This window comes from Coffea arabica, chromosome 2c (genome assembly GCF_036785885.1).
Source record: "Coffea arabica cultivar ET-39 chromosome 2c, Coffea Arabica ET-39 HiFi, whole genome shotgun sequence".
Taxonomy (NCBI): domain Eukaryota; kingdom Viridiplantae; phylum Streptophyta; class Magnoliopsida; order Gentianales; family Rubiaceae; genus Coffea; species Coffea arabica.
Genome location: NC_092312.1, coordinates 15,009,547 through 15,077,624, shown reverse-complemented (window position 1 = coordinate 15,077,624; position 68,078 = coordinate 15,009,547). Strand labels below are relative to the sequence as shown.

The 68,078-nt window shown below is 35.5% G+C and overlaps 10 protein-coding genes and 1 pseudogene across 18 annotated transcripts; 3 read left to right on the top strand and 8 right to left on the bottom strand.

Annotated features, from left to right (window-relative positions):
• Positions 1-7,804: 7,804 nt before the first annotated feature.
• Positions 7,805-16,764, bottom strand: LOC113726240 (serine/threonine-protein kinase 12). Of its 6 annotated transcripts, XM_072074513.1 has the most exons (14): positions 16,582-16,763; positions 16,019-16,044; positions 15,595-15,939; positions 14,559-14,633; positions 14,352-14,447; positions 12,745-12,833; positions 12,517-12,637; positions 11,309-11,388; positions 10,357-10,419; positions 10,113-10,231; positions 9,754-9,839; positions 9,131-9,252; positions 8,360-8,471; positions 7,805-8,087 (listed from the first exon to the last, which is right to left on the bottom strand). In XM_072074513.1, the coding sequence occupies exons 3-14, from the start codon at positions 15,784-15,786 to the stop codon at positions 8,001-8,003; spliced, it is 1,242 nt and encodes a 413-aa protein (XP_071930614.1). In that variant the 5' UTR covers positions 15,787-15,939; positions 16,019-16,044; positions 16,582-16,763; the 3' UTR covers positions 7,805-8,000. The 6 variants fall into 6 exon arrangements, with proteins under 6 accessions (XP_071930614.1, XP_027105646.1, XP_027105648.1 ...); XM_027249845.2 differs by having other exon boundaries at positions 15,595-16,044; positions 16,578-16,764; XM_027249847.2 differs by lacking the exon at positions 16,019-16,044 and having other exon boundaries at positions 15,595-15,976; positions 16,578-16,764.
• A 7,989-nt stretch (positions 16,765-24,753) lies between these two features.
• Positions 24,754-25,062, top strand: LOC113722318 (monothiol glutaredoxin-S2-like). Its single transcript, XM_027245715.2, has one exon. It carries the CDS (start codon positions 24,754-24,756, stop codon positions 25,060-25,062), a length of 309 nt encoding a protein of 102 aa, XP_027101516.1.
• Positions 25,063-26,284: 1,222 nt separating this feature from the next.
• LOC113726239 (probable ribonuclease P/MRP protein subunit POP5) lies at positions 26,285-28,700 on the bottom strand. 2 transcript variants are annotated; one of them, XM_027249842.2, is made up of 4 exons: positions 28,516-28,700; positions 27,644-27,823; positions 27,374-27,511; positions 26,285-26,788 (listed from the first exon to the last, which is right to left on the bottom strand). In XM_027249842.2, the coding sequence occupies exons 2-4, from the start codon at positions 27,819-27,821 to the stop codon at positions 26,640-26,642; spliced, it is 465 nt and encodes a 154-aa protein (XP_027105643.1). In that variant the 5' UTR covers positions 27,822-27,823; positions 28,516-28,700; the 3' UTR covers positions 26,285-26,639. The 2 variants fall into 2 exon arrangements, with proteins under 2 accessions (XP_027105643.1, XP_027105644.1); XM_027249843.2 differs by lacking the exon at positions 28,516-28,700 and adding an exon at positions 28,291-28,504.
• Positions 28,701-29,261: 561 nt separating this feature from the next.
• Positions 29,262-33,526, top strand: LOC113726238 (uncharacterized). 3 transcript variants are annotated; one of them, XM_027249841.2, is made up of 8 exons: positions 29,262-29,494; positions 31,255-31,322; positions 31,756-31,823; positions 32,039-32,106; positions 32,639-32,745; positions 32,877-32,926; positions 33,059-33,141; positions 33,224-33,526. In XM_027249841.2, the coding sequence occupies exons 2-8, from the start codon at positions 31,265-31,267 to the stop codon at positions 33,336-33,338; spliced, it is 549 nt and encodes a 182-aa protein (XP_027105642.1). In that variant the 5' UTR covers positions 29,262-29,494; positions 31,255-31,264; the 3' UTR covers positions 33,339-33,526. The 3 variants fall into 3 exon arrangements, with proteins under 3 accessions (XP_027105642.1, XP_071930611.1, XP_027105640.1); XM_072074510.1 differs by having other exon boundaries at positions 30,589-31,322; XM_027249839.2 differs by having other exon boundaries at positions 29,263-29,494; positions 31,248-31,322.
• Positions 33,527-33,990: 464 nt separating this feature from the next.
• LOC113726237 (cyclic phosphodiesterase-like) lies at positions 33,991-37,381 on the bottom strand. Its single transcript, XM_027249838.2, has 3 exons — positions 36,825-37,381; positions 35,932-35,986; positions 33,991-34,383 (listed from the first exon to the last, which is right to left on the bottom strand). The coding sequence occupies exons 1-3, from the start codon at positions 37,125-37,127 to the stop codon at positions 34,178-34,180; spliced, it is 564 nt and encodes a 187-aa protein (XP_027105639.1). The 5' UTR covers positions 37,128-37,381; the 3' UTR covers positions 33,991-34,177.
• Positions 37,382-38,679: 1,298 nt separating this feature from the next.
• LOC113722304 (oil body-associated protein 2C-like) lies at positions 38,680-40,294 on the bottom strand. The gene is made up of 4 exons (XM_027245714.2): positions 39,899-40,294; positions 39,679-39,761; positions 39,290-39,404; positions 38,680-39,153 (listed from the first exon to the last, which is right to left on the bottom strand). Exons 1-4 carry the CDS (start codon positions 40,155-40,157, stop codon positions 38,894-38,896), a joined length of 717 nt encoding a protein of 238 aa, XP_027101515.1. The 5' UTR covers positions 40,158-40,294; the 3' UTR covers positions 38,680-38,893.
• Positions 40,295-41,548: 1,254 nt separating this feature from the next.
• LOC113722297 (oil body-associated protein 2A) lies at positions 41,549-43,820 on the bottom strand. The gene is made up of 4 exons (XM_027245707.2): positions 43,435-43,820; positions 42,693-42,775; positions 42,393-42,507; positions 41,549-42,103 (listed from the first exon to the last, which is right to left on the bottom strand). Exons 1-4 carry the CDS (start codon positions 43,718-43,720, stop codon positions 41,844-41,846), a joined length of 744 nt encoding a protein of 247 aa, XP_027101508.1. The 5' UTR covers positions 43,721-43,820; the 3' UTR covers positions 41,549-41,843.
• Positions 43,821-48,619: 4,799 nt separating this feature from the next.
• LOC113726236 (uncharacterized) lies at positions 48,620-54,559 on the bottom strand. Its single transcript, XM_027249837.2, has 4 exons — positions 53,603-54,559; positions 51,912-52,274; positions 49,263-51,260; positions 48,620-49,159 (listed from the first exon to the last, which is right to left on the bottom strand). The coding sequence occupies exons 1-4, from the start codon at positions 54,513-54,515 to the stop codon at positions 48,816-48,818; spliced, it is 3,618 nt and encodes a 1,205-aa protein (XP_027105638.2). The 5' UTR covers positions 54,516-54,559; the 3' UTR covers positions 48,620-48,815.
• Positions 54,560-58,486: 3,927 nt separating this feature from the next.
• LOC113723976 (uncharacterized) lies at positions 58,487-59,239 on the top strand. Its single transcript, XM_027246933.2, has 2 exons — positions 58,487-58,738; positions 58,865-59,239. The coding sequence occupies exons 1-2, from the start codon at positions 58,487-58,489 to the stop codon at positions 59,237-59,239; spliced, it is 627 nt and encodes a 208-aa protein (XP_027102734.2).
• A 1,134-nt stretch (positions 59,240-60,373) lies between these two features.
• LOC113723975 (protein NRT1/ PTR FAMILY 4.3-like) lies at positions 60,374-63,025 on the bottom strand (annotated as a pseudogene).
• A 1,309-nt stretch (positions 63,026-64,334) lies between these two features.
• LOC113723974 (protein NRT1/ PTR FAMILY 4.5-like) lies at positions 64,335-67,562 on the bottom strand. The gene is made up of 6 exons (XM_072074509.1): positions 67,403-67,562; positions 67,197-67,293; positions 66,543-66,760; positions 65,730-66,173; positions 65,500-65,627; positions 64,335-65,387 (listed from the first exon to the last, which is right to left on the bottom strand). The coding sequence occupies exons 1-6, from the start codon at positions 67,403-67,405 to the stop codon at positions 64,496-64,498; spliced, it is 1,782 nt and encodes a 593-aa protein (XP_071930610.1). The 5' UTR covers positions 67,406-67,562; the 3' UTR covers positions 64,335-64,495.
• Between the last annotated feature and the right edge of the window lie 516 nt (positions 67,563-68,078).

The following is a 68,078-nucleotide window of genomic DNA, read 5'->3' as shown; positions in this document are numbered from 1 at the left end:
TACTTATTATAATATAAAGTATGAAGTGTATTTCAAAGCCATTACACAAATTAACCTGCAAATGATACTACCAGGTGTCCAACTTTTACTAGCTAAGTTTAAGTTGGGATAGAACACTGAACGTTTTCGATATGACAAGTAAAACTCAAGTAGCTATGAACAATTTTTACTGCAACAAAAAGCGAGATGATACTGGAAAAGGGATTCTTAGAACATCATAAGTATGATTAAAATCAAGATATTGGTACACTCTTACCCGTTGATTAATATTGAAGAAACACTAAATGCAAGGGAGGGGGGGGGGGCAGCAATTCTTATTCCAAAAGAATAACGGAAATTCTAATTTCCGGACAGCTTCAAACTAAAAATAGCAAGAACAACAAATTATACATAAAGAAGAGGTACAAGACCGTTTTGCTAACTAATAAAAGAACAATATAGTAGTAGGGATGCTGTAATGGTGAAAGAATCAATAAATTGAAACCACGTTACTTTTGCCAAAAGTAGTGAGATGTCGATTTCGAAACTGTGTAATAGGCTCATGTTCAAAACTTTCTTTTCCAGAAAAAAATTGTAATAACAATGGAAAAGGGGGTTACATAGAAGAATCAAGAACGAATGTAATCGAGAACAGCCCTCAAATTTGGAGAAAACTAAAAAAATCCTTAACACCTGGATTCTATTGGAATCCAAGTTCCAAATTAGGGTCAAAACCTTGGATTTATCATCTAAAATAATTTTAGACTCTCCGTACACTATGCCAAACAAGTAATTCAAACTGACCTGTTTGGGGTTGGGATGACGCATAAAGAAGTACTTCTAATACAAGTGTTTTTAATAAAACTGTTTTTAAATTACCAAAAACAAGGTTCCTTAAATTACGAAAATTAGTTACCAAATATCCTAAAAATATTTTTAATGTTTAAAGTACTTTTAATGTTTAAAAGTATTTTTTGTTTTTTTTTTTGTAAACGCATCGCAACCCTAAATGGGCTAAATCTAATTTCACATACGATGCTTAGAAGTGTCTGTCAAAGATCTGAGCTGTTCCATTTCCACACCTCAAATCTTTTCCTATACATTTCATTACACAAATACGTGCCTTGTTGACATTCTACACTATTTTATCATAATCCATGAGAATTCGTTAGCCAAAGAACAATATCTGCTTGTGCAAGCGTTTGCTGGCATGATAAGCGTTCTTGAACTTCTCATGTCCTAGTTCTTATTGTTGAGTGTAAGACAGGTGATTTACTCAACTCCTTTCTGTTTTTGTTATAATATTAACCTACTTTCCGAAGGAAGTATACCTTTATTTCTAATTGTGGCATTATATGCAAGTGAGCTGAATCCGGATAAAAAAATGCTGTGGTTGTCAAAGAGTTCTCATGGCTGAAAGGTCCATATGGCCACAACAAAAAAATCTTCTCAACATCTGATTTGAGGACCACATGATGGCAACACGTACAACAATTTTCTTGCTTGACAGCTCGAGAGGTTATGAAGATTTCCACTTAAACTAGCATCTTATGCATCACTACTAGCTATAACATTTTTCAAGATAAAAAGGTTGAAGTTCCAAGAGAACAACATCTATCTATATATATATGTGTGTGTGTGTGTGTGTGTGTGTGCTGTCTATTAATAATTAATTCAGACTAATTTCATTTTACATCTTTAAACTTGTACCATTTTTCGTTTTGTACTTTAAACTTTCATTTTGGATGCTTTGCACTTTAAACTCTTAATTTTGGATATTTTACACCCTAAACTCTCAAATTTATCGCATTTGAATTCAACTAACGACAACATTAATAAAATTAACAATAAATAAAACCCTACAAATCAATGGTAATTTGCTAAAAGTGGTAAAAAAGAGCCAAGATATCACAATTATAATAAAACTACGTATTGTCATTAATGTGCACCATGTTTTATCAGTTAATTTTGCTAATAGTATTAGTGATTCAGACCATACAAATCAATGACTAGCTATATTCTGTAACTATTGTGTACTTTACGTTGTGTACACACATAATGTCTTATAGTAAAGGTAAATTCTTATCATATACATCAAAATTCATAAAAAAAAACGCCAACCAATATGGAAGTGTATACAAAATTCTGTAAAAAGTAAAACAGTAGGCTCCTTAATAAAAACGGCAATAATGGTTGATTGAAATGACGGACTAGTACCAAGATTACTCGAATTTTAAATTCTGAAAATCGCGCAGTTTATATAACATTTTGTACTTCATCTAAAGTGTTATGTGTAGGAGACAAACTTACATTGAAACTGTACATTAATTGTGTTCAAAATTATTTACTATTGTAAGGAAATGATTTTATAATTCGTTATAAAGTTGTACGCTATTTTGACACAGTTGCATGACGATCCTTCTTGCCTCTTTCTGGGATAGTACTGTTCTAGTTTTGTTACATTCGCAAGATCTGCAAGCTCTTTTTTTTTTTTTTTGAGGTGCACTTCTTTTCTTTTTACGTATAAAAACAAAGTCTAATCTATAAATCCGCTATAACAGTACAATTAGTAAAAAATGGCAGACCTTCTATTTCTAACCATCAAGAATCATCTTATTTTAGACCGCTAGAACGGACCTGGAAATCTACCCATGCGAAGTAAACTTAAAGACGTAGTAACTGTATGGTTACTTTTTTAGAACAAAATTCTGATTGGGGAAAAATGGGATTTAAAAAGCGACAAGGGAGATGATAGATTGGAATTTAAAATTTTTAAATCTTAAGATTTCAACCTTAATCACTGTATAAAAGCTTTATCAGCTAATTGTATGGTCACTTATAGTTAGTTGTATCCTTGCAGACAAGATACTGAATAGTTTGATTGAGGAGGTCGAACTATATATTCATCCGAACAACACAGTTGATATATAAGGTCAGAATCAAAAGGAGTTCTTGCAAGATTAGAGTTACAAAGAGTGTCTTTTGCCCATCTTAAGGCAAAACGCGTTGCCAGGATAATTGGATCTAACGTAATTACTAGATTGTTGATATTCCCATACACTATTCCATACCGCCTGTACTTTTACACAAGGTAACTAAATTGAATCGGATCGATGTTCATGGATGCACAATCTAAATTGTTTACTTTATAGTGTATTTATCAGTAAAGATACCAAATCCTTGATTTGAAAGTAACTCACCTAAAGCCGGTGGCGCTGTTGGATAATACGTGTCATAGATATTGATAGGTAGGCAATTAATCACTTTTTTTTTTCCAAGATAAGAGATTGTATGTAACATAGAGAGATCAAAGGCACCTATTTTGCTGCTTCTAATTTTAAGCTTTATGGAGGCAAAAGAAAAAGTGAAAAAGAAGGTTTTGAAATAGAAAACGAGGTCAGAGCAAAACAAAACAAAAACAAAACAACTTTTTTTTAAAATAAAATACTAATTACACGATTATAGTCTAGGTGTTCCGAGTCATTTGAAAACACGAGTAATTGGAATTAGAGTCTCATCCCAGTTAAATTCTGTAATACATGGTGTAGACTGCAGAATCATGCATATAAAGGATTTTGTTTTTTCTTTTTGGTATTGGCAAGAGTTTGAATTGCAACATTGAACTTACTTGGCAATGTTTTTGCTCAATTATCTACCACTAAGTTACCAATATAGGTGGTGGAGTTTATTATGTACAAAAGAAAGCACCATAACCAAAAAATGACAAATACCACCAACCTATTTCAAGCTTTTCTGACGAGGAAAATGGAAGCAAGCAAAAAAGTTTCCAAAGAATGGTTTCCTCAATAGAATGTTACTTTACTCACATTATGATCATCAGCTAGCAATGAGAGCAAAGTGCAAGGTCGAAAGAGGTCGAAGCCTAATCAGAAGTGCAGTAACTGATATTCTTTGTGGGAATGGGACCACGAAACAACTTGAGATGTAAACATTGGCCCACGGATGGTGACCATTGAAGGACGTCAATGCAAAACCTAATTCCGTAAATGCTATAGAAGCCTTAAACTCTATGCTCACAACTTCTTACCTAAATTTGAGCTTTCCTTTTGAAGTGCAATTCCTATTGCATGTTCTGTCTTAATCCTTCGTTTATGGACTTTAGCGCCCCCCCCCCCCCCCCCCCCCTCAAAAAAACCCAAAAAAAAAAAGCTTCATGCAAATTATGTTGTTTTCTTGTGTGCAATTGTTATATATTTTCGCAGACCTCAGGGTTTAGCACAAAGGTAATCCTAGCACATTTTGGTGGAAAATTGCTCTTAACAGGAACAATTTCCTAAGTTAAATCGATTAGAAATTGTTGTCAAATCCAAGTTGCAAACGACTCAAGCAAACATCCAAAATGCTAATTAGAGGACAGATTCGTAGTAGAAACATAAAAATTTGTAGATTGGTGGAAATCGTAGTTAGTGTGTACATGTTCACTGCACTGGATTTCACGAAAGCATTTCCAAAACCAGAATGTGGTCCTTTAGGTGAAAGTCCAACATCTTGCTAAATTTGGTGAACAAGATGTCGGGTGTTGATTATGGTTCTCCATCAATCAATTCAAGGCTATAACTTTTTCTGGTAGGCAAGGTCCCCCAGCTAGAGAGTTGTGTTGAAACTCTGTTCTTTAGGCCGTCTGTATGTGAACTGGGAGATAGAGAAAACACTGCTTGTTTCTTAATTATAAGGTTGAAAACTGAACTTATATATCCACCAATATTAGATCTATCATTTGATGTGGAGCCATTAATAGGGACATAAATAGAGTGAACCTACCTTGAACGATGTACAAATGAACAGACGCATAAAGTTCTTAATTATAGGCTATGAACAAATGAACGACTCTTGGCTTTTATAGGCTAAGAACAACATTCAAATATTTTTGAAGAAACTAACTGTTAAAAATTAGCCATTGAGGAGATCAAACTGCTGAATTCATGTGCTTGCATTTAAACACGATAATCTTTTATGTCTTCAGGGAGTTCGGATGGCCGAACCTTTTGCTTGCGTTCGAAGTATTTCTCCAAGAATATCATGACTTGTTGAATTCCTTTCATTCTTCATGTGCTTCTTTTTATTTGCAATAACACTTGAAATTAAATATGCAAAAACTTGTGCATCCAGTAAACCTTTATGCATTTAGAAACTTTCAAATCAACCATTAGTCATCTTTCATTATTCATTTCTTGTTATCAAAACTTAGAAGACAACACTAACAATAGCGTTTTCATTTCACAGATTATAATATATGATGACTACCAACACTTATTATTGATTAAGGTTACAAAAATGACAAGAGTACCAAGAATCCTTAGAGACATACTAATAAACATCTCCCAAAATATGCATCTACACAATTCTTGCATTCGCCCCAAGTAACGATTCCATCGCAAGTCAAAAGCCATTGCGAATAGGAAACTAATTCATCATATACAAGACGCATGATTTTGGAAAGCAAAGGAAGAAAATTCACGCGGGGCACCATAAGAGACGATAGCTGAAAAAGCCCTGAACCATGGAAAAGTTTTTAACAACATACCTTTGAAGAATGTACAACAGAGGCAGTTGTACCGCGAATAAATAAATGCATATTTAGTGAAAAGATTAGTTTAAGGCCTTCAGGACTAGAAGCATTAACATCAAGATGGGGCCAAAGCAATTTAACCCGGAAAAAGGTATTAATAACCCATTTGGAAAAAAAAAAACAAAAAAGAGAGTTGTAGTCCTCAGTTTATCTATTTCAGTCCAAGTATATGCTATTGTATCTTCTTATAAAGCTGATTTCGTTTAGTGGGCTTTTGCCTCCTTTCCAACTGGGGAAAACACAAAGGACTGTAGACCCCAAACTGATTATTTGTATTTGAAAGAAAGAAGCCAATTGAATAACTTTAGGTGAGAATCAGGCAACCCATTTTTCACTATAATTTGTCTCAATCATTTAGGTAAGTAAATCTTTTATGACCATTTGTTGCCTTGGATGGTTTAATTGACCTCACACCATGTTAGTCCTTGAGTTCAATATTTACCTCTCCCTTCTCTTAGTTGCCAATTTTGCATCCCCTCCCCTCTTTCCGGACCACTAATAAAGGCCTTTTAACAAATTTATGATCTCCAATCGACTATGCCATTTGGATTAATAGCACGGTATAGTTGGGTTAAAATTTATCAGACATTGTGCCAATTATGTAAAATGCACACATTTGCTTCATTTCTACAAGAGAAAAAGGCACTAGCTCACTTAAATATATCAAATATGCTTTTTGAACAAAAACCAAGATAATTTTGAGAAATTTCCCAGTAGAGTTTTTATGCATCTCACTCAGCACCAATGAGGTTTCTAATGATATATACATTTACCTTCCCTATTTTGATTTTGCATGTAACAATATCATAACACACCATGTTTGTGGCAAAAATCCATACGAAATCTGAGAACTAATTTCCATTTACATGGCCAATCATAATATTCTTATTTAACTTAAAAAAGGCATAGTCATGCAGGTACAAATGAACAAATTCCAGCTTCATGAGCCCTTTCTTCTGCATTTCGATACCCTTATTTTATTTTAAAATGTTACTTCATTTCATTGTAGTCCAAGTAAGGATAAGCGGGAAAGAATATTTTGTGCAGAGGTTTTTTTTTATGAATTTTGTATATCATTACTGCTAAATTGGCTCCATTACAAGAAAGTTATAGTTAATGGAAGTGTATAATCAAAAAATTCATGGGCTATGTGCAATTGTTAAAAATTTCAGGGGCGGCTTCTGAAATCACTCCTATCACATTTTTGTCTACACAACCCTTATCTCCACTTGGACTTTTATCTTCTGATTTGGGCTTTATCATTTTCCAGGGTTCACTTTAATATTTAGAGGCTGCTTTAAACCCCAATAAGTAAATAAATAAACAAAAGCTGACATAGTAAAACAAACTTCCATTTCCATAGCAAAAGTCTCGGAAGAACAAAAAACAAGCACTAGTTAAATTCCAAAGATTGTGTACCGTATAGAATTTGAGTAAATTTTATATACACGGTCAATGTATACACTACCACGGTCACGGTCAGATGGATGACACATGAGTAAATTTTGAATTTCACAGTCGGTATATCATATATGTAATATATATAATAGTGATAGTGTATATACTAACAGTATATATAAGATTAATCCATAGAATTTTTCCAAATGTTTTAGGCCATGTAGTGTGCTTCCTTACTGATCACTATCTCAACAGACCTGTCCCCATCTCAATAGATAAAGGAAACATAAATTTGGCTATTAGTTATCTCAATAATGAGCAGCTTTATGCTTCTCCCATGTTCCTGTTTCGACTTATAGTTACAATCTGAGCTACTGCAGCAGCAACTGCACCAGCTGACAGTTGTGGTCCAAAATGTACTTGAATTCAAGACAAGGTTTGGGACCAGACCTACATAGAGATGCAGACACATCTCAATAGACAGAAGGCAGAGGAAAAAGTGTGCCCTTAATCATCATAGGTAGTATCTTCCATGGCCATACCAATCGATAAGGACTGCATGACCAGGGCTTGAAAGAGCTTAGCTGGCTTTAATACTTTGGTTCCTAATAGTGGATCCTGCTTTAGTGTACATTTCATCGTGCTATGGCCATATATCAGGAAAAAAAAATCATATCCTTGTGATTTTAAGTTCTGATGCCAATAATAAATTCCTTGTGTTTCTTAAAAAAAAAAAAAAAAATCGAGCCATGATGCAAGTAATTCTGCGTTCATGAACAAGATTTTGCTGAAAATTCATACTAATGAAGAGAATACGGAAGTTATCGACACTGGGAGTGAACTCAATGTCACTAATAATCATCAGGAGATGTGAACAATGTGGCAAGAGGGCCAACTATTTTGCAAATATTCTAAAGGCCTTGTGCGGTACAGATAGCAATCAATCTCTTCTAACTTTGGCTGGAAATTCTCATAGCAGGAAAAAGAAGTAAAACTGCATACTTGAGCCAAGACAAAAGTATACCCAGATGACCTAAATGCTGCTGGTAGATCGAGAAGAGGGATCTAAATCTTTCTTCCACATGGCCTCCACTCTCTGGAAACATTTCAATGGTCTGACCTGTACATTTAGGCACACATTATCAATCATCAGCACAATGAATGAGTGAAAGACTACCTCATCTGCATCCTATATTATTAACAAGTAGATAGGTTTCCAGCCATTTTCGAGGTTAGAAACGGATTTTTGCAAATCAAATTGCAAAACCCCACTGCACACCACCTAACAGCCACTTGCTCAAAAAATACGGATGCAAAATTAAAAAAGTATAGACATGCAGTAACGCAGACACAAACAACAGACATCTAGACAGATTTGAAGAACAGCCTGACCTTCCAACGACTTCGGTGGCCAAATTTGTTGTAGATGATTTCCAGCTTATGAATTATTTGCTCAAATGTTGGTCTATCTGCTGGAATTTGGCTCCAACATTCCTCAATCAATCTGCACAAAGACAATTGGAAATATAAAACTTCCGCTACTAGATAATTCAATGCAATCTGCTGCAAAAAAATATAATTGCATCATGGAAGAAACAGAAGATGATTTATTTGTCCACATGTGAGGAGATACAAAATTTTCACCAAAAAAAGTTCCAAGAAAAAAAGGACAACACTTTTTGATAGAAAACGAGGAAGATTACATTACACTTTGTCCGGATATTTGGTTTTGGCATTTCTCTATAGTTGCAGGGATAATAATAATAACATCTCTTTCACATTTCAGATAATCTAACAATGAGCACAAAGAAAGGTTTAGAGTTTTTTGAAAACCTCGAAGGTGCATGACTGCACCCGCGATATCTCAAAATATTTCCCAGTGCAATTGCATCACATAACATCTCAGCAACTAGGTGCAACACACCAACTATATTCTAGGCACAGCTCAAGGTTGCACAGAGCGGAAATAAAGAATAAATGCCAGTGAAGAAGACCAAAGGCACTGACAAAGCATACCAGGAACACAAAGAAAAGCTTAGCGTACTGCAATTCAGAGAATCTGAAGACAGTCAAAAACATTTCAACCCAATAATGCTGCATGCATCATTTGAGGAGAGAACTATCTTATTAGCACAAGTTTTATGTTTGATAACAAAAACTTACTCTTTTATTCCATGGGCATAAAACTTCGTTGGAGCTTTAAAAGGAGGACGCTGTTTCGCAGCATATAAATCAGGAACTTCACCTGCTTTCTTTGTATAAAATGGTGGGCATCCTTCAATCATCTATGGTAGAGAACATCACAAAGATTAATTTATGAGACTGTTTGTGACAAAGAAAATTTGTCTAAATAGTCAGAGCTTACCGAGTCAATGAACCACAGATAACCCAATAAAATAGTGCAAATAATTGACCAACTTGTCCTCCATGGGAGTGATAAAGAAATTGTGCTTCAAATTAGTTAGCAAAAGGTAGTTTGTAAAGTTCTCAAACAGATTACTTATTTTGATGGGGGGAAAAAAAAAGTGACATCAGACAAAAAGGAAAGTAAGACATGCTAGAAGAGGAATCAACAGACTGTTTATATTTGGGTAATTGTAAGAGTGGTTATGCAGACTTTACACAGGTATGTAGCAAATTAGCCCTTCAAAAACAAATTGAGCTCAAGAACAAAGGATGAGACCTATATTTTGGGTGATAAGAGTGGCTATGCAGAGTTTACACCGGGATGTAGCAAACTAGCCTTTCAATAACAAATCAAGTTCAAGAACAAAGGATGAGACTACCTCTTGTAAAATTAGAGCAAATGAAAAAACGTCCACCTTGGTATCATATTCTTCATCCCTGAAAACCTCAGGTGCTTCATATCGGCCTGTAAAAAAACCAAAAAAAAAAAAAGTTAACTAAATAATGGGCTCATCATGTAGGTCATCAAAATCAGATAACTACGCTGTTTGGATGGAAAGCATGCTCCAGATGTATATTACATCCTACTGGGCAGATAAATAACAAGTTATATTCAGTCTAGTGGCTCATCAATTCAAAGTACACAGACTACCAAAAACTCTCATCTAGTGCTTTTCTCAACGTGTAGCAAGCGAGCATCTATGAGAAGGACATCAAAAGTCCAAAAAGCAGCACTCACAAGAAACTTCATGATATGATAGAGGCCTATCTTCTTTAACCCTTTTGGCAACTTTTAGTAGCTTGGTAACTCCGAAGTCTGCAACTTTGAGATGTCCAGAATCATCTCGCAATATGTTTCTGTCATATTACGTGTACACAACGAAAACAATAAATTCAAACCAATTAGCCAAATGTCTGGATGTCCAAAGTTCAGCATTTTTTTTTTGCATATGAAACTGAGAATTTGAGGAAGAGAATCTTACGAAGGCTCCAGATGTCGATGAATAATTGCTTCTGGTCTAGTTTCATGTAAATAATTCATTCCTCTGCAAGGCCAAAGGTAAAAGAAAGTATTCAGATCCTGCTGCAAAATCAGAATTATCACTTTTTTCACCAATAACAACTTTTGATATCCTGAACAAAATTAAAAAGCTTACTCAAACAAATCAAGCAACAGCTATCAACTTTGCGACTTTCATGTAGATATAAAGAAAGAACTTTTGTACAAGAACAATAAATCCAGCAAACATGAAGTACAAAATCCGAACAGTGAAAAAATAAAACCAAAGTATCTCTCCACACAACATGATTTATACCTATGGGCTTGTCCTATTATACAGATGCTTCTACGCTTCTATCCTTCCACACTTCAAAGGTTATAAATAAAAAGTCAACTCTATCGGTCCGAACAGTGAAAAAATAAAACCAAAGTATCTCTCCACACAACATGATTTATACCTATGGGCTTGTCCTATTATACAGATGCTTCTACGCTTCTATCCTTCCACACTTCAAAGGTTATAAATAAAAAGTCAACTCTATCGGCCAAAATTTTGGCTGAATTACATGCACAAAGTTGATTGGCATTTGAGCAAAGATTATTGGAAAATCTTTCCAGGATCTAACAATTAAGCATAACAAGCAGCTCTCTGAATAATGTTATAAAGTACATAGGAAAAAAAAAAGAAAGAAAATAACCATGATCACTATCTCCAATGGCAATTACTGCTTATTACTACTTAACACCAGATCCGTCAACAGACACCAATCTGAGATTCATATTTACTAACCCCAGATCCATCAACAGACACCAATCCGAGATTCATATTTACTATTATGTACCATATGTATGATGCCAATCCAAAATTTGATTGCAAATTTAATTATCATATGAATTATGTCATTGATGTACAGAAGATAGAGTACATTACATACCTTGCAATATCCAATGCATATCTGAGAGCTATAGCAGGTTTAAGGGCTCTTTTTTTCTCCAACAATGAACGCAGATCACCCTGGAGGTGCACAGAGATCAATATCGAGCTAACTATTCTAAACATTAGTCACATATTCATAATGCCATAAGATTATGAATATCTGCCACATTTGAAATCTCTTCAGCAAATATTCAAAAGACTAGTTAAAGAACAACATTACTGTAATCTATGATATCCATATTTGATATGTGACAATGCCGTTAATGTGGTTAACTATGCGAATGGAGTTAACTGCATTGAAAATTACATTAACCACATTAACTGCATTGATAGCGTAACCCAATGCATTGATATATGACAATGGATTGATTAAATACATCTATCAGTGCAGTTTATTTCAAAACCCATATCACCCAGCGATAACAATCATTGCGACATCTTGAACTTCAACAATGGATAGCTAATTATTCTTCATTGTAGTTAACTTTTGGACTGTGGTAACCTCCTGCCACTGAATTAGAGCACAACATAATACCAAAAATAGGATTGTTTTGGAAGTTGAAAATCATGTTATTCACAAAATCCATATCATCTATGAATGAGATAGGGACAGAAATCTAGAAGTGAAAAAGTTGCTGACATTGTGTCTCTCCATCATCCTCACCACCTACATGCTACCTTCTTCCATGCTAGACAAACAGTGAAAAACAATTTGTAAACATGACATTTGAGAAGAATAATGACAATTATTGGATAATTAATATAACCAAGCAAAATGCTCAAGTAACTTGTGCAAATCCATTTTCTACATATTTTTGTTATCCTGTGAACACTAAATTGCTGTACGCTCAAGATGCTGATCACTGAAACTCATATTACTGCAATAAAGTACCAAATAAATTGATAAGCAGGATAATGCTGCGAGATGTAGCTGACCACCTAATTTATGTTCATTAAAATGTAATGCATAAAAGAATTGAAGCTCCTTTCTAATAAAAATTGAGCTTCCCTACTAAAAAGAAGAAGCATCCTTGCAACAGTAATTCTGTATTGGCAACAAGAAAATTTGTAAAGTCAATCTTTAAACTGTGAAAGCTATTAGGCCATGAAAAAAACAGAAAAAAATTGGCAGAGAAGGAGCAAAAAAGTATCTAATCTGGTTTCAAATTGCATTCATTTTGAAAGTATTCCAGGGGTCAAAAGTACCTTTGGAAGATATTCTGTCACTATCATCATGGGGCTGCTTTGTGTAACAGCACCAAGAAACTGAACCAAATTTGGATGTCTTAACTTCTGAAGCAAAGCAAGCTCATCTCTAAATGCCCGCCTGCACAGGTATTAAACATTCACAAATTTCATACAATTTATAGAGAAATGCAACTGTATAAAACGAAAAATATCAAAAACAACAAAAATATAACATAAACAACTCACACTTTATCTTCATCAGAGATGACTTCCTCTCCAAACTTTTTCACTCCAACTTTTGTTCCTCGCCAGGAGGCTACTTTGAAAGTTGTTCCCTAACATTTGCAACAAACTTTCAAGCATTTAGCAGCTATTTAAAGTATCTGTCAAAATGGTTCAATATCATTCTACCAAGTATTGAAAAATGCTTAATACACATAAGTTTCAATGTATACTTATTGGAAACTATTGAAGGTCTCTATTTCTGACAAGTTTGCATAATTAAAGTTACATTTCTTCCTGATTCCTCTGCCACACAATCTGAGAGTCCTAAACATACACATACCATCTTATGATACTGATAAACTGCAATATTATATCTGAAACTAATAAGTAGTTGACAGTCTCCAAAAAGCATATAAACCTTATGAGTCCAAAACTCACAGACTCACCATCAACCTTCCCCTCAAGAGTTCAAAAATATTTAAGTCGAGAACAACGAATAAAAGATCTTGTAATTACAAAGATAACAAAAAAGAACACTTTCAAGTCATAGAGCCACTTTACATCACAACTTCAAGCAAAGTTTATTAATTGTTGCATACTCTGTAGTTTTTTTCTGAAGACTATAAAGCGAAATAATGTTCTCACAATGGTTAGGAAGAAACATAGTTACAGATTGCTCCAACACAGATGAAAGCTGTACTTATCCCACTGAAACATGAATTTTTTTCCCATGTACCTATAAGTTGTAATCTTATGTCAAGATAAAAGTAACCTAACAAAATGGATTATCCCACCTGAATCCTTAATATTTCTTTCATTCTCACTTTACAGCTCAAACTTTTAATTGAACACACGACGCCCTAAAGTTTTTCTCTGGCAAATGATAACACTTTCCTATTAATTTGCAAAGAAAGCTTTAGAATAGAGGATATCCTCCCATTACATCAAAACAAACTCTAGTGTTCTATCAACACTAGAACTATACATAAAAAATCAGAAATAGAACAAACACAAGTATAATGATGCCCCAAAGTTACTAACTACTGCCACACCACACCTCAGACATTTATCTTGGGCACACAATCCCAAATTACCCTCATTTCATACACTATCCATGAAACTAGAACAACAAATGCATGCATAAATTGCCACTCTTCCTTCTCAGGGATCAAATTGGCATCAGTTCTTCAAAATTGCTAAAAATAGCATATAAACGTATAGGTTTTTGTACTTTCATCAATAGTGTGGGCGACTAAGGTGATTGGGACCTTTTGCTAACTTCAAGTTATAAAGTTCTCCAAAATAAAACTAACGTTACAAAGTGAGAATCAATCAAAACATTAGATGTGTAAAGTCAAATTGGTCCTGGTCTTGTGCCCAAATTGGTCCTGGTCTTGTGCCAAAGCCCTCAATCAAGTTCCTTGATATCCTCAACTTGACAAGGCCAAAACCACTCAGTCTAAGGATGGAAGAATAGCATTTTATAAGTAGATAAAGTAGTTATAGGTCAGATTAATAACATAGCATAACTGTGAATTCAATTTTGCATCACATAATACAGAATATTTAAGGGAAAGTAAAACAAGAATGAAGGATTCACTAAATGAAACCAAAGAGTAATCTATTACCTTCTTTATCTCAGCACCAAAAGTGAAATCAAGTTCTTCAGGATCAATCTCATATTCAGGAATTTCACGATAATTTTTGACATGCATGGGAGCCATCTAAATAAATGTATCCAATAAGGAGAATCCAAACGTACAGATATCAGTTAAGTTTATCCTCTTATAAAGACCCAAAGTAGAGGGCAGGGACTGGAAAATCAAATGACATACCAAAGGCTTTGCACCATGCTTCTCCAATAGTTTGACCACATCATGATTTTTGTAATGAATAGCATCTGAAAGAGGCTGTTAAACCAAGACGTCATTGTTGTGAAAAGATAAACATACAAGGTGAATGAGAAAGATTCAAGCTTTCAGTTAGCCATTGAAACTAAGGTCGACGTGAAACACAGAATTTAAAGGAAGAAAGACGATGGACAGTTAAATGATATTCTTCCAAAAACTGTACTACACATAGTGCGATGATTTATATCCCTCTTCCCTTCTCTTCTATTGCATCAATCCTTTTCTGCCTCATAAATACAAACTAGAAAGAGTTTGTACAGCATAATACACTGGTATAAACTTATGTATGAAACATATGAACACGATGCTCAGAAGCACAGTTAGGAAGCATTTGCAAATTAAATTTTGAATACTATCAGACACTTGAAGATGTCATCATCACAACCATCAGACAGATTATGGATTATTACTTTTTGTCTCCATTATTTCTTATGGCAAACAAACAGAATCAACTCTGTCCAAGGAATACTAGCAATCTACATTTGGCTTCAACTGATACAACTACTTGACTTGAACAGATATTTACTACATTTTTTCCATTCTGAATTCCAAGGGACTCCATGCACCAACTGGTAGTAATGGTAAGTCATTGTTCAAGATCAACACAAAATGCACAATATTTATTCAACTCTTTCCAGTCATTATAAAAAATTTAGCAAGCCTAACTAAAGGAATCAATGTTCTAAACAATTCAAAATGACTCCAGAAAAAAAATAGAATAATTGAAAATAACTAGAGGGCTACTATCCAAACAAGGAGACATTTCTGCAATTATTCCACACTGATAATGCTAGCTTGTATACCCAAGTCTTTTATGTCAGTTACCAAGTTAAGATATCCAAAAAAATAGTAATATATGCAAACAATATACCCATCCAACATGAAAGCATCACATGACAATTACAACCATAAAAATATGAAACAAATATGGCTTAGTTCTGTTCAGGATTTGATGGCATACCGTGCTGCCCCACCGATCTTTGGGGTCAACTTGAGCCTCATTTTCAATCAACAACTTGACAACATTACTAAACCCCTGGCAAGCAGCAACGTGTAATGCTGTCCGGTCATCAATATCCCGGAAATTTACATCGACACCGGAGTCCAAAAGCTCCTTAATGCCATCCAAATCACCCTCATTGGCAGCATACATAAGCCTCACCCCCGGATCAATATCCTCCCCGTTCCATTCCTCTTCTTCATAATCCTCCTCATCATCATCACCTTCCCTCTCCAACTCATCACTCCACCTTTCTGAAGCAAGTGATGATTGCCTTCCTAATGTAAATCTCACCGACGTTTTTGCCTCCATTTTCAAGAAAGTGGATCACTAACTCGATAAACTAAAATTCAAATATTCCAATTTCAATAAAAATGATCAACACCTGAATAAGCTGAAACCCCAAAATCCCTATATCAAGAAAAATTATCAATAGGTGAACAAACTAAAATCCCCATAGCAAGAAAAATGATGCATAAAAAATCTATAAACAAAATTCCTAAAATTAGTATATCATAAAAAAAATATCAAGAACTCAACAAACTAAAATGCCAAAATCTCACAATCCCAATATCAAGAAAAATTATCAAGAGCTCAATAGAGTAAAATTTCAGCTTCAAGAAATTATCAAGAAAAGAACTTTAGGTAATTAAGGCCCCAGTGCAAAGCCCTGAAAGTTCAAGACTTTTAGTACTTCAATTTGAATATGGGATTTTCGACAACTATGGGGGAAGCAGGGAAAAACCCAGAAATGGTTTGACTTTGAAAGACCTTTTTTTATCTGACAAGCAACAGCTACTGTATGGGAAGGATTTTGAGGTGGTTTTTTCTGTTTTTTCCTTTATTTTTATAAATTCTGGATCATCATTACTGATACAACTGCATATTGTGGATAGTAAAACAACTAGAGAAAGTAATATATAACAAGGGATCAGTGAAACGACCTACTTTGAAGTGGAATGGTTTCTGGTGTTTGTTAAACTTCGCCGACAAAAAATGGGAAAGGACTGAAGGAGTGAGGAGGAAAACACGCGAGGTCCTCCTCCGAAGGTAGGAGCGTGAAGGGAAGATTCAGCTCACTGGGAAGACTTTTTCTGTTACGCGCCTAGTCCTAGTCGGTGATGGATTGAGCCAACTTGGACGCTGACGGTGGTAAATTGGATGTGATTGGCGAAAGGTATTTTTTTTAAGGAGCAATTATATTTTCCTCCCCTAAGCAAAATGACTAAACGAATTTGTAGTTTGACTAAATTACATATAAACCAAATTTATGCTAGTAGAGAAATAAGAAAATTGTCCCCTACAAAAGAAATATACATTTCCTTCTTTAAAAGTTTGTTTAAATTATAAAAAGGAACATATAATTTGACAAGAATGCAACCTAACATTACAATATCCAACTATTTTAAAAAAAATTAATCACTTACTACTATGAGAGGCTAAAATTGATGTTTGCTAACTCATAGAGATGTAAGTTGAACATTCACCAAATCACAAGGAAAGTTTTTTGCATTTAACCCAAAGATTTACCCATAAGTAAAGAATTTTATAAGTTAGCCAACTCAACCCTATTTGGCAAATGAGCTTTTTGAATATTTATCTAAAATTTTACTGTAACTTACTTTAGAAGTTGTAGGAAAATTTTTGAAGTATGTAAATTTTAAAATATTTTGAAATATATAGTTTAAAATTTTTAAAAAATTTTTGAAATTATTATAGATAAAGTTATTAAAAAACTTATAGCAGATAAACTTGATCGAAAACTTATTAGCCAAACAGCCCTCAAATGTAATTAGTTGGTTTTTTTGTATGGTCTTTATAACTCATCAACTGACGGCGTAGGTTCTGTAGGAAAGCTTTTTCCTTTTTCTTTTTTCCCCTGTAAAGTGAAAAGTGGGAAGAATTTTTGCTGTGGTTGTGTCTTAATTAGGGATGACAATGGGGGCAGGTGCCGGCCTCGCGGGGGGCTCACGGGGCGGGGGTTGGGGCGGGGGCGGGGGGAATTTTTTCCCCCCGCTTAGAAACGGGGTAGGGGGCGGGGGACGCCACCCGCAAAAAAAAAAAAAATATATATAAATGATTATATATTATATGTAAGTTAATTAGTTATAAACTTATGATAATGATATTATTAGTTAAATGTATTATAAAATGTATATTAGTTTATGTAATATAATTGATATATACATGTCTACTAATAGAATTTATTAATTAGTTATACTAAATTTACTAATACATTTATAATAAATTTCTAATTACACTTAATAGAATAACACTTTTTTCTCAAAAAAAAGCACAAACACAATGATGAATTAGTGATTGCATTTGTACTAAAAGTGAAAATTTGACTATTTTAGTTATATTTATTTCATCATATTGGATTGTATTCAAATAACTTCTGTTTGATTGTTTTTATGAGTTTCAATTGTAAAATTACAATGAATAATAATTTGGTGATGTGTTGATATTTTAGTACTTGATTATTTATTAAAAATTAATTATAATAAAATTTTATTAACCCCACGAGGGAAGCGGGGCGGGGGACGGGGGAGGGGTCCCCCGCCCCAACTCCGGCAACCCTCCCCCGTCCCAACTCCGGCCCGTTGCCATCCCTAGTCTTAATAACAAATAGCTGTTGATGCGGAAAAACTATGCCTTGAGACGCGCTGCAACACGCGCTGAGATGACAAAGAAGCCGACAAATATTCCGATGTGGAAAACCAACGCAATGTCTACTACTCGTTTGGAGATTTCTTTTCCTTTTCATTTCTTATTTTAATTTTTTTTTTGGGTAACTCAAAAGTGAACCACCATAATGTCTGAAAACTTCAATTTCATGAAACGTCCTTTGTCTTGTAATTTCTTCCCTTGTCCATGGAACATTCAAGGATAAAAATCCTGGTGAGTATTTGAGGTGCTGGGTTTGAGCTTGAAGCATGGGAGAACATAAGAACTGGTGGAGGAGGTCTTGAGAAAAAATCAGCAACCACATATTATCTTTTCCTTTGATGTGCTTAACGTCAAAAGTGCACTGTGAAAACCAATTTGACCACCTGAGAAGCTGCAGATGGGGCACTGTTTTCTGCGTAAATTGAAGCATTTTTGGGAAGATGCTCATACCCATTTCTACAAGGAAATTATGTGATCTGAGATAAAAAGAAAACTTTTAATCCCATATTTTAACGCAAGGATCTTCTTGAATGTAGAATGGTAATGTTGTTATGCTTCTTCGAATTTCCTGATAGTTTCCCGACTCCGTCATCTTCTTCTAACAGTACTGCTCCCCAGTATTTGTCATTGGCATCAGTTTGAAGCATCAAGATCAGTCATAACATCCTGATCCCTCTAAATCATATACCTGAGGATGTGGTAAAGCAAGCTCAAATAGATGACAAGATGGAAATTTCTCTAGAAAAGATGACAAGATGAAATAGCGACAATGTGAGGAGGTAGAGACAGGAATTTATGAAAAGGAAGTCTGTACAATCCAAAACCATGTAATGCTGTATTCTTGGAAGGATGAAATCACGGTAGTATTAGGTAGCTTGGGCACCCAAACTTTGTGACTCTTGGGTTTCATATCACACTATTTATGAACATGGCCAAATTTGCTACACAGTTTACACACAGAACAGCAGGAACCGATTCACTCTCTACTCTTTGCACAATCAGTTGACCAAATTCATTGATCAAGGGAAATGACTTAGGCAGAGTCGAAGAAGCGTCAGTTTCCACACATACTCTTGCATGCAATAATCTGCCTTGAGAAGCAGTAAGCTAATCTATGCAGAGAGGAATTCCTACAAAGGTAGCCAATTTGCTCAAGGTATCCTCATTGAATAATGAAATTTGATGTCCCAACTAGGTACTTTCTTGATCTCTGCCGTCGAGAAATCAAGTTCAGGAGACCACTCCTTTAGGTAAAGCATTTTGTTGAAATATTGCCAAGGAGAACCTTCATCTTAGACCCCTCCGATTCAAAGTTAAACACAAAAAAACATACTTGTTATTTTTCCCAAATTCCTTCCAAGTGGTTGAGACAACTTTTTGCATCTCAGAAAATGGAGGGTTATGCCCAAGAACAAATCCCACCAGAGCTGTTTTCCACTTCTTCACCCCATCCACCACCTCTTAGGCAGAACTATCACCACAGCTTGTTTCTGGAAGGTCACCATCGCCGAAGCCAAAACTTTCAACAAAAGTCAACCATTCTTTAGCTTAGTAGTTTTCACTTTTCACTACATCAGCCCAAGATGATGGACCAGTATGAGAACTTTGTTCCTCCTATGGATGCTTTGTGTCGTAGATAGGAGCGAAAGATGAACCAAACTACTCTATATTCAAATCTAGTGTGACTCCGTAAAAGCTTTTTCACCAACTAATCAAATTAAACTTAAACAACAATTGGCTTTTGATAAATTTTCAAGTTTGGCTCCATTAATATATAAGTAAAATTTACACATAAAAAATTCAAGTTAATCGAGCTTGCCTCTAGCTCGGCTCGATAAAAGTTCAATTTGTTTAGACTCATTTACATTCCTAGGCGTAGATAGGGTTAGGAAATGCTTCGAAGAAATTTTCCCTCCGCCTAGATCTATCACTAGCCAACCACTCCACCACAAATCCATAATACTAGAACGAGGCAGATGCCTTGCATCCGACCCCTCAAAGTTATTTTATCAAGAGACTTACAATCAAAAGAAACCCATTAAAATCGATGCAATGGAGAGTAAAAGTGTTCGTGTAGCGTGTGAAATCAACAAACAACACAATGAGAAGACCAAAAGGAATCAAAAAGTAGACAGCAGACAGGATAGAGATTCGAAATCAGTAGCAATCTGTCCCCAGAGCTTGGAAAGCTCCATTGATTGCGAACATGGAAGAAGCGTATTTTAGCAATAAGTTTTCTTCTCATAGCATGCGTTAGCACTTGTTGTCTCTCCATTAGGCATGTCAATGGGCCAATTAATATCTAGATCCAATTGATTTGCAACTTCTGCTTTCATTTTTACTCACGGGTGTTCAAATTTGTTTCATTTACTGGCAAAAAGAGCAATCTACATATTTTGACTTCTCATTACAATTAGGAGGGCCCTAAACTTTATTGAAAAAAATATGATTCATAGGAAAAAAGATTCCTAGGCCTCATTCATCTATACTTTATATGTAATCCCGAATCCAATGTAAACCCTAGAATAGTGCTTGCTAAGCAGTAAATCATTTGACTAAACTAATGGATATAATCTAGGCCCCAAAGCTTGTCTAACAGCTGTACTACAAAGAAAAAAACTTGACATTAACAACGTTATCTTATAAAAGTGTGGAACTATGTCTGTTAGAAGATGTGTAAGATAGCAATTACTCCAAAGTAAACTTGCATCAATTGAAATAAAGTTTCCTCGAGAGAGATCAATTACAAATTCATGAATGCCTTTTTCAATAATTGGAAGGTAATGATTTTGGCACTCCATCAAAATCTCTATGCATTTTTTTATTATTTTTTAATGAAAATAATATAAACAAATACAATATTCTAGAGCAGGAATTACCCCTATACGTATGTTCCAAATTCACAACCCTCTGTCACTTGTTTCTTTAATTCGATCTTACTTTTTACTATCTTGCACCAATTCTAAAATTTTCTACTACTGTGAGTGGTGGAGAACCATAATGACGATGAATACACTCCATTGACCTTGTTTGGCTATTGTTCGGAAGGTATTCATTATTCATTTGCGATCATGTTTGCAGTTTAGAAGTTGTCTATTATTTAGGTCTTGTTCATTATTCTGTATGTCACTTCAATTCGCTCTTGCTTTTCCATACTCTTTCACCAATTTCTAAAATTTTTTACTATTGTATGTGAGACCTCATGATTTGTCCCACATCGGTGGGTAGGAAAGGACATGTTACATGGATAAGATTGGCTGATAGGCTATTTAATAACTTGAATTAACTACTTTGAGGTTGTAGTTTTGCTAAAAAATTATTATGCCCAGACTGTGGATTTAAAAGGAAAACTCTAATAATAATCTTTAGGTGGAGTTTCACGGGTTAAAACATGTTTAGGGTTTCTTGTTTTTGGAAGTTTTAAGATTTTGTAGTAGAGAGCTCTCCATGAAGGTAATGAAATATGATCATTACGTATGAATCGGAGTCTTTTTGGCATTTAAATTGAGTAGAGAAATTAGGTTGTGGATGTTATATGTTATTTTGAAAGGGTGGAGTGCTTAAAGCTCTTCATGGTATGCCAAAATCATTGGCACAATTAGAAACTTTAAAGACAAAATGGGACTTAAAGGTTATAACCAAATGCATCAATGCTTTTTACAACTGTAACTTAGAACTTTGAGAACAACTTGAAATTTTAGCATTCTTTGTTTGTCAAATGAACAAGAGTCTTCGATAACCTATTGCCAAAGGGTTCTTTCTTATATTGGGATCATGGTTCTGTGTACCCATAAAAGTTCACTAAAACTACACTTTTTTTGGTCAAAGCAAGCTATTTATTTTGAGGGAAAAAAAAAAGAAGAGGCTAAAACGTTTCACGAACAAACTCATTTTAGGAGTAAGCAAATATCTGGAAAAGACTAAAAATTTCCAATTAGGCAGAACAAACATACGTGCTCCTGTATAAAAGAAACGACCCCATATATAATGCATCAATTATTAGTAGAGCAATGTGAACGACAGAATGAAGAAAACAGCAGCAAATATACTGAAAAGATAGACGGAAAGGGCAGCAAATTATGGATGCCAATTTAAGAATAAATTTATGTAGGGTACTGAAACAATGCAAATTGAGTGGATATGTAGGAGTTTTTCTCTTTTTTTTTTTTTTTCCCTGGAAACATACAAAAGAGGAATGAAATAGCATTGAGTATTAGCATTTTCAACAAGGTGACATGATATATATAGATGTTGCTTTTGTGTAAACTAGTTCAATGATATGTGCGCATTGCTCCACTAGTAAATTGGTGCCTTGTACATGTGGTCGTCTAAACAAACCATTTTATCGCTGCAGATTCTTTCATGTAATCAAGGAAATTTGGTTTTTGTTCTCGATCTTTTGTGCAAATAATAAATACTTAAGCCCTGTTTGATAACCTATTCAGTACTTAAATTTAATGAATTTAAATCTTAACATATTCAGACAAGTTTGATAACCAAAAATTGAACATTTGAATTAATTAACACTGAATTTTCTAGACAAAACTAGCTCCCAAAATTAAGTGATAAGTTGTTCACTTATCACTGAATGTGAATGCACTTAAATATATTAGATTTGATATTTAACAATTTAATAATTTAATGAATTAATTTCAGATTTCAGTTTTATCAAACGCACCCTTATAGAACAATGAAAATAGACAAATGAGTTGTGTGATGCTAGGATGTGTACTTACCATAACGCTTTTCAGTTATTATCCAGCTCATGCAGCACAATACTACCATATTCTTAAAAAATCCAAAGAGTACAATAGTGCACTTATCTAGTCGGAGGTTCATCCCCCAACTCCCATACAAGCCCCATTGGACTCCTCTTCCCCCATAGTATAGATTAGTATAGGAGTAGCGTAGATTATTGCCGTTGCTGAGAAAAAAAAAAAGTTATTATCCAGCTCATGCAACAAATAAATCCTACATTAATCAGGCAAGCTGTTGATCTAATTGGGGCAGTACAAACACGTGTACACAGATTGAGTAGGATTTTCAAGAAAAACATATGGAATAAAATTATTTATCATTGCAATTCTTTTGAGCTGTTGATCTAATTGGGGCAGTACAAACACGTGTACACAGATTGAGTAGGATTTTCAAGAAAAACATATGGAATAAAATTATTTATCATTGCAATTCTTTTGAAAAAGATTGCAAGCAGAATGAAATTTGGCCATGAGAAAGAAACTAGAGTCAGAAACCCTTTTTTGAGTTAATTAGTGTGACTAGAAGAAAATTTGCTAATTGTTGTTATTCTCTGCTTCTTCCTTGTGGCCTCAGATGGCTCTCCAATCTACTATCAGTAGATCTTTTTTATGCCTCCAGGTCTAACCCTCCACAAGAACCTGTCGTGAATATTAATCAGAAGATATGGAGGATATGTGCCACAGAAACAAAGATATGGCAAAGTCTTCACGTGATATTCATGATTAGAGATACGATGACAGGTCTTTTTTATCGATGGTGAAAAAGTTGATAGGATAATGTGCTTTCTTTAATGTCGAGTGCCCTCATATTTTTGGTACCTTCAACTCATGTTTATCAGGTCTGGATTTTCATCTGCAGTTATATGAGGATATAGTTTCCACATCAATTAACTTAGTGGGGTGAATTGGATGCGATTCTCTTTAGGGAACTGAAAAAGGTGATACGTACATTTTGGATAAGCAACTTTTTCTCATTCTCAATAGTTGATGAAAACAGGTTACGTTTTCAAAGAATGCACACATCAAATAAGGGAAAATTGTCTAGAAAAGAAATCTTCACATTACTTAAAATCCTGTAAAAAGCAAGCCATAAGCAGCTTTAGGCCTCAAAGATTTGAGTGTTTAATTGTTTGTAAATTCAAAAATCCCTTTTATATCAATTCTAGACGCCAGGAAAAAAAAAAGGTACAATTATCAATGCATTTCGAAGTAGAAATTCTAAATGATTGGCTCAATTATACAACAGCTTGGCGAGAATGTAAATACGTCCTCACCGTTGACATAGGATAATAAACAAGCTATGGTTTAATCTGAGGGCTGAATGCAGGAAATTCTGGTTTAGTTACATGAAAAAAGCTAAAATGTCCATGTTGCAACATGTAAGTTGATGCAGATAAGGCACATCAGGACAATGTGGGGCAATGATTTGGGGTGATTTAGATTTTAGATTACAAATGCTTTGGCCTGACTTTACCAGGAACATTCTTCAATCGTTTTCAATCTGCAACAGCATGCAGCTCACCATCTCTAAGCTTCTATAAATAATTTCATGCAAGATCAACTCCATTATAAAACAGCTTGCTACTTTGCCAGTAATTTAGCACAATACCTCACTATAACTAACATATACTTGGCCTCTTCTAAATCCGAAAACCTTGTACAACTAGTCTCCGTTCACCTTGCTCTTGGAGAGATGGGCATGGTTACAAAGTTGGGGTCTGAAAATCCTGTGGTTATCTTCAGCAAAAGCAATTGTGGCATGTGCCACACCATTAAGACACTAATAAACAATTTTGGGGCAAATCCTAAAGTTTATGAGATTGATCAACATCAAGATGGTCAGAAAATGGAAAGGGAACTGCTACATCTAGGACAAGAGCCAAGTGTGCCTACTGTTTTCATAGGCAAAGAGATGATCGGTGGCTCTGATGAGGTGATAGGCCTTAATGTCAAAGGTGAGCTGAAGCCACTGCTTATAAGGGCCAAAGCTATATGGATATAGAGCTAAATCAGAGAACTCGAGATCAGGCTAGCAGAGAACAGTAAGCCGAGCATTCTTGTTCCCCAATACATAAGGTTAATGAGCTTGTTACCTAATGAGTGTAATATCATAGAACTGGTGTACTATAGAGTCTAGACCTATTTTTATCAGAGTTTCAGCAGCTGTCCTGCATTTCTGCAATCCTGCATTAAACTCATGAAACAGATCGAATTAGAAGTCTGCGAAGAGCAACTTTTACTTGGTGTAGCGAGAAGTGTATCTAAGTGGTACGAGAACTATCGATATTTCTTGTCTACTTAACTATCTATATGTGAGAAATTACTTTCCTGGTTATGTAATTTGCTACTCTAACACAGGAACTGAGACTTCCTGATCCATCAACTCTCTGCATATTTTGACTTGTACTTCTCTACATTCATCTTGATCAAAATTTTTGGTAAACATTACATAGTCACATGATCTTAGCATTCAAATATGGAAGAAACGCATAGTAAAGGTGATAAGCCCACTGATTACCAGGAACTAGCAGAAATTAGGTTAGATGAGTAAAGCTGACCATGATCAGATAAGCAACCTCATAATTCAAACACGGTCAAGGCATAAGGCCAATCTAATAACTGATGTCTCAGAAATATCAAAGATTTTAGAAAGTAAAAGGTAACGAGACCAGAAAAGCAACCAAATGTGGAAATTGTACAAGGAACTTGGAAGAAGTCATAGATCATAATAGGTGTTCTGTAAAGCCAGATTATGATCTCCTCTTACTAAGGAGGGCTTGTAAGTAGAAAGCTTAAACCACTGACTAGTCCGAAATCTGGCTTGATTGAGGAAAAAATGAGATGCTTTCCTACAAATTCACAGATATCAAAGCCCATTTGACCAAAATCATACTCTTCCTTGCTTGCACTTAACATAAATGACTTAATCATGCAAGCCTTTGAAAAGAAAAGACGATCCACCCTCCACAGTTTTATTGCCACCCTACTCTATCGATGCAACCCCCAGCTGGAGCAAGGGCAACAGGACTACAGGACTGTGCAGTTGCCACTTGGCAAGAAGTAACTAAATCCCATTTTAAACACTGTATTAATCCAGGAGTATGCAGCTTCAGAGAGCAAGGCAGCAGAAAGACAGTCTCATTATTGGAATGTTAAAGATGCACCTTGCTCTCCATAAGCAACAGAACATCAAACAATAACACAAAATGATTTAAGAAAAAAAGGAACAGGGAATAATTCTTTCCCTTTTAAAAGAGAATACTAGATTAAGTATAGAAAAATGAATTCTCTGTGGACAGTATGAACCAACAGTTAAAAAGTGCATTCGACCTACTTGATAACAATTGATTCACAATCATCACTCAATCATTATGAAAAATTAAAACAGATGCCTAATATCTACAACATCGATGCTCAAACCGTATTAATTTGGTATCAATGGAGGGAAGGTATAAATGATGGACAAAGCCACATGTAGAAACTAGCTGGCAATCCAAGAGAGGTATGAGTAGAATAGCAAAATGTCTTCCCAAGTTGGAAAGACAGAAATGAGAAAATCTGAAGGCAACACCTTTGGCCTTAGTGCTCCAACACTTTGATCTTTGCAAGACAGTTCTGCATCTGCTGAAGGATGTCATCTGTTGTTTGGACTTGGGCCATTAACTTGTATTGCTCAAACTTCAATTCGTCACTCTTCAAAGCAGCTTTTTTGCAAGCGTTGATACTTCCTATTTGGAGGACAATAGTAGTGCTGATTAGTACTAAATCAACTATGATAGGATGCACATGTCAGAGCTGTGCTTGCAAGATATCTTCCCAGCTTCCACATGATTTTAAAGTCATAGAAGGAAAAAGAGAAATTAAGAAGGCAAATACCAAATAATGAATTTTGGTTCCCACTACACTTCTAGCCAGTAAAGCTAGAGCTTTCACGAGATTTCAGGTCAAGCATCTATAAGATTCAAGTGTATTAACCAAATTGAGTTAGTGAAATAAATTCCCAGCAAGGTTTCCAAAAATGATCTAGACAGGACATGATGCATTTGGTCAAACAACTTATGACAAAAGATCATTCTGCCAAAATAAAGAGAACGAGCATAAACTCCTACGGTGTGCAAGGATACCATTAACCGAAAAACCATAGAGCAAGGATACCATTAACTGAAAAACCATAGAACAATAATCCTCGGCATACATTCTATTAGAAAGATTGTAGCTTTTCTATTTTACAAAGTTATCCTCAACATTTTTAGCTACTTCAACAAACCACAACATTTCTACAATGACATGATTTTGAAGCCGTTCTAACGCACCGCTTATAGCAAGTAAGCTGAAAGTCACAGGGCAATTCCCTATACTCCTAACCATGGTAATTGCAGCCCAAACTTTTTGATGATCCTCCCTTGAGGCTCTGATGATACAGAGCTTTGTAATAGGATTCACGTATTTTACTGCAACAAAGACAATAAAACAAATGCACGTTATTGATGAAAACAAGCAACATGAGTAGACAACACAATTGTATTCCCTAATCTCCATTCAAGCACTTGCTCAACTGAAAAGTAAACAGCAACAATGCTAACCTTGAAATGAATTAAGCGACGAGGCCAAGCCACATTCGCCAAAATTCATAAGAATGCTATCTTTGATGGCTTTGGACAAATTAAACTGAGTAATAATAATGGGTTCATCAGCTGCAAGGTCTTTATTTGGATCCAGAAACACCTCCATCACCAAGTATCTATTCTTAAAGCCCACCATAACTGTTCACAAATTGTTCACCATAAAAAATATTTTAAGCCAACTACAGATAACAATTTGAAAAAATAAAAGAAGTTGCATGAATTTTTTTTTAAAGTTGAATGCATTGCTAAAAATAATAATCCTCAGAAACCCTTTTGAAATCAAACACCCCCAATGCTGTTTGGGATTGATGTCATACGGCACTTGCAATAAATGGGCATTCCTCATTGGACTGAAAGAAGCTATTTACAGCCTATAAATCTGCAGGAAGTAAAACATCAAAGACAAACGCCAATACCATTGTTCTAGTGAAACAATACCATTTTAAGTTACAGGAAAATCTCCAAGAAGTGCTAATTGAACAAATTTCACCCTATTAAAAGGCTGTATTCATGTGTATCTATGATTATAAAACATGGAACAAAGAAAATTGACCAAAAATTCACAGAAAATAAAAGAAGACAGGGCAGCAAGTTGCCAAAACAACCTTTAAACCCCAGAAGGAGCTTTAATTCTGGCCCATCTTAGACATGTAATAACCCCAACTAAAAAGAACAGAAGAAACCAAGCAATACTTAATTTAATAAACCCAATTCTTACACTCAAACATGCATGAAAATTCCATAGAACCCAGTTAATAAAAACAACAACAGATAAACCAAGTACAAAAAGATCTAAAACAAAAACAAAAACAAAAAAAGCCACAAGGTACCCGCAGAAGAGGAGGCAAGAGACTGAATGAGTAACCCAGAAAGCAAAGAAATTTGGGCTTGAAATCTAAGACCAAGAAAAGAGAGTAATAGATTAGATTAGACTTATGAGTGGTACAGTAGAATTGAATGGGATTTTTAGTATTAGTATAATAAATGAGTCTTTTTATAACTGATAATAAATGAGTCAAAGGACTTAAAACTGCCAATTGGGATTTTTGGGGAAAGTTATTTTGATGAAGGGGAGTCTTTATTTTTTGACGGCTATCTCCCATTATTCTAAATTCAGATGAATTGAATAGCGTATTATTTGAAATAATTATTATAATATTATTTATGATATGATATATGTGAAATAAAAAAATAATTAAAAATATAAAAAATAAAATTAAAAAATATATTTATATTGCAAGTGAAATAATATTTGAGACACTCTCTAAAAAGAAAAGAGGGACAAAGTTTTTTGCAGCTGTTTTGATCTTGTGATTATTGTGCGGCGTGGAGTTACATGGGTACAAGGTTGAATGGGCTTTTGCATATATGGGTACGTTGCTTATTTTGTTTTTGTTTTTGTTTTTTTTCCCTTTTTTCTACTTAATTTATTACAATTATTCAGTGTATATCCGTTTAGATTAATTATTTTTTAAAAATATTTTTGAAATATTTTAATATAATAATATATTTAAAAAATTTTCACGGTAAATGTTTTTTGTAATGTTTTTGAATGTGCTTTGGAATATATTTTGGAGTATTTTTAAAGGTTGTTTACGAAGAAAAAAGAAATGGCCAAATGGAACTTCTCTACTTTTAAATAGGGGCTGGAATATCAATCGACTCTCTGTAAGCTTTTATGCTGCCCAAAACCTCACCCTCTAATTTCTGTCAGTTTCCAGAAAATGATCAAAATAGAAGAGTAAACGAGGAAGGGAGAAGGGTTCATCGTCACTGACCTCCACCGCCTAACTACTTTGACATAGCACTGTAAAAACTCTTTCTTTTATCTCTGAGTTTCTTTTTTTTTTCTTGGTATTTTTTGTTTTCTGAATTGAACTGGCTATTCTGATTTGGCAATTTATTGAACGTTCTTGTTCTTTCGGTTTGTCTCTTATTTGCTTGCCATGCTTAGTCTTCATTGATGGTGTCATTTGTTGATGCATTTGGTCTCGTGTTTGAGTTGTAAATTTGTGTGATTAGATAGATTTTTTTTGGAGCGATATTTAAGCAAGAAAGTGTATTTTTATGGATGGTACACAAGGCGTTTGTGAAAATTCCTGAACAGAAGTTAACAGAGAGAGCCAACTGGTTTTCTTGTTCTGTGTCCTTGTGTGAAGCATTGAGGACTCCTGCGGTTGTGGCAGGCTTTACTGCTGCAGCTGAAGGTGCAACAGGGCCAAATAGTCGAGGAAAAGTTTGGTTGTACCTTGTATTCTATCTCAATGTTAGTGGAATGTGGCGGTGTTAGCATGGTTTAATTGTTGGAGTTTGATTTAAGTTAACTAATGCATGTCAGTTGTTTACTTTAAGTTCTTGAATTTTGGCCTTAAATTCCTAAGAATGCAAATTAAACACACTACTGGCTTTCACCGTGTGAAGATGCTAAAGGCTAACGCGTTGATGTTCCACCTTTTCCTTTTGACTGAGCTCCTAAAATTATTTCTCTTGATTTTCAAAGATGAGGAGTTGTCTATGTAAAGGGTTCTAATTTCTCATCTAAAAAGTAAAACATTTCCTAGAACTGAATATTAAATGTTGACTCCTAATTTAAGAACTATTCCGTGCTATTAGAGGGCCCCTAAACTATTGCTTTTGTGAAGCCTCATTTCAGGCCCATATTTTTTTGTAGTTTAATTTACTTTTCTTTCTCTTTTTTTTCTTTTTGCTTTTACGTCTATTGGTTAAAAACTGGGGCTTGACAGTGTAAAATAAAATTCTGGCAACTAGAATGTGCCGCTGGCAACTTAGTAGCTCAGCCATTGAGTTATCTTTTAATAATAATGGTCACCTCAAGGTTATGACCCTTGCAAGCTACCAAACTGCTCTATTCTGCATTAAGGGCTGTCTACCTTTTGTTTCAGGGGAAGGAAACTAGCCAAGGGAAATATGATTGCTGAGCATTCATTTTCTTTTCTTCTTTTTTCCCCTTTTACTTTTCCCCTTTTAACTGACTGTTTTCTTGTATAATCTTGATTTGTGGGAGATTTGGATACACCAAATTTATCTTCCCAAGAGTTGAGGAACTGAATTTTTCCCATGTTGGTTCTCCAACCAAGAGAGCAATAATCCAGTATCTTCGAAGTGACCTTCACTTTCGTTAAAGAAAATAAGAAAATAGAATTTTCTTCTTCCTTTGGCTTTTGTTTTTGTTTATTTTTTATGTTACATGCTCTCCTGTTAAATTTTAAGTACCCTCAAAACATTTTTTTTTGGTAAGTATATTTCTTTCTTCCATCTGGATTGTAAATTTCAAACATGCCAGGAAGTATTCTGCATCATTTTCCACTGAAATTTGCCAAATAGATAGTTTAAAGCCAGTACAACACTTTTTTTGATGTTATTGAAAAATCTTAGTGGGAATTACTGATGAGTTTCACAAGTTTGAAATCCAACTCTGCTGGTAACCTTTTCAAACTAATAAGGACACTTTGCAGAATTTTGCCATTTGTGTCCATGAGATCTGCTTTTGTTCAATTTTTTTGAAGTTTTGCTTTTGTGGTATTTGCTGTTCGCGGTGAAGCTGCCAGGTGCCTGGATATGTTTACCTTAAAACTTTCTAAGCTTGGAGCGCATGCCATCAAGAATTGTCTTAAAGGTGCGTAATTTTTCATTTTATGCCTTGATTTGTCAACATTGTCAAGGGACATTAAAGGAGATGGAGAACACTTGGAACGTGGAAAAGATATTTGACAATCTGGTTAATTTACCGTTTTGGGGGTTTCGGGGGAGAGAACTGATAACTGGTGGCACGATGTTGGTTCTTTTATTGTTAAGGTGGTTATGGGTTTTAAAGAGGTTTGCAAATTTGTTCAAAAAGAGAACTTCTAGTGCGAAGTATGACTTACAAGAAGGTTAGTGGATGAAAGTATGTGCAAGCTTACAATAAGCATGCTTTTGCCCTGCAAAAAATAATGCAATAACTTCGCAGCTTAATAAAAGCTTACCTTGCCCCCCCTCCACCAGTTAGAAGATTGTGGAATTTGCCACAATCTTGTTTTGTCTTTTCTCTCATTTTTGTTGCTTTGCAGCTCCATTGGCTTCTACAGCAAGGACGTTGCTTGTCCCTTTGTGTCGAAATGAAAATTTGCTGCCTTTGGTTAGTATCTCATTACATTGAGACAAGACATTTTATTTTCCTAAAGACAAAGTTTGCCTTTTTATGCCTTCTCTGTATTAATTCTTTGTGCTGCTGAAATGTAATAATCTTTGTGCAAGTCAGCTCTTAATTAGTTGTGAAGTCTGTCATTGCAAATTAAAATGTTATCTATATTCCTGCCCTTTCTCATTCATTTTGTGGTTCATTTTATGCAGATACATCAAAGGTTTTCTACTGCAGCACCTGATAAGGCTTTCGAGAAACAAAATGAAGAAAAAGAAAAGTAAGGTTGCATTACTGATATCACCTGCAGCTTTCTCATTCTTTTTCTCTGCTGCTACTTATATGTGAAATTAAGTTTCAGACAGTATCGTGCAAAAGTCTACTTTTTATATTCCTTTGATTAAAAAATCCTTAACCTTGAGAAGAATGTGAACAGGTGAAGTCAAAACTTCATTTACCCACTAGAGGGAAGAGAACCATCTTTTTGGAAAGTTTTATCAAATAATTGTTGGCCTTCTGACTAGAATCTTTGCCTCGAAATTTTGTACTTGTTGACCAGAGGTAGTGAATATCTGCAGAGTGGAAGCTTCCTTATGCGAACATAAGGCTAATATCTCCATTGTCAGCTTTGAAACCGAGTGAATTTATTTCTCCGATATCCTAACTAGTAATCCCAGTAGCGCCGCTAAATTGGCATCTCAATGACCAAGATAAATGCATGCACTTCAGTTGAGCATTCTTGTATCAGTAGCACACCCTGCCTAGAATGTAGGTTCATGCATCTTAACCTTTGATGTTTGTGGACCCTGCAGAATATCTGTGACATTTGTAGACAAGGATGGAGAAGAGAAGTATATCAGGGTTCCTGTTGGAATGTCAATGTTAGAGGCTGCACATGAAAATGACATAGAGCTCGAAGGTAAGAAATGCCCTGAGCTGTATGTGCACGAATTATCTTGTCCCTTTGTTTTCAATCTGGTTTCCAGATTTACCTGAGGTATTTTCGTATTTTACAATTTCCAAAAGGTTAATGCTTTCATGTGATTACAGGAGCATGTGAAGGATCCCTTGCCTGTTCCACTTGCCATGTGATTGTGATGGTATGTCATGGTGTGAGAACGATTCTTTACTAGTCCTCAAGGCAAATTTTCATTCTTTTCCTTCCTTTAATATCTTCCAAAGGGGAAACATTGTCTATGTCGATTGCTGTATTATGTTTTCCTATTTTACAGGATCCAAATCATTACAATAAGCTGGAAGATCCAACCGACGAGGAGAATGATATGTTAGATCTTGCTTTTGGCCTCACTGAGACGTATGTCCCTTACTCCAGAACCAATGTTGCATTGTTTTGTCAGTCATCCTAGCAATTCAAATTCTAAACTATATTTATGCAGATCGCGACTGGGCTGCCAAATAATTGCACATCCAGATATTGATGGAATTCGATTGGCACTTCCTGCTGCCACGCGAAATTTTGCTGTTGATGGATACAAGCCAAAACCGCATTAGATACACATTCAACTCGGAGACTTCACTTTATTTTTGAGTGTAGGACAGGCATCGGCCAGTTTTGTAGCGTTTCCAGTGCAATAGGTGATATACACGGTTGTTGTCCTTCCAAACTCTTTGACGATGTATGACTATTCTATTTCATACTTTGGATACAAAACCACATGAAAAAAATGATAATTTCAATATTCTTTTGTCTTGTATTTCCTTTTGTACACATTTTGCATAGCGGACATTATCTCAGATGGAGGCTTATTCCTATGTCCTATGCGTAGAAAATGATAACTTCAAACCTCTAACTCTGTTCCTAATCATGGGGTTATTATCTAGGCAAAAATGAGATGTGGACCAGATAGCTTCCATGAAAGCTGATCGTCCAAAATCATTACTAGACTTGCTTGTAATTAGCTTCATCATTCATGACTTTCAAAAGAGAAAAACAAGACGCTCCTTCCCCATTTCCTGCCTTGCAATCCCCACCCAAATGGACCAAGGCAGGGCCTTTGCCACTTGGCTAGAAATAACTCGATACGTATACTTTTAAAACATGGTTTCTATCAAGTGGCTTCAAAGAGCAAATCCCCAAGAATCAGTCACAATTAAAACGTTGAAGGTGCACCTTGCTCCTCATAATCATGGTAAAAAAACAAACTATAAAATGGCAAATTTATTATGGAATTGATTTATTCAGAATGTTTCAACTGCTATATGGGAAACCTACAATTTGTTCAGCTCCCAGACTGCTTATATTAGTAAACATTATAATCATAGAGTCTCTTCAAACCAGCCAGAAGAGCAGGTAGGAGGGTTCTATGATACATAACTGAGGTTCAGTTACTCTAGTTAGAAATGAGGTGGTACTCAGCAACTTTTTCCCATGACTTCAGGCTTTTGTCTTCAGTGTCTGTTTTGTACAATGCAAGGCGAGAAATCTCAAATTCTAAGTCGCCAATGGTTCCATCAAGGGCACAGGCTCTCTCTTGAGCGGCCTTCTTCTCCTCTTCTGATGTGGCCGCATACAGGAGGCTTAAATGTGGCATGTAAGCTGTGAGATCATAGAAGACGCATCAAGATGAGAAACATGGATGATCTAAAGAAAAAACCACAACCAATGTATGGGATGCTGAAATATTAGAGGAAGCACATAAACTGACCTAATTTCAGATGACAGCATAACGATTAATAACTATTATTTTCAAGAATTTGTAAACATACGAGAAAGAAATCTTATGTGCACCATAAAGTTCACCAAACAACTCATTTTGCATCCATGATAACAAATCGTGCACTTATTCCCAAATTTTCATACCACATGGTTTCCTAATGCCAGAACTATTTTTACATTCTTTTGAAGGGATTGCTGATATCAGTTCTAAGTTATAGCTGAAAAATATCTTGTTCCTTCACTACCCATGACCCATGTGATCTTGTATGTCTTAGGTTTTAGCCTGCAGATAAAATCTGCAAGGAAAAAGAACCTTTAGACCATGTTAACTGCGAATTAATTTGATCAAACACATTGACCCAGAAAGTTCAACATAAACAAGTGTGAAAATTACAATTTCACGAACATAACAAATGTTTTAACTGGAAAAGCATTTCAGTTTTCCAATTGTTATACTGATCACCTACAAAAATACTAGGAAATTGAAATTCACCAACATTCACGAAGTCTTCTAATTCAGTTATCTCTGCCCTGCAATAAGCAACTTCACACGCGCGCGCGCGCGGTACATAAACAACAAAATTAGAGAAATTATCAGCATCTATAGCTGTGAAGAAAAAAGAAATATATGATAACAACCAATTCTTAATCCTGACTTGTTTTCTTCATTTACTAATCCTAATCTCGAGTCATAAACTGGTTTAATTGCCAGGTAATTTGACTCGAAAGGATATCAAAATTGGATCCAAGGTCAGTGAGGATGTGCAAATCTAAGCCTTCCAGAGGCCTAGCATTAATAGGATCCTGAACTGCAGTAGGTTCCCAATAACTCTTCTTTCAGAATAATGAGTTTTCTGATGTCATTTATGTAGCTTTGTCAGAATTCTTCTTTTTCAATGAAAAGACAAAGTTGATATACATTTTCCCAAAACAAACAATAATGATGCAGTAAAAGACAGGCAAAAGAATCAAGTTCAGATCCATTCATCCAATCATGTGACTGTAACTTAAAACAAAAGAGAGGAAAAGAATAACAGAACAAAACATGTGATTGGAACTTGTACATGCTCTGTAATTCAAAGTGATAGGATAAAGTGCAGTACCATTTACTTAGCATGATGCTCACAGTTACTTTCACAAAGCGAAAATTCAATGCCATCGGAATTAAAATGTTGTAATAGAACTAAGCAGTAGTATAACATTTGTATATGCAACAAGCATATGTGAATGCTTCAACTACAAAAGATGCATTGCTTTTCCTCTCTAACAAGTACAACTTGAGAGACAGAAAAGGGCAAATAAAGGCATGAATTGAACTATATAGTGCTGCAAAGTTTTAATGTTTAGAAGATGGAGCAAAATTTCTCGGAGCAAAATCTCAAATACCATTAGATGAACAAAATCTAAACAAATAAATGAATAACTCACGTGTTGAGCGCAGGTATCCAAAATGACCACAGCAATGATTACTAGTTTCCACAACCTGTAAGAAGGTAATTGTCATCACTATCACAAACTACGAAAATATGTCAAAACTTACAAACTAATGATAAGCAAGATGGAAGTTCCTCATGAATATATTATAAATGGATGTAATACCTATAACTTTGTACTTTTCCAACAAATATCAGGTAAATCCACAGAGCAACAACCTCTTTTCCTTTCCCAAAGCAATGGACATTGCACAGTTAGCATTATTATTTTCCTTCCAAGTTTGCATATTTCACTATTCTACAAATCCTGGTAAGGGAAATGCTCAAGTTTGACAGAACAAACCTTGAACTCGCAAGTTTAAGTGTTATTCCACATGTATTTGTGTTAGTAAAGCATATCCATGAGCTAAAAGGAAACAAGCAAAACAGAATACATGCAAAAACCTCAAGGGCTACTATATGATTCTATGCAAGATTGAATATACAGTATGTCACGCCCCAGAGCCCGGACATGCAAACAGAGCAAAAATTTATTAGTCTTCATCCTAGATTGTCAAAATGAAATCCTAGGTTGTATATTACTACTTAGGAGGTTACCTATAGACTACTGGATATTTTCCCGTCACCTTGATGCAGGTGAAAGCTTCAAAGGGTCATCATGACATCCCACAAGACCATACAGCTCCTACAACAGGAATACTTAAACACTTCATCTAAAATTGCAATCCATAAAACCTGGCACAATAATCATGTCAATTTCAACTCAGGGAACAGTCCTAATCAAGAAATGTGGCCAATTTGTCCTTTCTTCATTTGAACTGACAAATAAATATAATCATAGATAATTACATCCTCTTTCACCAAAACTTCGGAAATTATTAGTATTACCTCAGGAGATGGTTCAAGTAAAAGAAAAACACACTGATAAAAGAAAGTCCCAGTGGCAACTTTCTCAACTTTAGCCTTGTAAGCCTTCAACCCCTGACAAGCCTTGTTGAACTTTTCACGAGCTTCATTCTCTGTCAAGCTTATAGCTCCAACAACAGTCACGTGAGGCTCAAATTCCGGCCCATTAAATTCTGATCTTAGACTCTCCATCAACTTCTTCAATCTAGGCCTCAAATCTTCTGGTGGAAGTCCCCACACTGAATAAGCATGCTTCTCTTGCTGATTTTCACTGCCGCCTTCCATTGTGATTGGATGGAATAAACTCAAAGAAACCCAGAACTTTAAAGAATGACCCACGAAATGATTTGGGGTGGAGATTAAGGACTGGTTTAAGGGGTTGAAAGAGGAAATTGAGGTGAACGGATGTTCCAAGGTTGACTTTTTATTGTTGTTAATGTGGTTTTTTAATCTTGGACGTAATATGTTTTCGGGATTGGGAATGGGGAGGTGAACCAGCTTGCATTGGGAATTGAATATTGAATGGCATATGCTGAGGTGGGGGTGTGGGTACAGTGCATTGTTGATTAATTTGGTTGGTGTTGAATGACCGTTTGATTGTTGTGCTTGATATCTGAATAAAGCTTTTGTCAACTTAGTCAAGGATTAATTGCACTTTGCAGCCTTGATAATTTCATTGGTTCTCAATTTACACATTTTTTTTCATTCTCTCATTTAACACCTTAACATTCATTTTGTGCAGCTTTTGTTATTTGTAACTATCGACTATTGCTACTTTGGATCTCAAACTCTCGACCTTGATATCTTAGACAATCCAAAAAAGATACCTTGGACTCGATGCTTAGACCCTAAAGTTACCTATTTGACTGAACTCACCCAATTTTGATACCTTAGACCCTGAAGCAACCTATTCAATTGAAATCACCTTTAACTTGTAGCCAATAATTGCATATAGAGGTCTAATGTGTAGGGATATGTTGGATAAGAAAGTTGGAAGATGGCTAGTGAAAATCGTTGAGAATAATTAGTAACTTGAATGACTAAACATAATGTAATTGTGAAATATTTCGACGGAATTCTCATATGTGGTGCATCCAAGATATATGGATGCGATGTATTTTAGCTTATACCATCTATTTTTGGCTTTACAATTTCATTGCTATGAATGTGTAAGATGTATGCGACCCACAATGAAGTATTCAAAAGATATAAAATGTACCAGTTGAAATGGGGCTAACACTTGCATGGCAGGTTGTCCAGATTAATAAATTGTTTATATTAAATTGTGTTTTTCTCTTAGGTGAATCAATTAATAATACAAGACATTGCTATAGATTGGATATAAGAAAAGTTGCTTTTTTTTTTTTTTTTATGAATTGTTGTATATTTACATTAATATACAATGGGGGCCTTGTTTTGCTCAAAATCTGCAATTAGATTGGTCCATGTGCAACCATTTGGTCAAACCGGTGTCTTAAGTGTTGTGCCCGCCGAATGATATAGGGATCCAGAACCATTAAAAATGAAGAAGAGTGGATCACCAGCCGTGGGTATTTAAACCTTGGTGGGGGTGGAAGGAAGGCAATCTTGGTGAAACCTTGTCTCCCACCAAATGTCCGCCCGCCAAATGTTACAATTAAGTGGTTCTCTTACAAATCTAGACGGATGTGTAATACATCTGTCTGATCCGACGATGATTCGATTTTCATCAGCTCTCATTTGTTCTGTTGAATCTTTTCTTAAAATATGTTAAAATAGATATAGAATAAACTATTAACGACCGTCGGAAAAAAAAAAAAAAATGAAGTAGAGCACTTGCATGAATAGACTCCGAATGTAGAGATAAAAATTAAATGAAATTTCTGCGGTGAAATATATGCAGCAGATTACGAAATGTAAATATCAAAAGGCACAGCTATAATTTGCAGCTTAGACAAACCTAATAACAATACCTTAGATTATCTTTTGCTACATAGTCACATGAAAACCATATTCACTACTCCTATACAAAAAAAGATGCAAACATTAATCATGGGAAATTCGTCAAGAACTCATGGAAAAGGAGCCATTCGTTTCATCTCCACCGGCTCAACATCGATTGCAAAACATTTACCATGCTGTTTCCAGTAGTCTGCTTGGGGATTTATCCATTCGGGCTCGTTAATTTCCAGCCGAGTAGTTTTTATGGCTTCATCAGTGGATATGTTATATTTGCCATCCCTCTTCTGAACCAGGGCTGGCTTCACCATGCCCAAATTCACTGGCTGTGGAGACATCATTAGTGCTGGAGGGCCTAGTGGCAACTTATCACCTACAAGATTATACCAAGAGTTGATTAATCTTCCGAATTTTACGATAAAAAGAGCTGTGTCTTGAAAGAAAGGGAAAAAAACACATGAAATTTTTACTGTCTTGACTTGGTAACTTGTAGATTTGAACGTACGCACCTCTATCAGTTTGCCAGGTACACCAAAACTTGCCGTAAGTTTTGGCAAGATTTTCAAGTTCAGGCCTCGCTACCATCTCTGGAACCCGAGGACTGACCCAAAGGCCTGATTTGATCTGTAGATTCAGAATTTTTTTATGAGTTATCATTAAACCAAGAATTGACACAAAGCCAAAATGTCATTGACAGGGCATAAGTTCAAGATCGTGTGTCATAATGCATGAAAAGAAAAATATACTGCTACTTTTCTTCTGATGTAAAAAGGTGTACGTGATAATTAGTCTGTGACTAGAACAGCGTTTTTCTACTAAATAAGGAGAACTGGTGATGACTGTGGATTAGTGTCCAACAAAGGTCTAAAAGTTAAATAGGATAATTAAAGTTGCATACTTCATAAGCGTGAGAATGCCAAAGCTTCTGCTCCTCCGGATCCAAATTCTCAAAAAGACGATCAGAAATAATATACTCCACTCCTATTCAATCAACAAGAAGAGCAATATTATCATTAATGTAAAAAAAAAAAAAAAAAAAAGAAAACAATACTAATTTAATTATTGGAAATTGACACGAATTTTTTTTTTTAAAAAAAAAAGAAAGAAAAATGGGCTACCAATAAGGCATCCTCTGGAGTCATCAGAGTCATAAACAGCACATTGAAGAAAGTCCTGATTGATCCGAGTGACATAGTGATGAGTCTCAATTTGTCTATTCATGTCATGGCTGTACAAAGCAAAAGTGCACGCATGCTGGCTCATTTGCTTAATTGGCTTCAAAGATTGCAACACTTTATCCACCATGTGTTGCTCCATTGACATCGGCCTCCCCGGTGGGATTTCTTCATGACTTGATGCTTCATCTCTTCCTGCCATGGCAAAACCAACAGTAATAATTTTATCTCTTTTTTTTTTGGTTTGTTTTCCTCACTAATCACTGCCCCTTTTTCTTGTTTTCCTGTTCTTGATGGTTTGTCGGGATTTTGGGAGATTTATTGGGGGTGATGCATTCGTGCATGAATGAAGCGGAGAGGTTTGGTTAGCCACGTATGCGAGCAATGAAAGATTGAGGTGGCATCTATACCTTGGACCTTTTGCCAGGTGGTGTAGATATGACTTGTTGCTTTCATCTCTTGAGGACACGATTTTGTAGTGCAACCTAGAAGGTAAAAAAAAAAAAAAAAAATTTGTGCAAATTTTAGAATATAAATTTTGTGGAAAAAGGAAAAAAGAGTAGATATATATAGAGGAGCAGAAATTTATGGGAATAAAGAAATCTAAATCTGGAAAGTGCAAGTCTGGTGTGGTGGACAATGAATATATGAGAAACGGAAAAAAGAATGAATAATCATGACAGAAGTTTATTCAGAAAGCATGACATGTTGCATGTCACGACATTTGAGCTACTGCATCCGGATTCTTGTTCCAAAGGACTGTAACTCAAGTATTTTTTTTCAAAAAGTTAATCTTTATTCTTTTTTTACTAAACTTAAGATTATTCATTACCGTTCAGTCAGTAGAATCTTATCGTTTGAATCATTTAATACCAGTGTGCACACTTTTGGATAACTGGAACTAAATTTGGGCTGATGCAATCTAGTGCCCGATTGGGGTTGCGGTGCTTTTGATAAAAAAGAAAAGCACTTTTAGAGGTTAAAAATACTTATTTGATAAATATCATCCCATAAAATTAGGAGTAGAGATTTTGATATTAAAAGCACTTTAGCAAAAGCTCAAATTTAGTACTTGTACAATAACTTTTGTGATTTAAAAATTAAAATATCAAATTTAATCATTTTATCCTATATTATGAACTGAATAAAGAGATAAATAATTAAAATTTTTTAAATTACACATTATCCAATACTTATTGAACTATGTTTTCAAACAGTATATTTAAAAGTATTTAAACAGTTAATAAGTATTTTTATTAAAAGTCATAATGGAAAAATACTTTCAATAAGCTGCCACAGCAACAAACGGGCCCTTAATAAAAATAATTTTAGGAGCAAATATCATATTAGGTGTCAATTCACACACTCCCACGTAGAATCAACTACTGCCTTCCAACTTTGTTTGGTTAGGGAGAGCAATTGGCATAAGTAGCACTACAATTCTATTCAAGAGAAATTGTCGATCATTAAGCTTTTAAGCAGAGGGAGAATACAAAAAGTGAGAAACTGCATAATTTTTTTTTTTTTTACATCAGAAAAGATAATTCTATAATTTTTTTCTCATAGAATCTTATTAATTAAATTCATCTCCACTTCAAAGGCAAAGCTAACCATTTTCGTTGTCATACTAATTAAAGACCATACATCTCGACCCAAAATGCATAGTAAAAAAATAAAGAGGAAAAACCCAAAATTATGCACTTACATATACTAGTACTGGACTACTAGCTAGTAAAGAACTTCTTTCCGACATGATACTGATAGAGAACATAAACAAAAACAATAAGAAAATAAATTATCTCTAGGCCAAGATTTCTAGATTCCGTAATGCAAAAATACAACATGCATATACTGCAATGAAACTAGGTGATGAATTTATTGGACTTCTTCATGGAAAAGGTGCTATTCTTTTCATATCAGTCTCTTCCACATCAACGGCAAAACCCTTCTCAGACTGCATCCAGTAATCTGCATTGGAAAGCAGCACCGTCTCAGGCACCGTGACATCTGCCCTCGACATTCTCAGATTGTCAGTGGAAACCTTGTACTTCTCGTCCCTCTTCCGAACCAGCTCCGGCATCACCATGCCCCCATTCACTCCTTGCGGAGACATCATCAGGGCTGGTGGTCCAAGTGGTAGCCTGTCACCTGCATTGATATATTACATGTCAAAAACCACTGTTTCATGGCAAAATTTCGTCCCTGGTAGCTAAAGAAAATGGTCCAAAAAATTAACATCATCATTCTTTATTAAATATATGTTGTAGGAAAAATGCAATTCTTGCATTATTTATAGTATGAAACTAGTTAACTAGATTCGTCCTCAGTGTTTCAATTTCACGCATTAATTTGACTTTTGCTCATCAGACCAGTACCCGTAATAGACAGATAGGTAAAAATACTTTGATTTTGTAGATGCTAAATACTTTGCACTCACCCCTATCAACTTGCCAAGTACACCAAAACTTGCCATAAGTCTGGGCAAGATCTCGTAGTTCAGGCTTCTGAATTGCCTCAGGAGCGCGAGGATTCATCCATAGACCTGCTGTGATCTGTACCATTTTACATCCAAATTTCAACAGCAATGTTTACACAATTCAAACCCTCCCCCGGCCCCCCCCCCCCCCCCCCCCCCCCCCAAACAATCCAGCTTTTTGGCAAGAAATTGTAGATTGCAATCCATGTCACACAACAAATTGAAAGACATGGTAGTCTAGTACATGTCCAAGAAACCAACCTCGTACGCGTGAGAATGCCAAAGCTTCTGTTCTTCTGGTGGAAGAGTCTGGAAAATTTTATCTGACACAATATACTCCACCCCTGTACCATCACCAAAAGTTGTAAAAAAAAAATAAAAAATTCATACGCTCTATTTTTCTACTTTGCAGCAGAAAGAGAATGTTTAATTTTCATTTAGTTCCATAAGCATATCGATTCTGCCTTCACTTTTCCGCTATCTTCTACTCCCTCTGTTCCAAAATTTTTATCATATTTTTTTTATTTTGAAATATCTCAAAACATATGTTCTATTTAGAAAATCAAAACTCTTTCAGGTGTCTTCTCCCTTTTTTTTTGTCCCTGTTTTTAAATTGAAAATTTGAATTTTCACAGATAAGATTGAAAAAAGAAATCCAAACATCATAATCAAAACACTATACACTATGGAGAAAAAGTTGAATTCCTGAAGTATTACTAAAATTTTGAAACGGGGGAATATCTTTTTTCTTTTTTGAAGAGTGAGATTTTAAAAACGGGGAGGGCCAAGGGGTTCTACCTTCAATAAATTATTTTATTAGCCGTTCAAAATTTCTTAACACCATAAATAATGTTGAAATAAAACCCGTTATTCACATTTCTTAGACCAAGCCTAATTAGAAACATGTAAATTCCATAGCATAAAAAATTTCATTATCAAGATCAATTAGTAATAAAATTGATAATAATGAATACCAATAAGTGTATATATATATAATACATACCAATAAGACGTGCTGTAGAGTCATCAGAATCATAAACAGCACACTGGAGAAAGTCCTGGTTAAGACGATTGACGTGATGATGAGTCTCAATCTGACGGGACATGTCTTGGCTATACAAAGCAAACGTGCAAACATGCTGGCTCATTTGCTTAATTGGCTTCAAAGACTCCACCATCTGAGCACCTTTGTCTATCATTTTCTGCCCAAAACTCATGGGTTTTCCTGGCGGAATTGATCCATCCCCCGGTGGCATCTGCCCTGGTTTTTCTTCACTAGAAGATAACATTTATTGATGGAAATTAGAAGCTCAGAAATCTTCTTGTTATTCAGTAGAAATAAAATGTTTCTAGTGTTTCTTGATTTTGTGAAGCTAAAGTGAGAGTATGGCGGTGATGGTAATACTGGGTTTGCGGTTCATGCGGGACGTGGATTGTTATTGAGGTCCCACGTTTTCATGCGAGGAAATTGAGGTGGCTGACTGAGATTGTATTACGTATAAAGCCTTTTCTCCTTTTTATTTTGTCTACTTTCGATGAATTACTTTGGGAAAATTTAACAGTTAAAAGGAGGCATGATTCTTCTTTCGGGTTCTATTTGAACAGAGGGAAAGCTACGTGGAAAACGAAAGTGCAAGAAAGTGTTGTAAAAGAAAATGAAAATCATTTCTTCAAATCTTTGGGTATCAAGAAAAAATTGAAAGGGAACGAGAGGTTAGTGGTAGTCATTGGCAGTTCCCAAAGTTTTTCATGTTTAACTAACTACTTTGCTTCAAATCTTACAAATTTTGACATAAAATGTAGGAAAGCGTGTGAAAATTTTCCTACTTTCTTGCAAATCCTACATACATGAAAGAAAATATAATTAATTTCTCTTCATTTTCTCACACTTTTCCTTGTAAACAAACACTACCTTAGGGTGGCAGAAGATTTTTGGTTAGACATTTTTATTGAGTTAAGATACTTAAACCGGTGATATTGTTAGTCTTCGCATTGATTTTTTGCTATTGGACCACTGGCCATTGGGGAATTTACGCCCATTCCATTATTTGATCTAGAGCTGGCAATTTGTCCCAAGTCCCAATGGGCTACCCATGCCCAAAGGAACTTTGGGCGGGATGGGTATTATAATTTGGTATTGGGTTTAAGTTGGGACACATCCCAACTATACCCATTAATGAATGGGAAAGGATGGGAAACACTTCGGTACCCATTGGGCTCAAATGGCAAGGGCTCCGTTTGGATTAGCTATTTTTGGTAGGTGTTTTTGAAATATTTTATTGTAGCCGTGTATATGAAAAATTTTTACTATAAAATTTTTTTGAAATATTTGATATACTAATATGGATGGGATGTTTCTTGAGTTATTGTATATTACTGTAACATTGTATTTGAAAAACTTATTTTTTGAAAAAATAGTCAATCCAAACGGAGTCTTAGATTCAAAAATTATCTTTAACAATTTTTATAGTCATACCAGCGAATATAATCTAGTAGTCTTCCTAGTCATTATCCACAAGAATTTCCAGCATTTCAGTTAGTTTAGACCTGTCATCCTTGGACAATGATGAGGATAAATATTCAACATCCTAAGGACCTTGGCCATCTTGATATATGTTGGAATATGGCTGTATATCTATCTTTTCCTTTATTTGTTAATCCAATTTTTGGTGGAAATCTTGAGTATAAAGCACTTGCATGTTTATTTAATAAAACTAAAAGAAATTTAATAAATCAAAAATATTAAAATTATATAAAAAATAAAAAAGAATTAAAGGAAAAAAAATATGTAGAAAATGAATTTGGGTATTGGGCGGGATCAATCTAAACCCATCCCAAAATGATCCTGCCCAAGTTAGTCCCAAAACACATATGGGTAAGGTTGAGCCCAAACCCATATGACTCGGTTCCATCTCAAACCCAAGCAAATCCCGCCCATCCCGCCCATTTTGCCACCTCTAATTTGATCATTTTTTTTTTGTTGAGCCTGCCATTGATAGGTTGACCTCTGTGGTGTACTACTTTAGGTTGATCATCTTCAATCAAGACAATATAATTATGCTACTCTCACACAAAACAATAACAACTTGAATGAATAGAAAAGTATCCAACATAAGTAGAACATGTGCAAAATGAATCATTAAAAAACTTTCCTGTAAAACTTTGTTTACACTCAGTACAAGACAATTCTTTATCCAATAAACCATGCTATTAGAATCACATGTCACAATTTTCAGAAGCAACCATATAGAATCAAGGGACCAAAAAGGACCACATGACACATAAAAAGAGAAGAAAACCAAGCCCTATTCATAACCTTAAGGAAATTCTTCTTCAACTGATCAATTTCAGGTACATATATTGACTAAATCAGTGAATTGAAAAGGGCTATGAAGCATCAAAAACATGATAAAATTTCGGCTAAAAATAGATCATAGAATCACAAAAGAAAAAACCCCCATTTTCTAATCCTAAATCAATGGTTTCTGGTATTGAAAGTTTTTTCGTCAACCAAAAGTCATCAAGTATCCATTATCAGCCACCAACTCTTTGTGAGTTCGATTTTCCCAAGCCTTCTTGTGATCATTTGAACCCTTTGATTGTGCTCAATTGTTAAATTTGAATGGGAAAAAAAAAAAAAAAGAGGTCCTAATGACAGGGAGAGAGATGACAAAACATGAATGATCGACCAAGTAATCATCTCTCAAGTCTCAGGGTACCCTGAATTTTATAGTTCACTGCACCCCTAATCCAGCCAGACAGCAAAGAACCCAATTCAGCCCATTCTCTGTGCAGCAACAGCTGCAGTACTGCCAACTGCACCAAATGGAGATTGTGCATGTAGCAATTTTGCATCAAGCCCAATTTGACTATTTAACTGGACGGCTTTTGCTTGTGACTGGTAATAGAGATTGTGGTGTTGGTGGTGATTGTTGATATCAGTGCTGCTAATGACAGCAGCGGTTGACTTGGCTGGCGGGTAGTGTTGATGTGGTAATTTTCCTTGAGCGAAGTCCTTGACAGCTTCAGGAGCATGCTTATCTTGATTCTTCAAAGTGTTATAGGCCAAAATAAATACTGCGGAGACATGGCCTATGGAGGAAGGACGGCATTCTGATTGTACGCTTTTCCAGGTTTAGCTGTTGGCACAGGTGCTGGTGCCTGCGACGCCTTCGCTGGAGTCACCGAGATGGTTTCCGAAACACTCGCGCCTTCCCTATATATATATATATATATATATATATATATATATATATATATATATATTTTGTGTGTATAATATGCATTTGGTAAATAATATTAAAATAACTTATTTACAAATGCTTTTGTGTCAATTAGTTGGTTAGGCGGTAGCTTTCATGGATATCTAGTTGATAGTTATTCGTTGGGTATATCTAAGTTTTAAGAGCAAAAATATCTCAGTTACAAATGATATTCATTTTTGAATAATAATTAGTGAAAATCATTAATTGTGTTAAAGATGTGCAAACACATTAATGTTCTTTGCACATTTTCCTTTCAATTTTCCATTTTATAAATATTCAAATCTTGGATTCATTTCTTGCTAAATTAGAGCTCCATAAATTCTTATCATAAACTTTTGGGATGAAAACAAGTCAATTAGGTTCGTACTCTATGTGAATAAGCTTATAAACCCTCCCTACGAGAGCGAAATTTTGACCCTCCAAATACATGCAAAATTGAAAGGAAAAGACAAATTATGTTATTTAGATATTTCTAATAATTAGTTACATCAAAAGAACCTGCAACAAAAAAATCTGAAATTTACCCATTTGGTAGAGAGAGATGAACAATATGAAATCAAGGAACCAAAACATTGAAGAAGATGATGATGAGAGTTAGTTCTAGAATCCTTTAATTGTTATTTGTTCTGGCTTTTCTTGATTATACAAAGGAATACGAGCTAAAGCCGGATTGGAGTTTTAGGGGAATCGGGTATAGAAGTTGAAGGTGCACGTGACTTTAGCAACATGACAGACTAATATTCGTAATGCCCGGTTGGGGCTTGGTTGTGAGGCCGAGGATCCGAAGTGCTCGTGGTTTGTTTGGCTAATGTATTACCATTAGTTTTTTCGCTAAAACTAACAGTTAATACTAAAAAAATCACAATCAAACCAATAAATTGATAAATTTACCCTTTCATTATTTCTTTTTTTTCCCTCCAATCATAAAAAAGAAGAAATGAAAATAAAAATAGATAAATAAGAACTAAGAAATGCCATTAAATATTTGGTTTAAAAACCTATAATGATATTTGTTGTAAAAAAAGATTTGATATTTTTTATTTCTTAATTTATTTATTTCATATTCCCCTTCAATCTTTTTTATTTCCTACTATTTTTTATTTTCCTTCCATCTCTTTTGTATTTGGAGAAAATTTTGTTGGCCAAAATATAGGTTTTTAAAATCATCATTTCTCTTCCTAAAAAGAAAGAGAGAAAGAAAAGGAAAAAAGAAAAAAGGTAGTAAAAGGGTGAATTTATCAATTTACCAATTTGATTTAAACTTTTTACTATTGACCGTTACTTTTAACGAAAAAAACTAATGCTGACAACCCAAATTATGAGAGGGTTATATATAAGATTTTAAACTTTAAAGGGGGGGTTATGTGGTAAATTACAAAATTACGGGATGTAAAAGATAATTTATCCTAATCTATTTTAACTTGACTACTTGGTGAAATTTTGGCTTCTGTATTCTAAACGAAACACTTTTTCAATGTTAAATTTTCAAATTTAAATTATGCTAATCTCTTATTCGAGGTAAGGCCATTAATATGTATTGAACTTGAACACTTAGTATATGGACTAGTGATATAGCCATTAAAGAAATTATCAATGTTTTACTTAAAAACTAGTTCTTGAACACTAAGGTGAGATGCAAATAATACTAGAAGTAGGTAGAGGAATGCGAATCGAATTAAGAAGTCTAAAACCATAGCGGTAATACTTAATGTTGGCCCTAACAGTACAGGAGGAGGAAGGAGTCTTTTTTTTGGGGGGGGGGGGGGGGGGGGGGGGGGGGATGAACCCTTGTGTTTATTGTATCTTTCTGACACGCATAGTAGAGAGCGTAGGAAGTACGAAGTACCATTTTAAAAGTGCATTTGAAAGCAGCCATTTCTAACCAACGAATCCGGGAGGAAAATTTGTGTAAGAAGAAATGAATACAATAAAAACAGCCTTTATTCTCTAAAATCAGTTATCTCATCTCTTCTCGAAAAACTCCAAAACTGCTAATTACAGCAGTATACTTTCTTCAAAAAGTCAGGAAATGCTTCAGCCAAATTATAAAAGGACCATTCCTAAAAGGAAGGAAATTTTCTGTCAAAAAACGGGTTTTGTTGCAACTCATCAGACTACTTCATTTAAGTAATTTTGCTTTGATCTTTTTGAGCCTAAGCACAATGTCCTTCATGTTGATCCTCCCATGTGGTGAATCAGCTAAACAATCTAGCCCAAGATGAAAGATATCTTCCACACATTCTTTCTTTCCTTGTAGTTGAACATCGTCTTGTCCAATTAAATTGCTGTCAACAACATCCATTATGGAACTTTCCCGTAGTGATTCCATAACCCACTGCTTCAAGTTCAATTCTTCCCCAAAAGTATCATCAGTTGGTTTCTTCAATGTGAACATTTCAAGCAAGATTATACCAAAACTGTAGACATCACCACTTGGAGATACTATACCCTCTGTTCCATACTCTATAATAGCATGAACATTCATCAAATCAATATTTCCGAATAATATTGTTTCTTAAGTGCAAACGAAAAGTAGTCAAGGTAAATTTATTGAAACAAAGCTTACCTGGTGCCATGTAACCAATTGTTGCTAAGGTCTTGGTTTGCACCAAAACTTCCCTTTCACCAAAAAGTTTGGCAATGCTGAAGTCGCAGATGCATGCTGTCATATCTTGGCCGATCAAGATGTTGCTAGGCTTTAAATCACAATGAACAATAGGTGGCATGTGATCATGATGAAGATATTCTAGAGCTGATGCAACGTCAATTGCAATATGCGTTCTCTGTAGAAAGTTTAGAAAGTAATTGCCTGCATATAACCAACTCTCGAGGCTCCCCTTTGGCATATACTCCAGCACCAAGGCATTGATATCCTCATTACTACAACAACTGAGGATTCTAATAATGTTTCGATGTCGTACACTTGCTAATACTTCACATTCAGAATCAAAGGTCCTGATTGCTCCTTCTGATTGCAAGTGGAAAACTTTAACTGCAATATTGGAACCATCAGCAAGTGTACCTCTATATACAGAACCATAACTTCCGGTCCCAAGTAGATTTTTTGTGCTAAAAGAATCTGTTGCTTTCAGAAGTTCCAGGTAGGAAAATTTTCTCCAAGTATGAGGCAGTGAGAAATCAGTCTGTGGTAAGCCTACACTTTGTCTTTGTTTACTCGCCCACAAGTATACGATCACAGCTACAATTAGGATACCAAATACAATAGGAGGCAAAATGTACCTTAGAACGGTTTTTGACCTTGATTTGGAATGTGTTTCTGTTTTGCAAGGTGAGAAATGTAAACGATCTGAACCACACAGCGCAGAGTTTTGCAGAAATGATTGATCAGTGAAGTTGACAAAAGGTCCACCATTTGGAATTTCTCCTTCTAATCTATTCAAAGACACATTCAAAAAGTTTAGGTATATAAGCTTCTCGAATGACTTTGGTATCCTTCCAGAAAGATTATTATGAGATAGATCCAAATGTTCCAAGCTCATTATGCTTCCAAGAGGCTCAGGAATATCTCCTTGAAATCTATTTTGTGCCAATGACAGATAAACAAGTGATTGAGCACTGCTAAGAGTACTTGGAATATCACCTGAAAGTTCATTCCATGATAAGTCTAATTGTATAATGGCCCTCAAGTTCTGAACCTCTGCTGGTAGGTGACCTGTCAAAAAGTTTGAGGACAGATTTAGACCCAAGAGATCTTTAAGTTCCCAAAAAGTCATTGGAATGGTTGAGGTCAAATTGTTGGAGTGCAAAAAGACTCGTCTCAAGGACTTGATTTCACCCAGGCAATGTGGTATTGGACCTTGGAGCATGTTGTTGTGAAGATATAAATCACCAAGATTCTTCAGTTGGCAAAGCCCAGGTGGGATGTTTCCTTGCAGTTTATTGTACTCAAGATATATGCGATCAACTCGACTTAATTTGCCGAGTGTTGATGGGATAACTCCTGTAAACTCATTGCTATCTAAATTTATGGACTGCAAGCTACTCAAATTTCCAATTTCACTTGGAATAGGTCCCTTAATTTTGCATAAAAAGCAATTGAACGATTGAAGAGATGCGGAAAAGTTCCCAATTGAACTTGGCAGGAAACCATTGAATTGATTCAGTGATAATTCCGCAGCTTCGAACTCTCTGCACTTTGTTAAAGCAGATATGAAAGTCAATTCTTCAGTCGAAGATTCTCTGGTGAAGTTATTCCCTCCAAGATAAAGTCTCCTCAAGAATTTCAAGTCACCTACTGTGTTTGGTATTGGGCCAGTCAAAGAGTTTTCAATCATGGCTAGCAAGGTAAGCTTAGTAACATTGGATATAGAACTTGGGAGCATCCCTGTGAATTTATTCGTAGATAGATAAATTCGCTCAATATTTGGAAGTGTTGTCCACATGCTTGTAGGCAGAGGACCAGAGAAGTGGTTATTGTCCAGGACCAACAATGTCAATGACGACATGTTGAAGAATCCAGGTTGGACGTGACCTGAAAGATTATTGTAACCTAGTGCAAGTCGTTGGAGAATGGCATTGTTACCTATCTCAACAGGTATTTCACCTGTTCCAAATGACTGCTTGCATTAGTTTTTGAAATCTGAAGATAGACAAAAGTGCTTAGCTTGGAAAAAAAATATGCTTTAAGCGGTTGGACGTTTGAAGATGTCTCGATACAAAATGCTTATAGAAAAAAAGTATGTACCAGCTACAAGTTCTATGATTTGTTCTGAAGTTCTAGGACTAGCATATAAATGTACAATTTCAAGTATTATTTCTCTATGCACACCAGTGACAAAGGTTTTAGATAATCAAGGTGGCAGGTTAAGTCAAGGCTGAGTAAGATTTTTAGGCTTTACATACTGATGCAAGTACTACGCCAGGATACTTATAAAGTACTTGAAATAGATTGCTCTGACCAATCATGATCATGAACTTTCACTACTGCTTAAAGGTTTTGCACTCTGCGTGGATAGAGCTCTAACATAATTACTCTTTCTGGATTAGTATACACTTAATGTCATGCAATGTATGCGCACGAGCACGTGTACTATAAATTGAAAGACAGGGTATGCAATTCGATATTCTCTGCTATACATATCTCAAGCACTATACACATACAGAGGAAAATTGAAATCCAAATCAAGCATTGACCAGATGGGAGGAGTTGGTCACAGAAATTCCAAATCAAGCATTGGTCACAGAAATTCCGTACCTGTCAGCTTGTTGTCATCTAGATCAAGTCCTTTTAGTGAAGTTAGGTTCCCAACCCTTCTCGATATGCCTCCTGTGAAGTTGTTTTCTGACAATCTGACCATCACAAGATTCTTGGATTCCCATATGAAGGATGGAATTGAGCCATTGAAGTGATTGGTAAAAAGATATAGCTCCTCAAGTGCGGGAAGATTGTAAGACATGTCTACAGGAAAGCTTCCTGAGAGGCTGTTGTTAGAAAAATCAATCATTCTCAGTGAGGATATATTGAAGATAGATGATGGTATTCTTCCAGTTAGTGAGCTACTTTGCATGTCCAGTTGCTCCAAATGCGTGAGATTTCCAATCTCCAATGGAATTCCACCTACATTGCAACAGAAAAGAGATGTTTCTATTTGAAAAGTTATATTTCAAGAGTCAATATGAATTTGCTCGACAACATACAATGGTAACATTATTAGGTACCCACCAATATCAAAATGTCTAACATAGCATAATTGACAACTAGTGATTGAGCCTCAATACAGCATGTATACAAATTGTATATGTTGATAAAATGTAGTAAATCAAGAAAATGAACCTAGTTATAGAAGCAGCATGATGGTGACAACGAAGTATAGACAAGTTGGCAAGGCACTTTATCTCTAACAATTGGGTCTCGTGTGCGTCCCATTTTTTTCTATTTTTTTTATTTGGTATCCCCACAAATGATAAGTCAGTAACAGGATTTTTTTTGGGATAAGTTAAAGTTTGGGTGGATTTAGTTCTAATTACTACCACGGGACATAGCAAGCCCTTGAGACTGATTTTTTTAAAGGTAGGACATGCCTTTGAGATCATAAATTGTTAATAAGATTTTTTTTTTTTGATAAAGTAAAGTTTGGGTAGGTTTAGTTTCAATCACTATCACAGTGTAGGTATACTCTTCATATTAGGGTCTTTTTTTTCTTGGGTAAAGTAAAGATTGGGTGGGTTCAATTTCGATCACTACTATACGGCAGATTGTCCATAATTCATTAACATATCTATTATATCAACAGTAGAATTTGAATACACAAATTTTTTATGAGAAAGTAGTTCGTCCTTACTAATTAAATTAATTTGTGTTTGCGTTGATCCCACTATTGATCCCTTTTTAAAAATTAATAAAAAAAACAGTAGCATGATGTATATTTATATGTTTTATTTGTATTAAAATTTCGCTAAAGTGGTACTCATAATGAGCGACTATAAGTATGGGAAGGTAATGCTTTAAATTTATTAATAGTATATTATTAAAAAAATTGAAAAGGGAAAAAGGAAATGTTACGGACCATTTGATGGTCTTCCTTTTTTTTAATGAGACATATTTGACCATAGCTATTTTAAGTAATCTGTCCCCTTTCTTAATCGAGTCAGTTGGGGATAAAGGCAGCAGAATACAAAACTTAAAAAAGGATGCTATTGGTAACTTTAAGACTTTAGAAAAGATACTTGGCCCGAACTGGAAAATGAAGTCAAACATATGATATGATGCAAATGAATTGGGTAAGACTTCTTTTTTTTTTTTTTTTTTTTGAAGGAATTGGGTAAGACTCAAAACAGCCGAAAAGCTATCCACTTTTTACTTTCCCCTTTAGTGAAAACCAAAGGAGGCATATTTCCTATTATGGATAATTATACAATTAAACTATAAGCAGATTGAGTCCATACCTCTAAAATTGTTTCCCCCAAGATGTAAATCCTTGAGCTTGGTCAAGTATCCAAGCGTTCGAGGTATGCTTCCATCAAATTGATTGTAGGACAGTGATAAGAGCTCAAGGTTCCTGCACCTGTATATGAATGCTGGAATTGTACCTTCAATAGAATTTGATGACAGTTGAAGCCCTTTGAGTTTGGAGTTACCATTGCAGATATCCGATGGGAGATGGCCTGATAAACTATTACCAGAGAGATCAACTTCTTCCAAGAAAGACATGTTGAAAAGGCTAGAAGGTAAGGATCCAGTAAGAAGGTTATGTCCTAGTGTTAATGTCCTCAAATTCGAAAGATTACCAATCCCTTGTGGAATATTTCCCTCCAAAAGATTATACTCCAGATTTAATGTCTCCAACTTTGAGATATTGCTCAAAGAAACTGGGATCACACCTGCGAAACTATTGTTGTTGAGAAGTAGAAGCTGGAGTCCTGGCAAGGCTCCAAGCCATGATGGGATCTTTCCAGATATATTGTTGTATCCCAAATTCAGCTCCTCTAGAGCATGCAAGTTAGCCAATTCAGTTGGGATGAATCCAGTAAAGTTGTTGTAGCTGAGATCTAACGAAGTCAAGAATGAGAGGTCTCCCAACTGGGGACCTATAGATCCTCCAATGCTGGAGTCAGAAAGATTCAAGACGGTGACTCTCTGGTTATTGACATGATTACAAGCGACTCCAAACCAATTGCAGACAGAGTTATTTGAATTCCAACTGGCCAAGACTCCAAAAGGGTCGGAAGATATCAAGGTTTTGAAGCCAAGAAGAGCAGATACATCGGTACTGAGGTTATGAGCTGGAGTAGTAGCTAGAATAAGTGTTACGGAGTTTGCCATGAACAGAGCAGCAAAGAAGAAACATCTGTTTCCCATGATTTTACTTGGTGGAAAATGGCACAGGCTTCCAATAGATGTTTGCCTAGAGATATATACTAGGGACATTCAACCAATTGATTGCACGGATATTTAAAAGGCTAACAAATTATGAGTGATGATAAGTTACTTATTTGAACTTTGCGTGAGAAAGGAAGAGCTGTAATCATGCGTGCGGATGAGGGCGGCCATCGTTTTCGTTCTACTTTAAGTTTAGACTTATATCAAGCAGTAATCATGCATGGCGTCTATGACAGAAACATGCTGTCAATAATAGACATCCTTATGGACCTTATCTAAAAAATTCGTTCATAAGTTTTTTTGGGAATTTGGGACAAGTGCATGCCCAGTTGCTATATTTATTCCATTATTTGATGTGCTGCATGTCACATTATACAATTGTATTTGTACAAAAAGTAGTATACATAATAAAATGCTTTGTATAATTTCAGTAAAATAATATAACATAATTGTACCGCTAATGTTATATTCCTTTCATCTCATATTTTTGATCGTTTTTGAGAATCCAACTTTTTTAAAATAATATTTTAATTATGATATTTGTACTTTTTTTTCTAATTTTGTCTCCTAAATTTCAAATTTTAAATTTCAATGTAAGATACATATGAATAAAAGTAGGGACAATATTGAAAATAGAGAGTAAAGATAGTTTTGAATTTTGTAACATTACAAATGTTATGAAATATTTCCAAATAAAAAATATAATACCTTTAATAGGACAGAAAAAAGAGTAACGGATATAATAATCAGACTGAACAAATTGTTTTTGTCCCAAGTCCAACTTTGTTAGTGATCAAGAGTTCTTCTACTATTTTAAGTGCCTTCAAACATTTTGCAAGTTTTGTTGCTATCAAAATATGTTACGAGTGTATTCACAATGCCACAAGCAATCAAAAGTTTGTTATGGCATTTTTCAAACTAGTTACACAGATAATGATTGATGAATTTTTACCGGGCAACTACGAAAAGTGTGTACTCTACCTCTTCGTCAAGGGCTTTCTTATCCTCTTCATTCATTGACTCGTCAATTTTACTTCCTTTGCCTCTTTGCAAATACTACCGAATATCAGTTTTTGTCAAAGGGAACATTACATAAACCCACTAAAATCATTGACGGCTCATATGGTCGTCAATGTCATTCCGCAGTGGAAACCAAAGGAGTGGTCAATATAGAGTATTTCCATTCTAATCCAATATATAAACAAATTATCTAAAGTAAAAACTAACTAGTTCTCGTAACTGAAACTATCATCATTTGTGGTTCAGAACAGTTTCTTTTTCTTTTTAAATAGTCAATCTTGGACTTTTCTTTAGCGTGTACTGTGTGTAGAGTATGGGCAAAAATGAAGTTGAATCTTGAATGGTTTAAATTTTCCTTTATCTTGTACAGTAATGTTCTTAGAATATTTCTACGGGTGGTGGCGCAGGAGATGTTATCCAAACAAACTAATCTAATAAAAAAAAATTTTTTTTTTTTGAGGCAACTAGTCTAACAATTCAACTTAAGCAGATAGTAGGGTATACACCAATAAATCATTCATGGGCAAATTCCTGTTCTTCATTGTCCAAAGTAGGGTATACACCAGTAAGGAGATGTGTGAGCAAATTCCTGTCCTTCATTGTCCAAAGTAGGGTATACACCAGTAAGGAGATGTGTGAGCAAATTCCTGTCCTTCATTGTCCAAAGCAGAGTAAATTATTCATGAGGCTTTGACTATTCTACAATTCTAAAGTTAAGAGATATAGAGCTTAAAAAAAAAGTTGTAGCGTATTTTGTACCATACACAATCGAAAAATATCTTAATAGTTAAGAAAAAGTTGAACAAAATATTGATTATAGAAAAAAGTGGAACAAAAATGTCAACACCCATAGTTTTCAATAAAAATTCCCACCAACACAATACAATGTAAAGAGGGGACCTGACGAAGCAACAAGCAAGAGGGAAACAGCACAATCTGAGAATGTCCACCACATTTGTGCTTGTATTTGAATGCCACTAAAGACCCAAAATGAATTATTTGTTCTTCTTTTTGGGTGTCAAGTGGTTTCAAACTAAAACGCCCAATAAGCATTAGATTAAGTTGCACTGAAAACCCTAATTTCTCCTTCTGCATTTTTTTTTCTGTGTGATTGTGTAGAGTAGTAATGTATTTCAGGGTTTTCCTGCTCGAATTGCGTTCATTCTTGCTCTTGCATACTAAATTGTTACGTTGGCTTGTTTTCTCAAAAAAATTTTAAACTGTAATCTTAAAAAATTTCTCAAAAATTTTAAATTGTATATTTCAAAATATTAAAAATTTACATACTTCAAAAATTTTTCCTACAATTTCGATAGTAAGTTACAATAAAATTTTAGACAAACACCCAAAAAACTCATTTGCTAAATAGTTTTACAATGTCAACTAGGGTTTAGTTGAAAAGATTGCTCATCTCTGAAGGGGTTGTTAGGGAATATATAGAAATGCCTAGGACCTTTAACTATTTTTTTATATTTTTTGAATAATAGTTTTTTTTAATTCCCCCCTCCCCCCCCCCCTCTCACATGGAGTGCATTACATTTTTCTCCATTGTAATGTGTCACATGGTCTCAAGGACATAAGAAATTTTCAAAATGCAAGGGGAAAATATATGAGTATCTACAAGTTAGACTCCTCACCCCCCACCCACCCGGCCATCCCCCAGTTCCATCCTTAATTGTTAGGCTTGATAAGCCACAATTTTAGTATTTTAGGAAAAAGTCTTTAATTGCTAAAGAGGCAAGGCTAATACCCCCCTTATGTATAAATATATACACACACACACACTATGAAACTTGTACTTGGCTCAAAATTATATTAAGATTTTACGTATAGTTCAAGTTCGGTCCAATCTCATAAATAATATACAATTTTTTATATTATATATTAATTATAAAATTATGTATAAAAATAATTTGTATTCATTTTAATATAAAATACTTTGAATTATGCACATTATTATATGTACAATGAATATATCTATATAGAAATTATTTAGGTCGGGCTTTAATCTGGCCAAACCTAGTGAACCTAGGCTTGTCTTCACAATTTCGAACCAAACAGGTCGAAGTTGGTCCAATCCAACTCCATTAACAATCTTATTTATATAAATAACAAATCTTCCCTTAAACTACATAAATAGTGGTATCAATTTAGCCTTGCTTACAAAACAAATTTGGAGAGTTATTACCAATCCAAATTTGTTAGTAAGCAAGGTTTTGAAAGCCAAGTATATGAAGGATGAAGATTGGCTACATCAACAGGCCCTAATTCTGCATCTTGGTGTTGGAAAAGTATGCACAAGGGGGGGAGAGCTACTCTTACAGGGTCTGTATAAGCGAGTGGCTGACGGAAGGTCTATCAAAATCTGGCAAGACAAGTGGGTACCTGATTCACCGGATGGGAAAGTGTCTACGGCAAATCCAGTTGGCTGCCATCTAAAGTCCGTTCACGAGCTAATAGAGGGAGGGAGGTGGAACACAGATTTGCTACAACTCTGGTTTCTGGAGGAAGATGTGGAACGCATAACTAGCATTCCCCTCAGTATCTACCCAAGGAAGGACAAAATGTATTGAAATCATAGCAAGTCGGGTGTATATACTGTGAAAACAGGCTATGTGGTGGCAAAAGGGGGGAGGGATAACATAGACAATAGGTTAGTACATAATTTTGAGACCAGTTGGGAGATTAGGAAGCATACGGTGTGGAAAAAATTATGGAGTTTGAATATTAAGTTGAAGCTGAAGCATTTCCTTTGGAGATGCCTACAAAACGGGCTGGCCACGAATGAAGCAATCCATCACAGAATTGGAAAGCGAAGTATCTGGTGTCATGGCTGTGGGGAAGGTACTGAAACAATCGAGCACATTTTCTTTTTCTGTTCCAAAGCCCAACTAGTCTGGAGGGTAGCGCCTGTGAGGTGGGAAGGATTAATGGAGCTACAATGCAATATGTGGAGATGGTGGGAAGCTGTGATGGATTCAGCAGGGGAGGCGAATAGAGCTGAACGCATCCAACTCACGGTAAATGTCCTTTGGCAGCTATGGAAAGCTAGGAACAAAATGGTGTTCCAGATGGAGAACGTGGATGCAAAAGCTATTGTCGACAAAGTTCAACTGGAGTGGCTGGAATATATTGCGGCTAATGAAACAGACCACCAAACACATGCTTCACCAGAAATGGAGGTACATGTTCCGTAGCATTGGGAGCCACCCAAGAAAGGTATTATGAGAATCAACACGGATGTAGCAAATTCAGCTAGAATGGTCAGGACCGGATTGGGAATCATCGCAAGGAATTGGCATGGGCAGATTGTGAAAGCTCAAGGGATCATAGGAAGAAGAAGAAGCGATGCGGCCACAGAGGAATCACTGGCCATCAGAGCCGCATTGGAGATGGCTCAGCTTGCAAGATGGACAAAAATAGAAGTCCAATCTGACTGCAAGAATATTGTGAGCTCCATTAACTTGGGCAATGTTCAGGATTGTAAACTTCAAACAATCCTAGAAGACAATGAGGCCCTAAAGAATAGCTTTGATAGCTGTCTGTTCTCTTTTGCTCTCAGAACCGTGAATGTTTGTAGTCATGCACTAGCTCAATTTGCAGTTAGGTCGGTTCGAAATTTTGAATGGATAGATTCATTTCCAATATGGCTATCACAGTTAGCTAGTAAGGATACGGGGTAGTTACCCTTTTTGTAATTAACTCTTGTAATATCAAGTGTTAATATCTATAAAAATTTGTTATCATTTGTAAAAAAAAAAAAAAAAAAAAAATCCTTTTAGACAATGACTACTGCTTCCTTATTTTAGTTTGTTTGTCATGTGAAGATAGCAATCAAATGCTAACACTATTTTAACCAAAAAAAAAAAAGAAAAATATGTACGTACCCTACCATCGATTTATTATAAAAAAAAAAAAAAAAACAAAAGTAGAAACTTATGTCAATGACGCGGGCTGCAAAACGGATAACCTCTGACGAACACGTGGGCGGCCACAGGCTTCTACTTTCTTGTGCCACTAGTAGCTAAGTCTGCTGTTTGATTTGAAAAGAACAAAGAAAAAGTAGCCAAGTCCAGTAGTCTACCGTGGCTCAGCCTAATTTTTCGTTAAAAGTCAAGACCTATGACGTTTAATCATCATCAAACCAAATAAGCGGGGAAAAAGGATAATTTATTATACACTATTAATATATAATCTTTTATATATTAGTAGATTTAAATCATATTACATGAGGTGAATTTAAATTTAAAATTTGAATCATATATATATGTAGTATATATTCAAATCTGTTAGTGTAAAAAAATTACTATTTTATCAATATATAGGCAGCTAATCCAAAAAAAAAAAGACCCTTTATAGTCTAAAAGCAGACAAAGGAAATGGGACATTAGAGTTGTTATTGCATACCACACATTATTTGGTAAACCATGCGGCAGTAGGCTAAAGACGTTTGTTGAAAGTTCAAAGCATATGATTTAGTAGGATAAACCTTTCATTGTCCAAGAATTGGGTTAAATCATAGTAGTAGTAGGCAATAAATTTCTAATCAATTCAATTTCCCTTTTATTTTTTGAAGGCACTGAGGAACTTTGAAAGAGATTAGAAGTATGCTTGTGCTTTTGTCAACTCTATAAGTTTATTATATTTGTTAAATTATTTGGTATATAATCATATTATGTTGTTCTATTTGTTGAAAAATTAGTGTATATGAATAATAACGTAATCTACATATATTGTGTATAATAATATAATGTGAATGGAAACTATATACTAAAACAAGTATTACAATCGCATTAAACCGCATACTATAACAGAACTGTACCTCTCCAAGTCCCTTGAGAGGGATGAGTATCGGATTTCTTTATTTTTTTTTTTAAGGGTAGAAATGAATGTCGAACTGGGAGGGTAGGATTTGGGTTCACTTAGGGCCAAAACCTATCGCTAGGAACAGATATGGAACACTATGAAGTATGAACAACCACAGTGATCCACTTTAGAAAAGGAAAAAATCGCAAATGAATACTCTTTTTTCCAAACCCAAAGGACTTTTGATTAGCATATTTTTTTACTTTTGAAGTGACTAATCATTACAATGCCAATGGATAACTGAAATACAGTATTGCTTTACTAGAACTGAGTGTGTCGAAAGCAGCAACTTCGCCTTCGATGTTCATTGAAAACTTAATGCATTTCAACAATGCAAAGAACCCTGTTCTGCCCAACTTTGTCTATTTGACGTAATTCTTGTAACATTTGGTTTAAACTCGCATAAATTTGATGTAATCATAAAATTTTATCAACTCGTACAAATAAGTTGAAGAAAAATTTATGATTACACCAAAGTAGTACAAGTTTAAATTAAATGTGTAAAAAATTACATTAAACGGTTTGAATTGGATAGATCTCAACTGGAGAGACCTTGTTTCTGTTGGAATTCCATTTAATTATGTGGGTCAACTGCCTTCAACAGATGTATCTTCGACTCATCTGGAACATCTACATCCTCTGTGTGTGGCCTGTACTTGTATCTCATGGCAAAGAACGAGTAAATGAGAAAATTGATTAAGCATGATATTGAGAGTAACCAATAGAAGAGGTTCAAATGCTTTTTGTTAAGATTGTTTCCATGCCAACCAACCTCCACTTCTTGTGATTCCCTTTGTTGCACGGTTTACTATCATGACAACTATGGTGCTCAAGTAATACCCCAAGGCCATTGAGGTCCACACGAAGCAGGAAGAAAGGGCTTTAACTTTTTTTTTTTTTTTTGGTGTTTGGGAATAGAAGAATTCAAGAAGTCCAACGTACGTAAACATGTCAGCTATCCCAAATATAAAGTATTGAAAAGATAATCAAAAGACATTGATGGGCAATGGCTGGAGTGCTGGGATTGCATCAAGGATGTTGTGAGATCGGCCAATGTTTTGTCGCTTAACTTCCACCAGTGCAGCAACTGCCATTGGCCGATGCCTACTCGTTGCAAGTTATGCCGGTTGGGAGACCATTGAATCTCCTGATAAATGGAAGTATTAATTGATCATAGAAGGGTAAAAGGATGATCAGGAAACTGACTGGGATGATGGGAAGAGAAGCTGGTGGTACTTGAAAATGTTTGGTGATATTTGGGTCCATGGTGGCACCTTGCTCGACACAAAAGGTTTGGAGTTGGGCAAGGCAAAGGGTCATAATGATGGTACTAACAAAAGATTGGAAGCATCTTCAGAAGAATCTTTGCATTTTCTACGTGAGTGACTCGGCAAAGCTTCCAAGGGTTTGGTTTTTCAGATTCTGTTGTGAATTGCTGGATGGCTGCTTTGTCCAAGAACCTGGAGAAGTAGGCCAAAATGGTGTTACGAAGCAATCAATGGAAATACTGTTGCGTTGCTTAAAACTGATTATAGCCAGATTTTGCATCAAGATAAAAAAATTACTTGAAATCAGCACTGTGAGGGAGAAATTCTGATTGTATTGCAGCTTCATTGTCTAAACTCATTTCATACAACGTAGATTAGTCCTCAGGGAGTTCAAGCTTTCTATTATGGGATGCTGCTACGTACGCCTATAAAACAACAAAAGGTATTCAGATACAAATTAATCTTTCAACATCTATACCAGCACAGGCAAATCAACTTCTTGAACGAAGGAAAGTTAGCTTTTAGATGAACCTGAATAACTTCAGTGATGGCACTATTCCCTGTCACAGCATGCATACGATAGTGTGGCAAACGATCTGATCCACTTCGCCTTGAGGATATCACAAGCAAAGTCGAGGGGAAAGAAGTTCATATCCATCAAGTGAACTTGCATGATTGGCTAGGGGTAGCCAAGAAGGGTGATCCTGTCGATTTGAAGAAGTCCTTCGCACCTCCTAGTGATTGGAGGATTGTGGAAGCTCTTGGGCATTTACAAGCTGGATACACTAGTACTCGCAAGATCAGAAATCATGGAAGCTGGATACACTAGTACTCGCAAGATCAGAAAGCAATCCATGCTTACTTCTTCATTCCAACCCAAGCATAGATTGATCTTGTTCTTGTTTTCTTCCAACATCATTCCAAGGGCAAGTGGAACTAATGAGGCTCGCATGAGTGATATTTGCTTCTTGGATAAGATGATCACTAGGGTGGAACCGGGGAAGACTATTTTGTTGGAAGCATTGTTATTAGCCACATGTAGATGGTGGTTAGCAGCAGAGATCCACATCATGCTTTGCCATATGCCTGATTTCTCACTTTAGCTTTTGAGAAGGCTGGAGTGGATTTGACCAACCTCACCCTTCCTCCTATTCCTTCCTCAAATGCTTTGGATATGCCTATATGCCAGAGATTGGAAATCTCATTCAATTTTGGAAGGAACTTGGTGCAAGGTGAGGGGCCAAGTGGAGTACAACAAGGAGGAGAAGGGGAGCCCTCTCAAAAACAAGCTGAACAAGGTGCAAGAGCTTCCACTTCTCAACCAATTCTGGCTCAAGCCTCATCTTTCCAACCACCTCCACGGCCAGTAGATAATCAGCCTCCATGGAAGAAGATTTTGGACAAATTGATGTGCATTGAGGCTAAAGTGAAGAAGGGTAAGAAGGAGAACAAAAGGAATGCCGAGCACCTGCAAAGAATGGCAGCTCATCTTGAGGCGCTGCCTACTCCACCATCTTCACTCGGACAACAGGACGTAATATGGAAAGTGCCTTCGTGTGTTTGCGTGAGAGAGAGTACGTATTTCATGTGTGGACATGTGTGTCTAAGAAAAGAAATATATATATATATATATATATATATATTATGTGTCTGAAGGAGGGGTTATGTTTTAAAGCATATGTCGTTAAAGAAAATAATTGTGCTTATTTATCCGAGAGAGGGAAAGAGAGGGAGAGAGAGAATGTGTAAAAGTGCAGGTGAGTGAGAGGGACTATGTGTATATGTATGAAAACATGTAAAAGTTTGACATAATTTTTGTGATCGAAGATTATTGCACTAGTTCAATAATTCACCAACCAAGTGATACAACTTTCACATTAAAATATTATATACACATTAAGTAGGTTACAATATATTGAAATGTAAACAAATTATGCCATGAAACAAGCTTAATAGGAAAAGGATTTCGTGCATTAAGTTTAATTGCTTAATGGAGTTATCAAACTCTCCCTCAGGCTCATGAGAGTAATTAGTGGTTAGAGAATTTTTTTTCTTTTTTTTTTAAAGAGGCATTGAGCTAGTGGATTCGGTTTCGGGATCACTTAGTGCTAAAATATAGCCGTAGGGAACCAACAACCACACTGATCTAAGGCACAAAAAGAAAAGAATACAAATAAATAGGCTAAGCATCTTTCCATTACAATAGAAAGAATCTCCCTCCATTACACTCTAATAAAATTAATTTAAAAACTACTTTTAAAAATCAACACCATTCATAATATATTTTGTCACTTATGTATGTTATATATAAAATTTCATATGAAATTGACTAAATTTTGCCGTTTGATTAGTTACTATAAATTTTGTTATAATTTTAACTCATTTTTCATCATTCAAATGTTTCATGTAAATTGAAAGCCAAAATATTGTCAAAAGAATATCAATATCATTTTTTAGTACGTTGATCTAGATATTAAAAGAAAAGTAATGACACAATCGGATGATTTATAAAGTTCTAGTTATTTAAATGTATTTAGATGGAGAGAGCAATGGAGAGAAATCCAACGGAGATGATCCTAACCTCACATGAATAGTTGAATACTCATGTGGACAAAAGAGAGAGAGAGAGAGAGAGAATACTAGCTCTTATGGACAGTTTTCCTTTCTGAAGTGAATTTTTATTACAATGCTCATGAACAATTGAAATACGTAATTTTCTTATCCTGCATTGACCTTCTACAATAAAAAACTTCGATTTCCATGTTTACTGAAACAAAATGCATTTCAGCTCCGTTGGATTCCTTTTTAATTCTGTGGGTCAACTTTCTCCAGCTCATTTGGCTTGGCCTCATCCGAAACATCTATAGTCTGTGGCCTGTACTTGTATCTCATGGCAAAGAACAAGTAGATCAGAAAATTGATTATGCTTAATGTTGAAAGTAGCCAGTAGAAGAGGTTCAAATGGTTTCTATTGAGATTGTTGCCGGCCAACCAACCTCCACTTTTTGTGATTCTCTTTGTTGCACCATTAACTATGTTGACGAGTATGGTGCTCAAAAAATACCCAATTGCCATTGCGGTCCACAAGAAACAGGAAGAAAGGGCTTTTAGCTTTTTAGGTGTCTGAGAATAGAAAAATTCAAGAAGTCCAACATATGTAAACATGTCAGCTATCCCAAATATGAAGTACTGAAATGACAACCAAAGGACATGGATGGGCAATGGCTGGAGTAGCGGGATTGCATCAAGCATGTTGTGAGATCGTGCAACGTTTTTTCGCTTGACTTCCACAAATGCAGCAACTGCCATTGACACGGCAGAAAGAACCAGGCCGACGCCTACTCGTTGCAAATAAGTTATACCAGTGGGGAGACCAGTGAATCTCCGGATAAATGGAACTATTAATCCATCATAGATGGGTACAAGAATGATCAGGAAAAAGATTGGAATGATGGGGAGAGAAGCAGGTGGTACCTGAAAATGTTTGGTAATATTTGTGTCCATGGTGGTACCTTGCAGAACACAAAAGGTTTGGAGTTGGGCTAAGCATAGGGTCATAATTATGGAACAACAAAAGATAGGAAGCATCTTCAGAAGAATCTTTGCATTTTCTACTTGTGTCACTCGGCAAAGTTCCCAAGGATTTGTTTCTTCAGATTCTGTTGGTGGCGTCTGGATGGCTGCTTTGTCCAAGAACCTAGAGAAAGTTCACTAACATTTTGTCAGCGAAACAATAAATTGAAAGACATACTGATTGCATTCCTTGTATGTTATTGATCATAGATTTTGCCCCAATCTCAAAAACTTACTTCAAATCAGGAGTGTGAGGTAGAAATTCTGCTTTTGTTGCAGCTTCATTGTCTAAACTCATTTCATACAACATAGAGGGATCATCGGGGAGTTGAAGCTTTCTATTACGGAACGCTGCTACATAGACCTATAAAACAACAAAACGCATCGACACAAACAAAATTTTCAATATACCAGTATAGACAAACCAGCTTCTTGAATGAAGGAAAAACTAGCTCTTTTAATGAACCTGAATGACTTCAGTGATGGCACTACTTCCTTTCACAACATGTATACGGTAATGCGGCAAACCAGCAACAAGAACTACAATACCCAGGAACATGGCAAAGGTGCTTAAGCCGAAGCCTATATCCCAACCTTTGTGGTCTTGTATCCATACTATAAGAGTTACGCTTATCGCCCCACCAATGCATACGACTAAGAGTAACCAATTGAATAATGTTGACATCTGCTTTGCTTCCTTTGGATCATCCTCTTCAAATTGATCAGCACCATGTGATGGCAGTGCAGCTTTTATTCCTCCACTTCCTAATGCAACTAAGTAAAGGGCAACAAACAAGAACGCAGCATCACCACCATGCACTTCAACACAATGAGCATTTGGATCACGATTGTTGCAGAGGGGTGGTCTCAGCTTGGCATAGTGAGCTTGTAGGGCTAATAATCCAAGTCCCTAGAACATAGATCACATTGTAAAGACAGAACCTCACTTTCAAGAATAAACATCACAACTTTCTTTCAAGGACTTTTCACCATTTAACACTCACCATTTTTCCAAATAGCAATGTATTTTGATAGTCAAATAAGCAAAGATAGATCGAACACTTGAGCAGATTTGGTTTAGTCACAAATGGCCATCTTTTTGCATTTTAAAGAGATTAAGGGAAAAAAAATCTTTAACTAATATGTGAGTGTTAAAAGATTCATTCAAGATCCCCAAGAAGATTTTTGGACCTTCCAAAAATCTTTGAACCACTTGTTACCTCAAATTTCTAAATCATTCATGAAATTATAGGATTAGTTACAAATGAAGAGTACTTACGAAAAACTCAATACATGCCGTTATGAGAATGGCTTTAAATCTTCCAAGATAGGTGTCTGCAAGGGCTGCCACAAGGATGGTGAGGATGTAGCTAGTGCCCGAATAGTTTGTTATTTGGTTAGCTGCATCTGCTATATTCAAGTTCATAACCCCATTGAAGTATGTCGTCCCATTGACTGCCATTGACAAATCCGCCATGTTGGCAAACATGAATGTACCTGTGGCATAACCCATAATGCCGCAAAAGGGGTTGAATCACCAATCAGGTTTCTTTTGAGGTTGAAAACTGTCGCGCTTGACTTGTTTATCATCCAAGGGAATTTAAAAAGAAAACTTTAATCTATTTGGGTTCAAGACGCTAGTTTTTCCCCCAGTATATGAAACCAAAATAGAATAGATTAACGGTCTTCCTATCTTTGGATATTCAATACTGGATATTCAATACTTCCTATCTTTAGCTGATCCAAGAATCCCCTCTACTTCTACTTCTACGTAAAGAAAATTGGATATTCAATACTAATATTTTACCGGTCTTCCTATCTTTGAAAAAAAAAAAAACCTCAAAAGTATAAACAATCAACCATAGTTTTTAAGGTAATTATGACTACCATCTGAAGTACTCCCTGATAATTTGGTGGTAAACAATGTTATTACCTAATATTGGCAATGCGGCTCTCATTCCTCCATGCTTATCCTTGGTTGCTGCTCTTCCTTTCCAATCCACCTTTCCTTCAATAAGCCCATGTTTCCCCTACCGAAACAACCACATTAATACACAAAAGGTCAATATTGATGCATGTCTTAAAAAAAATAAATACACAAAATTGTGGAGCAGTGAAATGTGGATTTCTTCAAAATACCATTCCTATACTTCTTCAGTTCCCTGATCCTAATGCAAGAATAAAGTACGAGTAGCAAGTTGAATTATATATAGAACTTGAGTTCAAACTATAAATATTATGGAAGTTGTCTGCATTTTTTCTTTTTTAACGAGGGACCCACAGTCGCTACTCGAAAACCCGCAGCCACTACCCAAGAGGGCGCACTGGATAAACCCCGCCCTATGTAATAACTCGTACTAGGTAAGTCCTATGTAACGGATAGATGTCCCAAAAAGAGGCTTGAATTTGGGTTGGTAAAATGGCATGACACCAACTCTACTGTCTCAGCCAACTCAAAAGACAAAGTTGTCTGCATTTTAGATTCACTTCAGCCATTTTTCCAAACAAACAAATGCTACACCCACTGGAACGTTGCCGACTAGGAAAAGAAATATTCCATTGATGAAACAGTCGAACACAATCCCGTGACGGCACATGAATATTATACAAATTAATACAGCCTTAATAATAATCTTGAAATTAATACGGCATTAATTATTCTACACAGAGTAGAGCCCTGCGAAAGATTAACTTATTCAACAACCATGAATTGGTGTCTCTGTCCATAATGAGCAGCTTTAAGGGTGGAGGTAATACAAAAACAAGCAAGAAAAAGGAATGAACAGATATGATTTAAGTCGCAGCCTTTGTCCAC

What these genes read in the sequence shown, in the direction of transcription:
- LOC113726240 (XM_027249845.2), bottom strand. Translation starts at nt 15,945, where the DNA reads ATGGAGGCAAAAACGTCGGTGAGATTTACATTAGGAAGGCAATCATCA. An exon ending in AAGATCGGTGGGGCAGCACG is followed by an intron (nt 14,634 to 15,594) that starts GTATGCCATCAA and finishes TTGGTTTAACAG; the next exon opens with CCTCTTTCAGATGCTATTCA. An exon ending in CATCGACATCTGGAGCCTTC is followed by an intron (nt 10,232 to 10,356) that starts GTAAGATTCTCT and finishes GTAATATGACAG; the next exon opens with AAACATATTGCGAGATGATT.
- LOC113722318 (XM_027245715.2), top strand. Translation starts at nt 24,754, where the DNA reads ATGGGCATGGTTACAAAGTTGGGGTCTGAAAATCCTGTGGTTATCTTC.
- LOC113726239 (XM_027249842.2), bottom strand. Translation starts at nt 27,821, where the DNA reads ATGGTGGGCTTTAAGAATAGATACTTGGTGATGGAGGTGTTTCTGGAT. An exon ending in GTCGCTTAATTCATTTCAAG is followed by an intron (nt 27,512 to 27,643) that starts GTTAGCATTGTT and finishes TCTTTGTTGCAG; the next exon opens with TAAAATACGTGAATCCTATT. An exon ending in CAGCTTACTTGCTATAAGCG is followed by an intron (nt 26,789 to 27,373) that starts GTGCGTTAGAAC and finishes TCCTCCAAATAG; the next exon opens with GAAGTATCAACGCTTGCAAA.
- LOC113726238 (XM_027249841.2), top strand. Translation starts at nt 31,265, where the DNA reads ATGTTTACCTTAAAACTTTCTAAGCTTGGAGCGCATGCCATCAAGAAT. An exon ending in AAATGACATAGAGCTCGAAG is followed by an intron (nt 32,746 to 32,876) that starts GTAAGAAATGCC and finishes ATGTGATTACAG; the next exon opens with GAGCATGTGAAGGATCCCTT. An exon ending in GCTTTTGGCCTCACTGAGAC is followed by an intron (nt 33,142 to 33,223) that starts GTATGTCCCTTA and finishes ATATTTATGCAG; the next exon opens with ATCGCGACTGGGCTGCCAAA.
- LOC113726237 (XM_027249838.2), bottom strand. Translation starts at nt 37,127, where the DNA reads ATGGAAGGCGGCAGTGAAAATCAGCAAGAGAAGCATGCTTATTCAGTG. An exon ending in TACTTGAACCATCTCCTGAG is followed by an intron (nt 35,987 to 36,824) that starts GTAATACTAATA and finishes ACCTTCTTACAG; the next exon opens with GTTGTGGAAACTAGTAATCA. An exon ending in TGGATACCTGCGCTCAACAC is followed by an intron (nt 34,384 to 35,931) that starts GTGAGTTATTCA and finishes ATGATCTCACAG; the next exon opens with CTTACATGCCACATTTAAGC.
- LOC113722304 (XM_027245714.2), bottom strand. Translation starts at nt 40,157, where the DNA reads ATGGCAGGAAGAGATGAAGCATCAAGTCATGAAGAAATCCCACCGGGG. An exon ending in CTCCAGAGGATGCCTTATTG is followed by an intron (nt 39,762 to 39,898) that starts GTAGCCCATTTT and finishes TTGATTGAATAG; the next exon opens with GAGTGGAGTATATTATTTCT. An exon ending in GGCATTCTCACGCTTATGAA is followed by an intron (nt 39,405 to 39,678) that starts GTATGCAACTTT and finishes CTGAATCTACAG; the next exon opens with ATCAAATCAGGCCTTTGGGT.
- LOC113722297 (XM_027245707.2), bottom strand. Translation starts at nt 43,720, where the DNA reads ATGTTATCTTCTAGTGAAGAAAAACCAGGGCAGATGCCACCGGGGGAT. An exon ending in GGCATTCTCACGCGTACGAG is followed by an intron (nt 42,508 to 42,692) that starts GTTGGTTTCTTG and finishes AAAATGGTACAG; the next exon opens with ATCACAGCAGGTCTATGGAT. An exon ending in TACTTGGCAAGTTGATAGGG is followed by an intron (nt 42,104 to 42,392) that starts GTGAGTGCAAAG and finishes ATATCAATGCAG; the next exon opens with GTGACAGGCTACCACTTGGA.
- LOC113726236 (XM_027249837.2), bottom strand. Translation starts at nt 54,515, where the DNA reads ATGGGAAACAGATGTTTCTTCTTTGCTGCTCTGTTCATGGCAAACTCC. An exon ending in TGGGGGAAACAATTTTAGAG is followed by an intron (nt 52,275 to 53,602) that starts GTATGGACTCAA and finishes GTTGCAATGTAG; the next exon opens with GTGGAATTCCATTGGAGATT. An exon ending in AATTGGTTACATGGCACCAG is followed by an intron (nt 49,160 to 49,262) that starts GTAAGCTTTGTT and finishes ATGCTATTATAG; the next exon opens with AGTATGGAACAGAGGGTATA.
- LOC113723976 (XM_027246933.2), top strand. Translation starts at nt 58,487, where the DNA reads ATGGAGCTACAATGCAATATGTGGAGATGGTGGGAAGCTGTGATGGAT. An exon ending in ATGCTTCACCAGAAATGGAG is followed by an intron (nt 58,739 to 58,864) that starts GTACATGTTCCG and finishes TGGCATGGGCAG; the next exon opens with ATTGTGAAAGCTCAAGGGAT.
- LOC113723974 (XM_072074509.1), bottom strand. An exon ending in AGCCGCATTGCCAATATTAG is followed by an intron (nt 66,761 to 67,196) that starts GTAATAACATTG and finishes GTTATGCCACAG; the next exon opens with GTACATTCATGTTTGCCAAC. An exon ending in CGGCATGTATTGAGTTTTTC is followed by an intron (nt 66,174 to 66,542) that starts GTAAGTACTCTT and finishes TCTATGTTCTAG; the next exon opens with GGACTTGGATTATTAGCCCT.